This window comes from Sander vitreus, chromosome 10, assembly GCF_031162955.1.
Source record: "Sander vitreus isolate 19-12246 chromosome 10, sanVit1, whole genome shotgun sequence".
Lineage (NCBI taxonomy): Eukaryota > Metazoa > Chordata > Actinopteri > Perciformes > Percidae > Sander > Sander vitreus.
The window spans coordinates 16,532,438-16,604,526 of record NC_135864.1 but is presented as its reverse complement, the minus strand read 5'-3'; the positions used below and the strand labels follow the sequence as shown (position 1 = coordinate 16,604,526).

The window sequence follows — 72,089 nt, the reverse complement described above, 5'->3', positions numbered from 1 at the left end:
TGTATTTAAGGGTTAAACTGTTTTCTCTTCTTCTATTATCAGGCTGTTTTTCATCGAAGGGGGAGGACAGATTATTTCGGAGGTTGTTCAGGAGGTACAACCAGTTCATCCGGCCAGTGGAGAATGTATCGGATCCAGTCACAGTGGAGTTTGAGGTGTCCATGTCTCAACTGGTCAAAGTGGTATGAAGTGGATAATGAACAACTCATTCTCTAAACAAAGAAATCATATGTTTTATAAAAGCATCCTTTTCCCTTGGTACTAATTCACCCTTTTGTCTTTACAGGATGAGGTGAATCAGATTATGGAAACCAATCTGTGGCTGAGACATGTGAGTGACGTTTATCCTTTATGTGATGTCATTAATGATGACACATGATTTTTCTGTCAGGCATTTTACTCATGCTAAGTTTTGTCTTTTAGGTGTGGAACGACTACAAACTGAAATGGGCCCCTGTTGACTATGATGGGATTGAGTTCATACGAGTTCCATCCAATAAAATTTGGAGGCCAGACATTGTTTTGTACAACAAGTAAGTTTTAGTGCCCAAATGCAAAAGAACTCCATGCTCAGCTTGCCGAACACTCAGAGTTAGCCCTCTAACTTTTTAATATTTTCTTTACTCTTCTTCGTGCACATACTAATTTTATTTACTCATGCTCTCCATCTTCTGATCTTTTGTGTTAAATGTTGTAATGACCTTTAAGTAAAATGGTATTTACATCTCTTGCAGTGCTGTAGGTGACTTCCTCGTGGAAGACAAGACCAAGGCTCTGCTGAAGTTTGATGGCACCATCACCTGGATTCCTCCAGCTATTTTCAAATCCTCCTGCCCCATGGACATCACCTACTTCCCCTTTGACTACCAGAACTGCTCTATGAAGTTTGGCTCCTGGACCTACGACAAGGCCAAGATTGACCTTGTGCTCATTGGCTCAAAGGTCAGAGGGGGTCTCTGGGTCTTATGGGAGAGATCCTGGTCATCTAGCAATTATGCAAATATGTTCTACATGGCATGTTTACAACACAATATTTTATTTGTATTTGTTAGAATAAAAATCAGGTTTATTGCCAAAGTAAGTTACACTTACAAGGAATTTGCTTGGTGGTTGGTGCATACATAAAACATAAACATATTAAACCAGGAGTCTTCAACATTTTGGAGCAGGGACACTCTCCTAGTGTATAACAGGAAGTTGCATATGAAACTGGGTCTGCAATAACATGTAGGGCGGCCTAAAGCTTTTATACATACTTTTTTAGTGCATAGAATACTAAGTTATTAAAACAATAATTGTTAGCATGATTTTATAAATCATGTTTTAACGTCAACCAGTCCTTTGGATTCACTGTACCTGTGGATGGCTGCATTAGTGACTACCTTACTCATTAATGTTTTTTTTCTCACAAATAGGCTGATTTATATTGCTAATATGTTGGATTCATGGTACATTTAAATTTTTGAAAAAACTTTCACACTTTAACAGTAATTTGGTGGCCCCACTGCAGTAACTATATATATAAATCCTGTTAAATATCGCTGTATAAACATTAATATGATCTAAACTATAAATACAACAAAACAAATATGAAAATATAAAACAAATATATAGAGTAAAAAATATATAGTATTCGCAATGGGCAGGTGTATAGTCCAGAATGGAGGTTAATGCAAAGTGCAAGTGTAGTGACTAGAGATGGGGAGGGGGTTAAGTCAGTGTCAGTGGGGGTCTGGGGCATTGTTGGTGAGGTTTTTATGTCATGAGGTTTTGGTCCTGATGGACCGCAGCCTCCTGCCAGAGGGGAGAGGTTCAAACAGTTTGTGTCCGGGGTGAGAGGGATCGGCTACAATCTTTCCTGGCCGTCTCAGCGTCCTGGAGGCGTACAGTTTCCTGGAGAGACGGCAGATTGCAGCCAATCACCTTCACAGCAGAGCGGATGATGCACTGCAGTCTGCCCTTGTCCTTAGCAGTGGCAGCAGCGTAGTGTAGAAGTTGTGCTTTTTTTATGAGGGAGCTGATGTTCAGCTCCCACTTGAGGTCCTGGGAGATGATGGCGCCCAGGAAGCAGATGGATTACACAGTGTTGACTGTGGAGTCACCCAGGGTGATGGGGGCGGCTGGGGATGCGTCCTAAAGTCCAAAACCATCCCCACTGTCTTCAGAGCGTTTAGCTCCAGGTTGTTTTGACTGCACAAGGTCACCAGGTGGTCAATCTCCCACCTGTAGGCGGACTCTTCCCAACCAGAGATGAGTCAAATGAGAGTGGTGCATCTGCAATCTTCAGGAGCTTGACGGACTGTTGACTGGAGGTGCAGCTGTTGGTGTACAGGGAGAAGAGCAGATGGGAAAGGACGCAGCCATGAGGGGAGCCCGTGCTATGGTCAGAGAGTCAGAGACGTGTTTCCCCAGCTTCACGTGCTGCTTCCAATCAGACAGGAAGTCAGTGATCCACCTGCAGGTGGAGTCAGGCACGTGCAGCTGGGTCAGCTTGTCCTGCAGCAGAGGATGGTGTTGAAGGCAGAGCTGAAGTCCACAAACAAGATCATAGCGTAGGATCCTGAGGAGTCGTGTTGACTGCATCATCTACAGACCTGTTTGCTCTATAGGGAAACTGCAGGGGGTCCAGGAGTAGGTCGCAGAGGGATTTGAGGTGAGACAAAACAAGACGCTCAAAAGACTTCATAACCACAGAGGTCAGGTCTGTAGTCATTCAGTCCTGTGATCCTTGTTTTCATGGGGACCAGGATGATGGTGGAGGACTTGAAGCAGGCTGGTACATGGCATGTCTCCAGTGAGGTTTTAAAGGGGTCATTTTTTTTTCTTGATATTACAAGGAAGGTTTAAGTACTGAGCCACAAATCTTTTAAGACAAAATCTGAGCAAGTTCTATTAAATCATTTTATCCTTTCATGCCATAAAACATTTAGTGATGTGTCACAATTTACAAGTGGCAACTTTTGAACATTTGAACTACCTACTTCTTTTGTCTCTTTAAACTGACTTGTATTCATTTTCACACAAAAGCTGTTGGTTTTAAAACATTTTCCCTCAGAATTACTTCTACTGACTTCATATTTGCATTTCATCAGGTGAACCTGAAAGACTTCTGGGAAAGTGGAGAGTGGGAGATCATCGACGCACCAGGATACAAGCATGATATCAAGTACAACTGCTGTGAGGAGATCTACCCGGACATCACCTACTCCTTCTACATCCGCCGCTTGCCTCTCTTTTACACCATCAACCTTATCATCCCCTGCCTCCTCATCTCCTTCCTCACAGTGCTGGTCTTCTACCTCCCATCTGACTGCGGCGAGAAGGTCACCCTGTGTATCTCCGTCCTCCTCTCCCTCACTGTGTTCCTGCTGGTCATCACTGAGACCATCCCTTCGACATCACTTGTCATCCCTCTGATCGGGGAGTACCTCCTCTTCACCATGATTTTTGTCACGCTCAGCATCGTCATCACTGTCTTTGTGCTGAATGTCCACTACCGAACCCCTATGACTCACACTATGCCGGAGTGGGTAAGGTCTGTATTCCTTGGGGTGCTGCCCAGGGTGATGCTGATGAGGCGGCCTATCGACCAGGGCTGCTCCCCCCCTGCCAGTATTACAGGAGGGAGCAGCGGGGGAAACACAAAGAGAAAGAACAGCATAGGAGGAGGAAGTGGCTCAGGAAGTGTGAGTGTCGGGGGTATAACTGGGGGTGTAGCGTGTGCACCGCTGGATGGTTGCACAGGAGTAGGAGGGGGCGCCTCAGCTGGCAGCTCCATGAACTGTGTGGAGTACGGTGAGATGAACCGTGACGTGAACCGGGATATGAACAGGAGGTGCCCCTACAGAGGCAAGGAGGTTCCGACTCCTGTCCCTCCCCCAATGGTTCCTCCTCCTCCTCCTCCCCCCCCACAGGCACCTCCGACCCAGGTGCCCCAGGAGTCAGAGTTGCCCAAGGTGCCGAGGCCACTAAATGCCCCTTCGGCTGTCAACGCTGTTGTTGCCTTCTCCGTGGTGTCTCCAGAGATCAAGCAGGCCATAGAGAGCGTGAAGTACATTGCAGAGAACATGAGGACTCGCAACAAAGCTAAAGAGGTACAAAAGCTTGAGTTGTCTGTGTTGAAACGATAACTGCATAATAAAACAATACTTAATAGTATTTTTATACCTATATGTGTGGCACTATATTCTTAGCAGTCAAACTTTATCATATCAGTAAATAATATATTTCTGTTTATACTTTTTACTGCCACTAAGTTATAGATACAGTCCTAAATTGCAACTACAAACAAACATATAGCAGAAAGACACAAACATAATCTTTAACTTCTATATTTATGGGGACTTGTACTGAATTGCGTTCATTCGGTGTGGGTGCTATAACCCTGGCTGAAAGGCAAAAAAAGGAAATAAATACACACGATTGTGGTGGTGAAATTGAAACAAATGTATTTACAAAAGTAGTCAAATATATTGATTAACTGTGTGAAATGATTATTCAGTAGATCAGTTGTGTTTGTGAGTGAATGTGTGGTGTTGTGTGGGGTAAATTAAGGATAAATAAAACTAAACAAAAGGAAGATGTGGTGCAGAGCCAGAAAAGAAGTAAGAGAAAGAATGCATTTCTGTATTCACCCAGTTGCACTAATACATCTGTCTACCAAGAGCTGCAGTAAGAGGAGACATGCATGAGCTAAGGAAAAGACGTGACCTGGCAGAGCTAGAAGGCCATCACAGAGGCTGTGTGACTTCTTAAACTTAACCTAGTCCTAATGCCCTAAAATAAATGGTTAACCTTGTGGGGACCAGAGTTTTGTCCCAATATTGGTGTGCACAGACTCAGTCCCCACAATGTACACAACACAGCAAAGCTATGCTGTATGTGTGTGTTATCTCTGCAGTGTGTGAATTTCTACCTAGCTTAGTAAAATATGTATAAACCATTTACACCTTACATAAAGGGAGTGTAAAGCTGCTTGTGCGTTGCAGATGGAGAGCTTTGCATTCGCCTCCTGCATACTCTGGATGGCCCTGATATGTTTGCTCCATCTTTTCTTAGCAAAGCTGGGATCTTTCTTTGATGCATGCAGAATAGCTTCTTCTATAGGACACAATGGCATTATGGTCAGTGCAGCCATGATCCTATTATCCACACCTGGCTGATCAAGGGATACTCTGTCAGCCTCTTTTACACATAAACACAGAACCTCAGATAAACACACACACACACACACACACACACACACACACACACACACACACACACACACACACACACACACACACACTCGCTGGGACTATTTTCAGAAGGAAAGTGCTACTGCCTATGTATTTGTGTGCCATAGATATTTTTTATTTTTTCCTACTTATACACACATACATTTCCTTCCTTTCCTCAGGTGGAGGACGACTGGAAGTACGTTGCCATGGTCATCGACAGGATCTTCTTGTGGGTTTTTGTGACAGTGTGTGTGCTGGGAACAGTGGGACTCTTCCTCCAGCCACTCATTAGCTTCTTTCAATGAGAAACTCTTCTTTGTCCTGTCCATTTGTCCCTCTTTTTTTGTCTATTTCTGTCTGTCACTTTATCCCACTTGAATTACTTTGCGAATTATCCCTCCTGCAGCTCTTTCACATCAAACACTGAACTGTCTTCTTTTTCCTTTTCTGGCATTCTGTCTCTCCTCTCTCTGTCTCATGCTCTTCTCTGGGACTCCGTCATCAGACATCACTTCTAGCTCTCAGCTGTTTCTTCACATGACTTACCCTGATTTCCCCATTTCATCTTTGCCTTGCCCTCTCAATGTGCATGCAATGCTGTTACCCAGTCTCTTCCTCTCCATCATTGTTATTTTCTGACGTGATAATCACATCTGCTCTCCTTCCTCTTTCCATTTTCAGTTTTTCTCCTCTCCTCAGCCATATTCTGACCTGCCCCTGTCTACAGCTTATCTCTTCAATTTTGTTCGTTCTTTTCTGCATTTCCATTCTGTGTTTTACTGAAAAATCCATTGTTATTGTACAGTCTTATACAATATGTTGAAGTAGGACTTTGTCATTGTAGGCCAGAGTAATAAGGACAACACACTTTTGAGAAATGTAGTATATCATTTCTGTGTTAAAGACAAATACTGATAGCTGGTAATAATAAGTATGATGTTGTGATGTGGAGGTCATCTGATGGCTGGCACCTGTACATACGTTTGTAAAATACAAAAGAGTTTTGCATGGCTTCTGAGATGGACGCTATGGCTGTACACACAAAATGTGTTTTCCACGTGCTCACACTAAACCGGCCTTTGCACACCAAGTTCATTTTTTTCGTGTGGGGTCATCCGAAAAAAATTATTATGCACAGAAACCTTGCACACTGAGTCTGATGCGTGTTATTACATGCATGTGGGTGCAATGAATGGCGCTCGTCCCAAGAAGAAGCTGTCGTTTAGCTGCCTAGAGCCTAATTGCTAATTCTAATCTTTCATACATCCTTAGGTTTGCAATCAGTACCTACCATCCCTGATTACAAGCTGTTCTGCAATCACCTGCCACAACGTATCTTTAAATTCTGCTTCTCTGTATTCTTTGCTTTGTTTATCATAAAGTGCTTTGCGTTGGAAGATGTTAATCAGTTTATCAGATGCCATTTTGGATAATGACGTTTTGCGACTCTGAGGGGTCAAACATCTCTCTAAAGGCTTTTGATGAATGCAAAAAACACCAAATCTGTTCCAAAAACGAATGATCGCTGAAGATTTCGGATTCGGTGTGTGAACATGATTGACACAATGTGAGCTTGCATTTATTATTAAACGTGTAACAATTTCGGAGTTGGTGTGTAAAGGCCTTAAGTTTAATAATTACGCATCGCACATGAATTCACAACTTCACTGCAAACTTACAATCAGTAGAATATCTTTGAAATGTAGATTCAACTTGTAAAAAGATAAAAAAAGCCAAACAGTCTCATGTTATATAATAATAAAGAAGGTCCTGGACTCAAACTCTGTGTGGAGGTTGCTATCTTCTCCCTGTATTTGTGAGTGCTTCCTCTGATGCTCCAATTTCCTACTATACTGTAGTCAACAGGCAGGTCTGGTCAAATGCATAATTATTGAGTTTATGTACTATAATATTGAGGCAATATTAGCCAATGTATTTATAAGGAATTGTATTTTTTTATTGTGTTCACCTACAGCAGTAGACACACTTTTTGTTGAGCTGTTGTTGGTAAGCATCTATAGCATTAAATTATATTTGAAAATATAACCAAAATAAGCATTATTTGCTGTACAGACGTCTGTTGTGGACACTTCTGGATGTGTTAGTTTTAGCAAACAGAGCCAAATATCTGTCAGTGACAGATGATTCTGGTGTGTGTTTTCTCGTTATATAACAGTCTTGGTGATTGTTTCTAAATTTCTGTAAAGACCTGTCTTATTAAGTGAAGGTTTTGTTAACAACAGCAAGCACCAGTGTCCATCTAACAGTCAAAACACTTTGTGACTAGAAACTCCTCTGAATAAATATGTGAGGAACTGAATGAATATTGTTTCGTCACTCACACACAATACATCTTTAAGCAAGACATTTCACCACCAGCTTCTGCAGCTGGGACTCACAATTACAAGAGTACACTTGTAGCAGGCAGTTGGTCATTATTTTGTGTTATGTATACTACAAGTCTGTTTGGGGTCACTGAATAAAGAGAGACAGCAGGACCAAAGAGTTAGATGTTGGGGAGGAGTGCACAGAATCAGAGGATGGGAGAGATAAATGACTCTTTATTAAATTATTTTAGACAAAGGCTAAACTTTCAGCACCCATATGTAAGAAAAGAATAGGTTCTATTTATTCTAATTAAATATATTGATTTTTAAATAGTATTATTATTATTATTATTTACTTACTTTACTGAACGTTTTCTTTTGCTTTTATCCCTCTAAATTGTGAAGCTCTAAAAAAACTTTTTGAAAAGTGATATATAAATGTTGTTTTGAGACAAATAAATAAAAAGTGAAAATATATGTTTTTAGGGACGGCCAGTCAATTTTGAGGTATGTCTCTGATCAGGAACATTTGCTGCATCTCTCTCTCTCTCTCTCTCTCTCTCTCTCTCTCTCTCTCTCTCTCTCCCTCAGCTAATTTTCTATCATATCTCTACTCTCACCTATCTATTGAAAGCATAAACATTTTTGTTTTATTATAGTTTTGGATATTGCAACGACGTACTGGTGGATTTGTTCAACAACTATTATTTTAGAAAAAATATTTGAGGAAATGAATTTTTCATAATCACAGCAGCTGTTTCAGGGTGAACTGTACAGTTTTGCTGTGCTACTTGAAAAAACAGCTCGGACACACAGTCAAACATACTGATGCATGTTGGGTGAAGTGGCAAAAACTGCGTCTCCAAAGCAAAAGCACAGCAAAGCATTTTTCCTTTGAAGCTTTCTCTGAAGCTTTCTCTGACCTCTTTCCCCAAAGGTCACGGGTGAATCTGAATGTGCCTGTCAGCACTGACACACACACACACACACACACACACACACACACACACACACACACACACACACACACACACACACACACACTGAAAGTTGAGAGTGGTGAAGATACAGTCCTTTCCCCCTCCAGCCAAATTGTAGTCTAGCTCTGGCTTTGAATTGGTCCACCTTGTGGCTCCCAACAACCACTCACACTTAATCCTTAGCGAATACTGAATGAGCGTGTGCACATTTCTGTGTGTAAATATGTTCATTTGTGTGTGTGTGTGTGTGTGTGTGTGTGTGTGAGTATGTGTGTGTGTATGTGTGTGTGTGTGTGTGTGTGTGTGTGTGTGTGTGTGTGTGTGTGTGTGTGTGTGTGTGTTCAAGAGGGGAAAAGAAAGATTACACTTGTCACCTGAGGAGGTGAGAGTGAGAAACAGACATTGTGGGATAGTGACAGTGTGCGCATATATGTGCACTCAGCAGCATGGATATTGCTACATGCGGATTATGGGATGGATCATGGAGTCTAGTTATAAATATGTAGATGCAGCAGCAGCAGCTGTACAACAGCCACACATAGTATCCCATCAGTCTCAGTCTGCTGCCTGACAGGGTCACATCAGCGCCTGGCTGCCACAGAATGAAGAGATCAGCCAGAGAACCAGCTACTTCAGCTATATTTGGAATATTATTGTGTGATGCATGCAATTTTCCTCCCTCCACCAATTTATAGGGTTGCCCTTCAAACTTTTAACAGGGAATGGAATAGTAATAGTTTTTTGAACACTTTTCTGTTCAAATCTGATCCACGCTAACGCTCCCAATCCTCCTAAACGAAGACATTTCTGGATGCCACTTATGAAATATTTTGAGTAAGACACAGCAATCAGCTGCCTGTAGAAAGCTTCAGCCACTTTAATTTTAATTTGTAATGGTGTGAATTTGCTATTTTGATCTATCTTGAATGACTGGACTTCAAGTACTTTGTGGCAGCCGGAGCAAAGCAGAGCACAGCAAAGCTCTGGGTGCAAAATTGAGGGATAATACATTATTAAGCCAGCTACATGGATGAATATTTTACACGATTCTTCAGAGGACAAACTTGTCGCAGTGCATGCGTCTGTAGGATCTTATTTCATTTGCTTTTTGTAATCAAACTTTAAAAAAAATAGTAGTAGACCCTGTCTACGCAAGGCTGCAATGAAGGCACTTCTGCAGTGGAGCATGCTGGGAAAAGTTTGGGTGGGGTTGAAGGATGACATGGGGGCATACGGCGGATTGTGAAGGGGTGGATGGTGAATTACGGTAGTCTCTTGTGTCGTCAGGAGCAGAACGGTACGTGCCGGCGGCCAGTCGACCGTGGATAAGTAAAAGAGACTCTCCTCTAAATAATTTATTTCAATGGGAGTCTTCTGAACAATCATGCACACACACACACGCGCGCACACACACACACACACACACACACACACACACACACACACACACACACACACACACACACACACACAGGGTCTTCTCATACACATCAATGGTTGCTTCTTGAAGTAGAAGACTGCAACACACACATACATGCTCACAAAGAGCAGACTTCTAATTTTACTCTGATGAATATTTATAGATGAAGAAACATTGTCTTAGAATTAAGAAAAAGCATTTTGGTGGAAAGACAGAAAATGCTTCTGACACTTTTTTGGTGTGAGAGCATAAATAAATAAAGAAGTGATATGCATTTCTCTGCTGCACATTATTTTGTTTTTAAATATTTATTGCCATCTTTGCATGACCTGTACTGGTTGAACAGGTAAGATGGGCAGCAGGGCACGTGACAATTTCTTTTCCTTAAATCTTTTGAAAAAAATACAATAATACAGTAAGGTAAAAAACATTGCCACTCTATATCACCCTACAATAGCTGCATTGCATTTCTTCAATGGTGTTTTGAAATTGGTCTGCACCCAGTGACATAGTTGTTTGGGAAATGTGAAATATAACTGGGAACAAATGCAACTTAGACCTGTGCTGTGTAACCTGCATTTTATGACAATTGCTACAGCATCAAGGAAGCATAATAACTCATGCAGAGTTTGAGTCCTGGTGTTTGTATGTAGAGAGACTACCTGCTGAGATCTAAGGCAATTCAAGAAAACAAAGCAGACAAGCAATATCTAACACAAACCTATAAGTATTTGACACAAAGAAGGTTAAATAGAAGCAGAGAAGGAAGAAAGAAGAAAGGCACTATGGAAGGACATAACACTGTTTGTAAATAGACAGTTTGAAGCGGGGACACTGGTTCATTCATGGTGCTCTTCATACATCTGATTCCTTATGTGGCTGCCTCGTGCAGTCACACATTGTCACACTGCATCACCAGGTTGTGCCACGTCTTTGTTACTCAAAAATGAAAGTAAAAGAAACTACAAAAATTAGAATAAAGTTGCACAAAAAAACACTTACAGAAAACCATCCTTTAACATAATTTAAACAGTAAATAACCTTCTCATCGATGTGAATAAGCATATTCCCCAACATGTTGAACTATTCCTTTAACTCCTTCAACTTTCATATTAAAAAACACTTTTCCTTTTTTAAGTACCCTGTTTTTTCATAATCTAATTTAAATGTGTGACACAGGACAAACACGTGTGTCACACAGCAAACGTGGAGATCAACCCTGCCTGTGCCGTTTCAGCAAATCAAACAGCAGCTGGAACAAAACAGAGCAGAACCCTGAAAACACACACACACATCACCTGTGAGCGCTGTGACACAACTGCTGCCCGTCAAATACTGTAGCTTCCTTCAGATTAAAAAAGAAGCAGGCAGGCAGTCTATGAACTCTTGCTGCACAGCAAGAAAGTCTCCAATTCAGACCTTCTGAATTACAAGAGAGACATTTGTTAATACAAACAACCCTGTGGTGTTTTAGCACAGCATAGTCTGTGTGTGTGTGTGTGTGTGTGTGTGTGTGTGTGTGTGCGTGTGTGTGTGTGTGTGTGTGTGTGTGTGTGTGTGTGTGTGTGTGTGTGTGTGTGTGTGTGTGTGTGTGTGTGTGTGTGTGTGTGTGTGTGTGTGTGTGTGTGTGTGTGTTCCTTCTGGTTTTACACCACACCATAAAATAATATCTTTCTAATATTAGAGTTTCTCACTTTTGCTTAAACACATATTTCCTGAAATAAATTAAGCTTATATTTAAGGTGATGGTCCATCCCAAAAAATTAAAATGGCTGATGGGTGGAGAAGGTAGCTGTGGGCAGCATGAAGTCAAGTCTGCTAAAATGGATACCAGGAGCGCCTTCGTTGCCGAGTGGTTACAGCACATACCATTTAACCGCAACATCCCAGATTCAATTCTGGCCTTTGTTTCTTGTCACTGTTAGAAAGAACACACATGGCATTTGAGATGAGGAAACAAAGCAGGGTTGGTGTAAATCCAGTGATGTCATTGTCCGTCATGATGAACAACAGTTGGATGGATTTTTAGGGCCAGAACAACTGTTCTGTTGCATTTGCTGTTACAATTTGATGACGTTCAACTATCCAATTGCTCATAACATTGTGTGTTAGAAACCAGGGTGAGGATATAAATACAATGTGAAATCTTCTGCTCAGTGGAGTCAAGACTTTTTTGATGGCATCGCTGAGGCTTTATGTAAATGTGACTCACTGCATATGTGGGTGTGTGACAGAAGGTGCCTCATTATCTGTCTGCCTTGTCCAGAGGCAATTGAAGGTTACACAACTTTTATGTTACTCTAGATGACAAATTGAGACAAGCAAGCACTATGAACTCCTCATGGGCACACAGAAACAGACAATGAGAGACGAAACGCACACCCAGCCGTCCTCTTTGTTGACACTGAGCCCTGAGCAGTAACAACATCACTGGAGAACATATACATTCATGTCTACATAGAGATATACACAACCGTGCGCGCGCACACACACACACACACACACACACACACACACACACACACACACACACCGTTATTATTTTACCTGGCTGTTTACATGGTCCTTAGTCATTCCTTCAGTACGTTATCTGAAGGAGACAGTATTGTAACACTGTCTGGCAGGCATTAGTTTCAATCAGCGACCTTTTCTTCTCATCGTATCAGTCAGACAAAGACCAAAGGAAAATCCGAGTGAGACGTCTAGATCAAAGTGTCATGTTAGAGGTCAATAAATATTTTGTGTGGGTGTGTCTGCTGAGTGAGAAAGCTCAGTTTGCTGCTAACCAGCAGTGTCTGATATTGATATTAAACTTGGTCTCAGCCACTTTCTTTCCCCCACTTTTCATTTATTTCTTTCACTCCATGTTCTTCTCTCTTTTGTGAGTTTTGACAACATTTCCAGTGACTTTTTCCCTCTCATCTGGCCAGAATCTTGCCATCTATTTTGTTCTTCAGTTTTATGATGATTATAATATCAAATAACCGAACTCTTGCATTTTTAATGAGTGGGGAGTTTGCATCCTCTTAAAGCTACTTTGGCTTCAATTGATACACCAAAGCTTTGTGGTTATCAGGGTTTCTGCTGGTGCTGGTGCCAGTATTAGGGGGCTAATAGTATTAGCATGTGTGAGACTACTGGCTTTATGTTTTGCTTTGAAGCTTGTGTGAGATTTGATTCCCCTTGTTATATCCCCCTTCTGCCTTTATCGCCAGTTTTTAAAAACCCTTAAAATAACAAACAGATTAAGATTAAAACTGTGGGCCTTAGGAGACAGGGCTGTTTCCTCTCACTTTTAAAATATTTCTGCACCAAGTAAAATTATGCAGACATTAATTATGAGCTCAGTAACTGGCTGAGAAAACAAAAACAACACTCACTCACACACTATAAAGCTCTGACGTGGCAAACACACACATGCAGAAAATATATCCTCCTCTTCTTTCTCACACACACATTACTGTATCTAACACAGACGCATACACTGTGCAGCTGCTCACAGTCATCTGGGAAGGGACAGGTTTCCAGCCCGCGAGAATTTATGTTTCCGAGTGATTAGAGGCGAGGTGGACGGGACGATCTCGGAGGCAGCAGCTGCCCGGCCCATAGCTCCAAGTGGAGCAGAAAATCAGGATAATTTCGTTGTGATAATCAGCCTCCCGTTATCCCCTTCACTTCACCCAATGGTGGAGAGAGAGAGAGAGAGAGAGGGAGAGAGAGAGAGAGAGAGAGAGAGAGAGAGAGAGAAGAGAGAGAGATGCAGCAAATGTTCCTGATCAGAGAGAGAATGATCAAATCTGTGCTTCATGCCTGGTTAGCTTTAGATGTGTGTGTGTGTGTGTGTGTGTGTGTGTGTGTGTGTGTGTGTGTGTGTTTGTTGGAGTCTGTGTGTTTATATTTTGTGTGTTCCATGTTTATGGTTCCAAAACTCTCCAGCTGATCCAGAATGCTGCAGCGCGTGTTCTGACAAGAACTAAGAGCGAGATCATATTTCTCCTGTATTAGCTTCTCTGCATTGGCTTCCTGTAAAATCCAGGATTGAATTTAAAATCCTTCTCCTGACCTACAAAACTCTAAATGGTCAAGCACCATCATATCTTGAAGAGCTCATAGTACCTTATTGTCCCACTAGAGCACTGCGTTCCCAGAATGCAGAGTTACTTGTGGTTCCTAGAGTCTCTAAAAGTAGAATGGGAGCCAGAGCATTTAGCTATCAGGCTCCTCTCCTGTGGAATCAGCTCCCAGTCTGAGTTCCGGAGGCAGACACCGTCACCACCTTTAAGAGTAAACTTAAAACTCTCCTCTTCTATAAAGCTTATAGCTAGGGAGTGGGGAGTTGCAGCGTTCGCCTAGACCGGCGGGGGAAGGTGTGTAGCCACAGTCATGATGCACTGCCTCCCTATCTCGGCTTCTCTTCATAGAAAGCTTACTATATTTAGGGTATGAGGAGTTGCAGCATTCACCTAGACCGGCGGGGGTGGGTGTGTAGCCACAGTCATGGCGCACCCCCACCCTATCTCTGCTTCTCCTCATAGAAAGCTTACATATACTTAGAGAGTAATGAGTCGCAGCGTTAGCCTAGACCGGCGGGGGAAGGTGTGTAGCCACAATCACGGAACACAGCCTCGCAATCTCCCCTTCTCTGCAGCTCTTAGTTATGCGGTTATAGTTCTAGACTACCGGGGTACCTCCTTTGACACACTAAGCTTCTCTGTCCTCTCTCTTTCCATCTGTGTGTATTCGTGTCACAGAAATGCTTGTTACTAACATAGCTCCGGGGAGCTTATTCCCCGGAGTCCTTATGTTCTTTTTCCGCCCAGCATCATCATCTTGGATCATGATGGCACCTACATCATGGTGGCAGCTGTCGCCGTGGTCATGCCCTACGCCCTGCTGTGCCCTATTACACCCTGCTACGCACTGCAATGCCCGGCTTTGACTTGCTATGTCTGGCCAACGCCCTGCCACACCCTGTTACGCCCTGCTGTGCTCTACGACACCATGAACTATTATAACTATTACAATATCTTTATTGTGACTATTATTGCCATTGTTCATTATACCCCCAACCGGCACCGTCAAACACCGCCTACCAAGAGCCTGGGTCTGTCCGAGGTTTCTTCCTTAAAGGGAGTTTTTCCTCGCCACTGTCGCACTTACACATTCATGCATGCTCTTGGGGGAATCACTGGAATTGTTGGGTCATTGTAAATTATAGAGTGTGGTCTAGACCTACTCTATCTGTAAAGTGTCCTGAGATAATTCCTGTTATGATTTGACACTATAAATAAAATTGAATTTAATTTAATTGAAAACTTGAGGAAATAAAGCTATAGCATAAGTACAGTCAGTAAGACTATACTTCTTCATGCTTAGGCCTTCTTTATTTCTCACGCTTCTGCATTCAATCCTCACACACGTGCTCACTCATTATTGCTTGCTGTCCTGTCTGGGGCTGTCGATTATTGTATCAGCTGCTCTCATCTAGCCAATAGCTCAGCGACACAACTACATTGTTAGCCTATCATCCTGCTGCTGCCTCTGTTTAAATATGCTTCTCTCGCCTTTAGTACTTTCATGCTGTTGTTATGCGTGCGGTAGGTTCATATTTAAATATGTTCTCTCTGTTGTTGTCAGCTGTTATTTCAGTGCAAATAGTTGCAAATGGAAATGTGCCCCTCCACCTCCCCATCACCACCAGTCTTCGCAGATTCTTCAGTTCCATCAGCCTCATCACAATCATCAGCCACCACCACCAGTTTCTGGACTCTATGGGTGGGTTTAGCCTGCTGCTGCAGAGGGCAGACACCCCTCAGTTACAAATCCACCAAAGATTTTCTGACTTAAATATCACATATCGTGTATAAACAAACATTCATCTCACTTGTCTCTCCTAATTGAACTACATTCATTGCCATATCCCTCTCTTTACTGTCATTTCACCCAAATCACAAAATATAGCAATGCAGACACTTCAGGTTTTTTAAGAGATCAGTAACAGAAGTTTCTGTTTGAATATAAAAACTCTACATCTTTTCAGAAACTGTGTCCCAGTTCCATTGGATAATCCACAGACCTTACAGTCAACAGTTTTTACTGGAACTGGAAATAGAAAGTCCCAATGAAAAGTATTTACAATGAACACTGTAGACATCCAGAGTAACCCAGAAATGGCTTCTTGGTTTAAAATTCATTTTTTCACTGCTTGTAGCAGCACAAACTAAATTCGGCACACCTTCACTGTATTGGCGTGAGGCACAACTTTCAGAGGTGGATTCTTAAAATATCTGCACATGATACTGAAACTATTGAGACTGATATATATTTGTTTTTAAATCTTACCTGGAACAATGCACATTAATCATATATAACACTGCATATATGCAATTATTAGCCAAAGGGCTAATTTTCAACATTGGCCAGATGTTAACCATTAAGGCAAAAATATGAAGCAGCCAAACAGAGGATAAAAGATGAAAGGAGTGACGCCAACGACATTCAAAGTAGTACATGCAAAGCATGTAAATGCAAGCAATCAATCTTGTATCTCCACTTGTGTTTTTGATGAGTGAATGCTGGATTCATGCCAACTATGAATTGTCATCATTTGACCCCAATGCACTGAGTAAAGATAAATCAACTGGCAAGTATGTGGAGACCTCTTTTCACTCACGTTGTGGCAACAGTATGGTGAAGAGAGACCCTTTCCTGTTTCCTGGCTGAATGGGAGCAACTCTTGTAGAAAGCCTTCCTAGATGAGTTGAGGCAGTTAAATCAATATTTTAATTCTTTAAGATGTGTGGATGTTTTGTTTAGGTGTCCACATACTTGTGACCATATAGTGTACCTACACATAATCAAACATCAGGTAATAATTTTAGGCATGTTCATGTGGCACACAAGTAGAAGGAGGCAGTTTATTAGACACCATCCTGAACCTGGAAAAACATCCACAATATCAATAATTTTCCTTATCAGTGTGTGAGAATTTGCTCCATGTTGTGTCTCTTTGTGCAGGTGTGTGTTGGGTTATTTGATTGCTAAAACCAATGGTTTGAATGGTTATTTATTAGTTTGAAAACAGTAAGCCGCCAAGCTTGTAGACACTTCACTGTAAAACCCAGCTATTTTTTTCAATAGCTTGTTTCTCACCTTAACTAAACATGTTCCGCACACAGAAGTCTTCTTTGCCATACACTTTGCCTATACACTTTGCCAAATTGTTTTGTGTGGGGGTGATGTTAATGAGTTTCTGTTGCTCTTAGTGCTCTTTCTCTGTTTTTTTTTTCTTTCTATCTCTATCTCTTTCTGTGTGTGAATCAGACCTTCTGTTTGCTTTTTCTTGTCCTTTATACAGATTGCTAGTGCCATTCATGTTTAGTCTCTAGTGTGTTTAAAGGGGGGGAAAGACTAGAAAGAAAGGTAAGTGTTACATAACTGTGATGCAGCATTTGGTCTCTCAACCTGCTGCACTAACAACAACACCTCACAAACAGACACACTCTGGTCTTTGGTGATGTTCCCATGAGTCTATGGAACCTGCTGGTCACTACTCTCACATATGCTCTATACTGTAGGTGCGACACATGAATGCATAGACAAAGAAATGCATCTCCGGATAGACAATGATCCTTTGGCTGACTGAGTATCTGGAACTGGAAACATCTGGCTGTGACAGAGTGTGCTGTTTGTGTGTCCATGAGACTCTCTTACTGCAGCTGATTCACTGATAGGACACGACAGGGCGTACAACAGGGAAACGCCTACACAGAAGGGAGTGTGTGCGTGTGTGTGTGTGTGTGTGTGTGTGTGTGTGTGTGTGTGTGTGTGTGTGTGTGCGCATACGCATGGGTTCCATCTTTGTGTGGGAATGTACAAGATGAAAAGTGTTTTATATTTAATTTAAATGTTTGAGTTCTGTACTTGTGAAGTGCAAACTTTGAAAGAAGAGCAGCATTTATGGTTTAACTGATTACATTTTTCCATGGCCAGTTCTGATGTTAATGTTTTGTACTGAATACTGAATACTTACATTTTGTGACAAGTGCTCAATATCCGTTAAGCCGGCAGAATGAAATATTTAGATTTTTCTATGATTTGTGTCAGGGAGAAAAGGCCTCTGGAAAAGTATAATGACTCTGTAAAATGGGAAATAATGCACAACTGCATGTGCAAGCAAAATGTTAGAAGATAGACTGTTGTATGTAGGTAGAGGACAATACAGTATCACACACCACGATCAGTAACAGCAAATGTGATTCTAGCCAAAACTCACACTATTGCCTATTGAATAAATGTCATGATTAATGTTGATGGTAAATAAATACACATTAATACAATATCACCTTAAACCTAATACAGTAAGAACAAAAACGATTTGAATATTATAAGTCTTTTTTTTTCTCTCCATTACATACCTGTTCTATAATCTCTAAATCACAGATTAAAGTGTAGCTGGAGGGGATATTTACGGTAAATAACAGAAAAGGCCTCTCCTGTCATAATATGATGTCCTGGGTCAGTGTTCCAAGTAGCGCCCTCCAGTGGTTGAGCAGTGCATCTGTACATCTGCCAATTAAACTGCTGGCTATTACTCAATACATGGGTGGCATGGATTAAGGTAGCCTACTGTAGTCTATAAATCGCATGACTTCCAGCCTTTTTCCACAACACGTCCTACTTCTATATTCCTAAAAAAGAAACAATACAAATGTTACAAAAGTCTTTATATGTGAGCAAGTTCCTCTAATACCTTAGTGAAATGTGCAACTACTGTACACATTTTTACAGTACAATGTCACAACTTAAAGTATCCTTTTCAACAATGTTTTTTTATACACATTAGACTCTAAAACCCGTTCCTGAGCAGACCAGCAACACTACAGCTAAAAAAAGAGCGGCTTTTAAACTCCACGCCTCAGCATCACCCGGGCATCCCTCCCCCTCTCCCTCCTCCTCCTACAGAGAGCCGCTCTGCTGACCGCCGCTCCCCGTGACGCCTCGACCGGAGTCACATACGGACACCGGCCACATGCGCCCTCACACCGGGTCCCTGCTCTCTGGGAAACTGCAGCAGAGGACTTGTTTTCCGCATGGTGTTGAGCACAGCTAATGGGAACCTCGGCGCCTTTGCCATCTCGGTGTGTGTACTGTAGGCTATAGTCCTCTCCTGCTGAATAGCCGATAGAAACAGGAGGGTGCAGGAGCGCTCGCTCGGACCGGGAGGAGAACACCATGAAGTTGGCGGTCCTTCTCCTTCTCGTCTTTCCGCTGTCCCTCGCCGACATCCCCGGTAAGAAAACTCTGTTTTTACTAAATATTTTTGAGTATCCACTACAGTGTTGTTTCTGTGTGGAAATACGGACAGACAGACCATGTGGTGATTCATGTCTGATAAAGATTCAAATCAGCTCCGCATAACCTCCGATGACCTCGTCACCTGAAAAGAACAACCTACTCATTCATTGCTTATCCAAAAGTAGTCTGTTGTTGTTACTTTACAGCAATATGCTACTTACTTAGCCTACCTACCTATATCTCATTTTCTGTCTGTTATTCTAATTGAGCCCCCTGAGGCAAATCTATGATATTGGGCTGTATAAATACAATTGACTTGACTTAACTTATTTTGTAGGCTATTTCTGCTCAAATAAAACATTTACAAATAAAAACATTTCTTGTTTTTCTGGGGGATTTTTAATTGTAAAGACAATAATGAAATATAAATATACTCTTTGGAACCAACAAAAGTAATCAGATAGTATTTCCACTGCACTCATGCATCAACCAGATGAGATTTTGAGCAGTATATCAGTTCAAGAATAATTTGTTAGTGCCCAGCTTTGTTTGTCCTGAAGCTATTTGTCATCAGACAAACCGGGACACAGGTGTCAGATGTCACTGTTCAGCTCTCAGTACCTCTTACAGAGTCCTTGAAAGCACAGATAGAGGTGATCCAATATGACTAAAATCCCCTCTAACTTTGTGGTTTGATGTTTGCTTTGTGGGATACTTTACAGATGTGAAGCCAGAGAAGAAACCAGCAGCAGGTTAAAGGTCCACACTCCTCACCACACACATCAGCTCTTGCACTTGATGTCCGCTGTGTCTTACATGTTACAGCTGTTTCTTGTCAATAATACTGTCTTTGTCCCTCTAGAGATAATGTTGCCTCAGGCTGAATGATGTGCTGACTGCCCAGCTTATGTATCTGTCTCCTCCCCCTCCATTTGTAACACAGTGCAGAGCTGCATCATTCACTTTTCATCCTATCTTGTAGTCCAATGTATCTAGAATATCTGCCTATATAACAGCTGGAGGACTAATGTTATGATTGCTGTGCACGGAATGGAACTAATGAGTTGAATTAGCTAAATCTATTAATTTACAATTTCAGTTTGAGGAGGAGTGCTGTCTATGGTGCTGGAACACATTTTCAAAGTTTTAACCATATTTTCTTTGCGCAAAAGCTCTCTCAAAGGTCACCTTATGAGGAAGAAAAAATTCAAAGTGCTGCTGCCAACCCAACTGTAGCTGTAGCTGTAAATTTTCCAAAGGCCTACTTAAAAGACAGTATCACTTATGTTTTTAAGAAAATACATGAAAAAGGTGTTCAACAATTAGTTAGTTGTAATTGTCTATTGTTCAATGCTGTCCACTGAAATGGCTGTAAAAGTAGATGTTTGCTTTTTATTTTTGTCGGTGAGAAAGGTTTATTCTATTCTACTTTATTCATCAGTTTACACAAAGCATGTGTTAATGTAATTAACAGATGCTAATCATCCTCTTTGTTCCAGCTCCAAGTGAGTTTGTGTCCTTGGCGGAGATGGAGGACACCCTACTGAAGAACCTTTTCCAAGGCTACCAGCGCTGGGTCAGGCCCATCCAGCACGTCAACGACACTATTAGGGTACGCTTCGGACTCAAGATCTCCCAGCTGGTTGATGTGGTGAGAACACACCTGCAATCACAAGCACATATCCATGCACTTCTGTATTCATGAGGAGATTTGAAGTTTGGATCCCACTAGTGGATGTAAAATCTAGTCACTGTCCTAAAGGTATATATATAAATAGCTAGCTATAAATAGGTTTTTAGACTAAAATGTTAATTACATAGACATGCATTCAATTATTATTTAATTACTTTTAAAGCTACTTATGGATGAAAATAGAAGTTAGGGGTTAAACACAACTATTTCTCTAAACAAACACCTTATTTTTAACCTTATATTTAACCTCATCATGACTCAGATCTTAAAGTCTGGGATCATTCCATATTTTTGTTATTGGCAACAAATCACATAAAAAGAAAAATGATGAAAATGAATAAATCCTACTTATTGTCTGTGTAGTTTATTAGGAGTTGTTGCCACATATAATGCCCTGCTTTCAGAAATAACTTGCTGGTGGACAAAGTCTGTAAACTCCCCAGAAAGTTAACAATTTACTAATTTGTGGCCTAAGTTTGCTAAAACAAAACTATAGGACTTAGCTGTTTTTGGAAATCATTTAGCCTTTTTGTTAAATACTGAAGAAAAGAAAGAAAATTAATATATTGTGTATATATTGTGACCAGTTTTTGAAGATCTGTGTCTTCATTAGGAATCAATAGGATTGGGACTGCGATCTACAGACATGTGGTTTTGAAGCAGGAAAGTATTTAGAGATGGACTCACACATTGTTGGTTTTGGTCCTTTTATGGGATTAGTTGACAACAACAAAAATATCCATTTAACCGCAAATAACATTTCCAGCTTTATCCTTCAAAAGAAGATAATACATTAAAACACATGGAAATATAACAAAAAGAACAATATAGATTCTTTTTTAACTGAGAACCACAGTTAGATGTGGTTGGTTCTCGCTTTTTTTCTTTTGTTTTCAGCCGAGCAGTGTCGCTGTCCGTGGTGCTGAAACCAAACAGGCCACTGGCAGCTTCACAATGGGGAGCTTTCCAGGTCCTGAAATAGATCTGGAACACTCACTTCATATCTACAACCACACAGTCTCTGTCTCTGGAGTGTTCCTTTAATATTTCAGAGGCTGGCTTTGATAGGTTGAAATGGTTTAGGTGTCCAAACGGAGGATGCTAATGGTGGAGACGCTCTTCTCGGCTTGAAATATTCATCTCAACCAGTTTAGATTTAACTCTTCATCCTTCCACCTAACACACAAAGACTAGGCAAGGACAATCAGTGATGAATTAAACAACGCCACCTCATGGCTCTGCAGAGAAGAAAGATTTAGGTTGGTGATGTGTTGGATTTTGGAAAAGAGAGCTAACCAGAGACACAGCAGCTTGGCTATACTATGTACCTCCCCTGAGTGTATCTGGGCTGCTACTGCACATAGCTCTGTATTAGATTATGGTTCACCTCTGCTCTATGTGATCACCAAAACATCCAACTTAGTCTGACAGCTGATGCCTGGTCTGGATACACTGAACAGCCACATCTTTCTGTATTTCTCTACTGTGTATTTCTCTTAAGTCTTTTGCTATCAGTCTTTCCCTTATTTTTCAAATTCACCTCCACTGATGTGGAAATAAACCTGTGTTAACCACTCTCCCTCTTTCTATTCCTGTCTTCATCTATTTACCTCTTGCTGCATTTATATTGCTTCAGCTTCATGGTTCCCTGCACCCACCTCTGGTTTTATGTTTCTTTTTCTTGTTTGCTAAGAAAGTGGCAGAGGCAGATAGATGGTATTCTGTCTGATTTCATGGCAAAGGAAAGGATGATTTAGTTTACTTCCAATCAAGCTTCTTATATAGTCCACTAATCAAATCTAACATTGTGATGGAAGCACCCAGATCAGAAATGGTTTGTGCTGTAAACAAGTAACATCACATACAAAAAAGCAGTAGATTTTCTTGCTTTTTGTTTGTTTGTATCCATGTAAACATAACTGATGTTGTTGATTAAGATGATCTTAAACTACGAATATGTGTAATTATGTGTATTGTATCTCAACTGTTTTAACTCAAGTGGGTGAGATCAGTGCCTCTTTCACAGCCAGGTTTACTTTTCATATCTGGGTCCATTTATTTAAGACTTGACAATAATGTTGGAAGTGATACTAGGTTTCAATCGTGTGTTTTGAATGTTGGTGATGTTCAGACCGTTTTGTTTGAATTTTGATCATGCAATGTGCCTATTTCCAACACACTATATTGTCTTGCTTCCGGGGGTCTTTCTCTTACTCTTTTGTCTGTTTTAGGATGAGAAGAACCAGCTAATGACAACTAACGTTTGGCTTTGTCAGGTGAGCAAGACACAAAAACTTACCTAATCATTCTTACCATTCGTATCCACAGGTCAATAAGCAGACACAAGCTAATAGTTATACATACTGCAATAGTCTCACCTGTTTCTGTTCTGTCTGAGAAATGTAAATACACAGTAAAGGGTTTTCCAATAGACAGTACAGAATTTGACTTGCTTTTTCTTTGTAAAAATCTAGACTATTTAAAAATGAGTTGCATTATGCAATAGGGCAATTTACATCAGTTATTTCCTTCTGAACAAGTCCCATTAAAGGTTTGTTTAATTTTAGTATTTTTGGGGGGTTTTGTTTGTTTATCAGGACACTCTAGTGTATGTGATCCAATTCCAGGGGCGGAGAACTTAATAAAATATGTTTAATCAATTTTGATGGCTATAAATGCAAACAAAAACTCAGAACTATATATAGGTCTAACAATACTGCATCCTGGGTCCTGTGTTTGTGTTGACCAGGAGTGGATCGATTACAAGCTGCGATGGAACCCAGACAAATACGGAGGAATCACTTCCATCAGAGTCCCCTCTGAAAATATTTGGCTCCCAGACATCGTCCTCTATGAGAAGTAAGAATGATCGAATGTGCTAGGATCCAACTGACTGACAATTACCTTCATGTGAAACTTAAACAACAAGACAATCTGCCAGTATGAAAAGTACAGGAACAAAATGGTTCATATACTTCTATATATAATATATAGTATAGAATCCAATTTTCAAGATATAACCAAGTTTTAATACTCTAATGTTAGCTCTAATCTAATGCACTTAAATACAGATTATGTAATACTGAGTTATGATCAAAAGTGCTATGTTCATTTAGTCCATTTTCAGTAATAAATACTAATGAAAATAGGATAATATATAAAAAGTCAATATCAATTCAATCACCAGGTACACATACACATATTCTGTAAATGTGATTCTGAGATTTATTTTCTGAGTTTTGTTCCATGTTTATTCAGTGCTGATGGGAGGTTTGAGGGCTCCCTGATGACAAAAGCCATTGTCAAGTTCAATGGTGCCATCACCTGGACACCACCTGCAAGTTACAAATCCGCATGCACTATGGACGTCACCTTCTTCCCATTCGACCGCCAGAACTGCACCATGAAGTTCGGCTCCTGGACATATGATGGTAACATGGTGGACCTGGTCCTGATAGACAACCAGGTAGACCGGAAGGACTTCTTCGATAATGGGGAGTGGGAGATCCTTAGTGCCACTGGTGTCAGAGGGAACAGGAAGGACGACATGTATTCGTACCCCTTTCTCACGTATTCTTTCATTCTGAAGAGGTTGCCGTTGTTCTACACCCTATTCCTCATCATCCCTTGTTTGGGTTTGTCCTTTCTGACTGTCCTGGTGTTTTACCTTCCCTCGGATGAAGGAGAGAAGCTGTCACTCTCCACCTCTGTCCTTGTGTCGCTCACTGTGTTCCTCCTGGTCATAGAAGAAATCATCCCCTCCTCCTCCAAGGTGATCCCGCTCATTGGAGAGTACCTGCTGTTCATCATGATCTTTGTAACACTGTCAATCATCGTTACTGTCTTTGTCATCAACGTGCACCACCGCTCCTCAGCCAGCTACCACCCCATGTCGCCGTGGGTCCGTAATCTCTTCCTTCAGAAACTCCCGAAGTTGCTCTGCATGCGTGGACACACCGACCGCTACCACTACCCAGAGCTGGCTCCTGAAAGCCCCGAGCTCAAGCCTTGCTCTGGAGGTCGGAAAGGAGGCCAGAGGGTGAACAGCGGAACTCAAGGACAGACAACTTCTGATGGGAAGGAGGACGAGGCCTGGGCGACCATGTTGGACAAGGCTATCTACTCAGTGCGTTACATCAGCAGACACATCCGCAAGGAACACTTCATCCATGAGGTGGGTTAAGCTGGATCAAGAAAGATTGAAGTAATAATTTGAATATTTCTATGGGCTTAATGTTTATATATGGTTTTATTTTCCCAGGTGGTACAAGACTGGAAGTTTGTGGCCCAGGTGTTAGACAGGATCTTCCTGTGGGCTTTCCTCACCGTCTCAGTACTGGGCACTGTCCTCATCTTCACTCCAGCTCTGTACATGTTTTTTAAAATCCCTCCTCCAACTGCAAGCGAGGATCCACCTTCAAACTAGTACTGTAGCAATAGCACACCTCTTTCACTGATGATCCACCTTCAAGAATCTATGAGCAAGAGGAAGCCACTGCTGGTGTGTTGTAAAGGAGAACTTTGACTCTTTGATTGTTTCTTCTCTAGATCCACTGTGTAAAATGTTCTCATTAAGTCATAATGTATACCTTTTATGCACATAGTATATTTCAAATTATTATGGTGACATAATGTTTTGTCTATAGATAAATAAGACAATCTTAGTGAAAATATTGCTTTTCATCCAAAATCATAACATTTCCAATTCTACAAATGGTAAGTTTAAGTATAGCATGCAGTTATCACAACACTAAATTACACATAAAATAAGATAGATAATCCTTATTAGTCCCACAGTGGGGAAATAGTGTTCATCTTTGAAAAGGTATTTAAGCTAAAAATTAAATGAAACATGAATAAAGGAGTAAAAGGAGAACTTCATTCAGGATAATAAACTATTTTTATGATTACTTAGCTGTACATAGCCAACTTCCTCATTATTGTTTCTAAACGATATTTCATTTGATTTAGTTTATGGCTGGAACATCTAATAACATCATTTGAACTACCTTACACATTCTTAAGAAATGCAACAACATGTTACACTTCTTTGAAGATGTTAGCATACGTTAGGGGGAATAAAGACAATAGGAGCTCTAATTTGTGATGTTGTATCTGAACAGCTTGTACTGTTTTCTGTTAAATAATGTGTCCTTGTCTTTGTCACTCTCCTCAAATTGTTATCACTGCAGTTAGTTAAACCATCTCAAACAACATAATACATAGTGTAATAAATAAATGAAGACATGGAATGGGCATTTCTTCTCCAATTACACAATCCTTAAAAGTATTTGTATTGTTGATATGTAGCCTACTTTATCGTACTAATACAGTTTTAAATACATGATGCTTTATTTTTCATAATTAATGCCATATTTACCTCAATACAACTTAAAGTTGTCCAAATTAGCATACAGAATGTTATATTAAAAGAAAAATGTAACTACAGATGTCACAGATAACAAAGGAAGAAAAAAAGGACAGTACTAAAAAAAAATATACGCAATGGATGAAGTGATGGCATCACCTAGTGGTGAACCAGAGAGATGTAGAAACCATCTCAGAATGCAAAACACAAACATAATTATTTTCCCCAGAAGAACTGAAAAAAGTTATTTAAATCAAATCTCATTTCCAAAAGCAGAACATGCAAGATTTGCTAAGGATGGATATATCAGGGGATTTTTTAATACTAATTGAGTGTTCAACATCATTAATTGCATGCAATGCAATGCTTTTATTATAGAACAATGACAATCCTAAGGGAATACAGAAGAATTTTTACAACTATAAAAAAATAAACATTTCCATTTGCTTTGATTTATAACTTTTATTGATTGAAGTTTGATTGTAGGCATCATTGTTCTAAAATAATCAACCTACTCTAATTCGCAAATGTTTAAAATTAATATAAAAAAAAACATTAAGTTGTAGATTTTACACAACAGCAGCATTTTATATTAAGGGTAATTAGTTCAACTCATCATTGGATATTACATGTCTCTTTATCGTATCTATTAAAATGGGCAACAGAAGTGTTACCTTAACATGTTATTGTTATTTGTTGCCAACAAAAATCATCTTATGCACCCTTTTAACATTAACCATTTTAAACTCTGATGTCCACTTTATACAGATACAATGTAATGTATGTCACATGTTCAAATGTATTCCTAAATCACATTAGGGTAAATGTTTTAGCTTTAACCACCATGAAGCACTGTAATATGTTTGTCTACAACAGGATTTCTGCTCTCCTTAATTTTCCTCTTTTTATTATTTATCTGTGTTGATCCGTCTGACTGTCCAGGTGAGCTCGTGCTTGGCGCAGCATCTCCATATACAGCCTGTTGTTTTCCCTGCAACATAACCAGATAGAAGAAAAATATCTGCTAAATTATATTATTTTAATAGCATATCAAAATCAAGTTATAGCACTCAGGGAAAGAGGCACTGCTCAATGATAAATGAATAATAAATTGAATAATAAATATTTAACTGACGGCAAATCTATTTAATTAAAACAATTCAGAGTTATTAAGTAATGAACTTGGTGGATACTACCTCACGTTAGGGTGGCACGCTGGTAAAATGGGAATAAAAAGGCACTACGACTGCCTTCACTTGCAAAATAAAACATTATGACGTCATGGTACTGGAAGGCACATTAAAAATGCCAAAAACTGGTTTGCTGCTGATTATCTCACTCACGTAGCCACAGAGCGGTCAAACATCATGTTACTTATGTCCATGTAGTACTGAGCATCTGTTCGTAGTGCTGTCCAGTACTCGTTTGCCTGAGGAAGAAATACGCTTTGTTATAGATGAAATCTAATCGATGAAAATGTCTTGGTATCTATGTCTACTTATTGTAGTCTATGTATTCACACCACACAGCGACCTGTTCCTTAACGGTGTGACCCCAATGGTTCTGAGAGTGGTGCGGATCCCAGTATCCTGACTGTCTCTTCAGATGATGATGAATCGCTTTGCCTGCTCTTCCTTCATGAACGGGGCGGCAAAAGTCCCTGAACACAATGTTAAAAACAGATAACTGTATTTTAAAAAGAGATGACAAACATGTTCAGGGTGCAAGACTAATGAATTACAGGTAACAGAGTTTTTATTTTGAATAATGAAGTAGTTCTTTAACATTTGCAATAACAACATAAAACTTAAAAATCAGATCAAAGTTAACACAGTTGGATAGGTCACTAAGGTCATGTTGAATAGTTGCTAATGTTTATAGATAATGTAAATGCAGGGCGATTCCAAACGTATTTAAAGTAATCAGATGACATTGCTCATTAAAGTGGATTATCAAGGCACTTAATCTAAAACATCAACACATTAATTAAACACACTTAAGATTCATAAACGTGTAGTAGTCAATCATGAAATCGTTTGACTCACCACTCAAAAGAGCAAACAGGATCACAAACTTCATGTCTATAAAAGTTAAACAAATAATGTTTCTAATAAGAAAAAGTCGTGAATTATAAACGTACAACTCACAGAAATAATACACACACTTGTGCATAAAATAGATTTAAAAAGAGCAACTGCTTGCTTTCATTACTTGTGTAAATTTTAGCTCAATAAATAAGCCGCAGATAAAGAAAGAAAAACGATAAAGTTCTCAAAAAGTAGCAGAAATGTGGGATTTACCTGCAGTGTGAGCAGCGAGCAGTTGATCTGATGAATTACTGGCTAAATGTCTTCAGAGCTAAAAAATCTCTCGTCTGAATGTGAAAGTGAACAAGGGTTTCTTTTACAGGAACCAGAGAAGAGTGAATGGCTTCAAGCATCATGCCCGGACACTCAAAGTAACCACTTATCTGGGTGCCAGAGCTCTGACTGACTGTCCCAAAACACACACACTGATGCTTGCCCACAGGAACAAGGCGAGCTCTCAGACTCAACATAAATACATACTGTCTGGACTAACAGTCTCTCAGTAAACTATTACATTGCAGGACTCTTGATTTGAACCCAATACTCAGTATTTTCCAGTCAACATCTTTTGAAGTTTAATTCATGACAGCAATCTGGTGTGTCAATAATAAACTTAATTCACACTTATTTGAAGTAAATTAGCTTTGTTTGCTGTAAAATGTTTTAAAATGTGCTTTTCAAAGCATATAAAATATCTTCACAACAGGTCACAAAAGAATTATAATATGTGTATTTATTAATATACATAGTTTTGTGTACATCAACATTTCTTCCACTGGGTGGGGTTCTTACCATTTTAATGGTTGGTAGACAGTTCACCTTTCTGCTCGAGGCATTCAACCCATGTGTGACACACGTTTTTTGTTTTGTTAGTCAGAATCGAACCTGTGTCAATGGATTGAAAAAATCTGTAAGCAGACCTGTTTAAAAATAGTCCTTGGCGAAGTAAAAATATGTAAGCACAGTAAATTGATGATGTGAAATCAGGAATAGAAGTGACAAAAGATTATGTGATAGATTTAATGAAAAACTTAATAAAATATATGCAAGTGTATGTAGAATTACCTAAGGGAAGGGGATTTAAAGACTGGTTTTTGAGTCAAGAAAGGCTTGCTAAGACCTTGAAAATTTCAAAGCAGTTCCCAAGAGTATTAATTTAAGTTCCTACTTTGGAAGGTGCTGCATTAAAAGCTCACAGCAGGAGCCTTCCTGAGAATTTCTTTGTGTGATGTAATATTTACACTCTCGCTCAAACAGAGATGCAGCCACACGAAAATGACCACCTTAAAGCTGAAGTGGGGATAAGAGTTGATGCAGAGAGGCAATAACAGAGGTCCAACAGAACAAAACTCATAAATTATTTAAATTCCTTCTATTTATGAACCTAAGCATCTCTAAGTTTGTGTATAGTGACAGTATTTTAGTGTATGTAATTGTATGAGCACTTCTTTAAAGACCTCTTTGATCACCCACACAATGCACAACTCTTGTTTGCTACTGTATGTGTTTTGTTTGTGTTTTCCAGACTGTATGACTCTGTGTCTGTCCCTCACCCTTGTGTGCATTGCTGACTTTTCTCAGAGTAAACTTATAAGTGTGTGTGAGAGGTCTGACCTTTCTTTGACATCCCATAATAAGTCACCACCTCGGCAGTGTTACAGAGATGAATGGCTGGCTGGCAGCAGGACAGCAGAGGAACTGTTTCAGGGGGACCAAGATTCACTTCATCGTGTGGGCGTATAGTCACAGATAACCTACAACATGTATTAGAGGGCAGAAAAAGCCTCACATTAATTGTTTCTTAGTGCACATATTTCTGAAAAGATCCCAAATGACAAGTTTGAATGTAAAACTACAGAAACAGACATAAAACACACAGATTCCCAAAAGCATGCACAAATACACACACACCTCGGGTAGCTCTGGGACCCTTGTGCTCTCTGCCACAGCAAAAGGTAGCAACTCAGACAAAGCTAAAACTCATCTGACCCAATTCTATCACACACACACACGCACACACACACACACACACACACACACACACACACACACACACACACGCACACACACACACACACACACACACACACACACACACACACACACACTTGCTCTCTCTCTCTCTCTCTCTCTCTCTCTCTCTACATCACACGGTCCCCCCTGCTGCAACCACACATCTTAAATGTAGGTGAGCACGGTTTGGAGACAGGTGAGGGCATGAGACACAAAACAACTGACTTTATAAAGTTACGTAGCGCTAACATTAACTTTTTAACGCAAATTAGCACCAAAGAAAGCGAATGTAACAGCAAATTAAACACACACACACACACACACACACACACACACACACACACACACACACACACACACACACACACACACACACACACACACACGAACCCTGCTGGGACTGGTGAATATTTCAAATATTTGATATGGGAAAACAGAGAAAGGTGTTTAACAAAATATATAATTTAAAATTGCATGCACACTTTACATTTTGTCAATTTGTTTTACAGTAACTTGTGTTCGTGTGGTGTTCACATATGTCATACACATGTTCTGACCTGGTTTTAACATCTGTCCTGAGTGATCGGATCACATATGGACAGCTCTAGGTGATCTTAATACGTCCTCAACGCGTCCTGAGAGAGCTTTCACCTGTACTTAGATCTGTCCACTTGTGATGATCACATCACTCAGATCGGCTTCTTAAACCAGGTGAAAACGGGGTTATTTAGCACTGTCTGTGTTTCAGCAATTATGTTTTTTCTAGGTTTGTTTTAAGCAGTAGAAGACAAGAGAAATGTGGAGGGTAAAAATGGACAGAAAGAAGAAGGAAAGGAGAAGAAGGAAAGAAGCAACGGTGGCTTGGCTGGCTTCAAAACTTTGAAGTCCATTAGCAAAACACTTCTCATTCATAAAAGATAAATAATTAACAGCTCCCCATGGTCTTTTCCACTAATTGCTACAGTTCCCTCTCTGCTATTGTTTACCTCCTATCAGTAGCTCAGTGCATTAAAAAAAATAAAATACGATGCATCTTTCCTCTCTGTCCTTATTTGAAGGGTGGACAGATTGTAGGCCTACTATTGAGGGGTTAATATGTAAATTGTGGATTCAGATTCACTACAGTGACAGAACTAAATCTACAAGTATTCTCTGATCTTTGATGTTTAAACAAATATAGCTTGGCCTGACACCTGAGAGCCAAACCTCTGAGGTGTATTGCATTGTTTCTCTGGTGTGTGAGAGCATGTGTTAGTAAGTGCTTGCAAGAAGTGGTCTAATACCACTGGCACATGACTGCTTCTTAGATGATACGCTCGTGTTTCACTGAGAGGGAGAGAAAAGGAGCCAGGCGGTGAGAACATTTGCACAAATGTGCAGCGTTCCCCCTCATCGGATACTATTTCCAAATGAAATTATTTATGGACTGGAATAAATAGGTAATTTGATTATTAGCTAGGCTGGCATGAAAAGGTGACAAATACGACACAAATGCAGTTGATGAACCTCTTTGTAAAATTGTGAAGTGGAAAATTGCAGTGTGACACACATCGCATTCATAGTCTACAGCTGTGGGAGAAAGAGGGTTGGGTAATCTGTGCTTACTTCAAGGGCCAAAGTTTCAGGCCTGGTGGTGACCAGCGAGGAAAAACTGAAATGAGTTGTTTCTTTTTTGTGTGTAGCTATGACTCCATGGACTTGTCTTTGATCAAAACCAGCATTAATTGATTTTTGGATACTCCGGTGAGGCTCATCAAGCTGTAAACACAACATTGACAAATTATGAATTTATAAAGTTGATATGGCGAATGTGTTTGCAAACCATTGCTTATTTACACATCCAGCAGTCACAGAGCAACACTAGCATTCATTTGAAGTTTTGTCTTTGTCCACATTATGAATGTAAGTCTAATATAGACGCTCCTTTTGGTCTGTTTTCCTTAAAATGCTCCGCTATATTCACCAGCTAGTCACTAACTTTGTCTGTCTGCCGTTTGGTACTGGGAAGGTAGCGAACTATGGGTTTAACAGAGCTTTAGAGCTGAAGAAGAAACAATGCTGAGGAGCAGCGGACTGAAACAAATGAGTAAAGTTCTGTCTGTAACCAAAACTCTGAAAGACAATAAAAAGCTCCCTAGGGTTCGTCACAAGAAACCCCTTTAACTTTATATACTAATTTAAACCATTGTTATAAGAATATTGATTAGCGCACAAACAACTTCACTGTGATTTTAAAATACTAGACGTATTGTTAAAGTTTAAATCAACTTAAATGAATCACATAAAACAGATAACTTCTTCCTTTGAAACTCGCAAGCATGCACCCTTCTGGCCACAACCTGATTTGTGATGTCACATAAGCTGCTTCATGCCAAATAAATAGGCCTAAAGCATCTAATAATGCTAATACTAAATCTTCATTTCAAGTGATAAATTGACTAAATATAAAAGTCAGGACCTACAGTTTACAGCAGCCTATAGACTCCTTGAGTAGGGCAGCATTCCCACACAAACACAAACACACACACACACACACACACACACACACACACACACACACACACACACACACACACACACACACACACACACGCACACACACACTCTCTGTCTCTCTGTCTCTCTCTCTCTCTCTCTCTCTCTCTCTCTCTCCGTCTACGTCACACGGTCCCCCCTGCTGCACGCTCACATCTTAAATGTAGGTGAGCACGGTTTGGAGACAGGTGAGGGCATGAGACACAAAACAACTGACTTTATAAAGTTGCGTAGAGCTAACATTGACTTTTTAACGCAAATTAGCACCAAAGAAAGCGAATGTAACAGTGAATTAAACAAAACCATTAACTATTTAAGGATTTAAATATCATTGACCCCAAAAGTAAGCTTAGGCTATACAGCTTCACTGTAAAACACGCCGTGAGGGGCGTGAGGTCTTAATAAATTCGCAATGAAATACCATGCAACATCACTCTGGCTTATAACCGAAGTGACCGTCTCTATCAGCTATTAGGATACAGAAACTTTACTGTCATCGCTTGTTTGACGTGTGAAGTTATAGCAGCCATATTTCTGCTAAACTCCAGCTCGGACGCGCGTCCCCGTACAGCGCTGTGTGAGGAAATGTGTTTGTGAAGCAGCGTGAACGCGCCAATCTCAACTCCAGACTCATTCTGGGCTTTCAGTCTCTTTTATCTCACACACTCCGTTTCCCTCCTCTTCGTCTCTCTTCATCCTCATGTTCACACCACCGCCAAGCCGGAGCTGATTCCCTTTTCATCCGACACTGAGAGCCCGCTGCCGGCGGTGTCCACAGAGCGGTGCCAGGATGAAGTTTTGGGGACCATGTTTGGTTGGATTTTATATTTGTGCAGCGATGCTTTTTAAAGGTAGGTTTGTGGAAAAGTAAATACGTTTTTTTATCCTTTCTTTTAAGGCACTAACTTCAGTGAGTGCATGATCCCGTTTAGGTAAATGAAGAATATAATAAATGGATGATTTGGACGGAAAATCCCTATTAGTCGTGCAGGCGTTTAGTATGTGTTTTGAATCCTCTAAACGTTAGTTTATATAGGCCTTTATCTGTTATTCCTAAAGGGAATAAAGAGCTTTTGTTTGGTCTTTGCTGGAAGGGCAAGTTGTTCTTTTGTATTATAAACTAGGCTATTTAAATGAAAGGCAAAATGTAAACCTGAATTTGATTGGAGGCAATTAATGCTGCTTTGTTTTGATCACAGCATGGTAAACAAAACAGAGTTTGCATGTTGGAATGACAGATATGGAACTTTTTAATAGTTCATTTTAAGTTATGAAGCCCAAATAATCACTATAACTTGTTTTATAGAGTCATCAAATGTTCTATTGAATAACAGTGGCTTCTGAATCTTTGAATGACAAATGTTAATTAGTTAAAAAACTCCACCTCTTTCTGCTACCTGGATGTACTTCAGTTTGTTCTTTTACAAAGACACACTTATGCACCTTTGTAAAAATGTGATTTATTACTCTAAGAGGTATTTTTAAACACTGCATGTGTCCGTGTATTCATGTTTGATCATTTGTGTGCAATTACATGTGCATGCATGACTCTATTCTCTCCTAAGCCCCATCCCATCATCATCATCATCATCATCAGCAGCAGCAGCATCAGCATCAGCATCTGTAGCATCTGGGTTGTTTACTTACCGGTTTGCGACACAGCAGCTTTGCTGAAGATATACCTTCAAATTTGTGTGTGTGTGTGTGTGTGTGTGTGTGTGCGTATACAGTATGTGCATTTGTCCACCATGTGCAGACATCAAACCTGCCATCTTCCACTTTTCTCACATCTCCATACCAATCTAGTCAGTGGTCATCTTGTTGGGAAGGAGGCGAGGAGGAATAGCTTTAATGACAGGGACTGAATGGAGAGATGAAGAGAATAGATTACACGCAAAGCCTTGACAGGAGGCCTCTATGTCTTTTATATGTCCCTTATATGTTTTCTTTTAACAGAATGTCATGGTGAGTCATGTTTGACTGTTGGCAGGAGAATAGGCTTGCTCATGTGTCTTTGTGCATGGGGATTAAAGTACCAGCTAGCTGCTTGTAGCCCTAGTATGTCACATTCACTGCACTATTGATAAGCAGCTTTAGTGTGTCAAGAGAAACACAATATCCAAAAGAGGCGAGATAGGAAAATTTAGTGTCCTTGAAATAGAAACATGATTTTTGTGACAACCAAGACTTCACGCAGCTGTATAGACAGATACGTAAATTAGACGTAAGTTGAAGTGGACATTTTTCTTAGTTATACTAAATATAACAGACTCAACAGCCCCATATTCAGGTGCAGCAAAAATACAGTACATACACCCTCCAATTAATTTATTTGACTGACTCTCACTGGTAAGAGTGAAGTTGCCTGGCACAGATGCTGTAATAATTTCTGCTTGATTTGCAATGCAACGCCTCATCTCTCTCGATGTCTTCCTTTGTCTCTTTCATTTATTCTCTTTCCCTCTTGCAGAATCTTTCACAGTCTGTTTGCTACTTATTTTTTTCCATAATCAGCAATACTTACCAGTTCCCCAGACTCTATGCTCTTTAATCACAAAGTTTATGTTAATTGCACTTTTTATGCCAGCATTCATGTGTTAAGGTATTATACATTAAGTGCTGCTGTTCACTGACAATGCTAAAATGGTAGACAGGTTGCGCTGCCTTCAAGTTACCTCAAAAGTTTAAAACTGGAGCTGTATATGGCCACCCTAAACTTACATATATAAAAGTTCCTGATAACATGTGGAGCTTTCTTCAATTTTAGTTCTAGAAAGATATGCAAGGCATGGTAGATTGTGCTCAACATGGTGTAGAAGTATCGATGTGGTAGCCACGCACTCAGTGTTGCAACACGACGAAGGTTTTAGCTTCTGGATTAGGATTAAACATCCAGTGGTTTTAGAGCTCTGAGCCCTCGACCATAGATTATTAATCTCCCATATGAATCCATCCATCCAAAACTCCATTAACACACAACACCATACGCCTGATCCCTGCTCACCACTGTGGATTGTCAAATGTTGCTGGAAATGATGTGCTAATGGATGGCTCTGTGGCTTTAAGCATCACACACACACAGGGGTAATGAGCTTGTGTTTATGAAAACCCATTTCCTTACAGAGAAGTACACAAAGAGACAGTCGCACTAAGAAATGACGGACAGTCAGCTGCAGAACGTATTGAAATCCCTTTATGTAAAATTGATCTTTTTAGGATGACTTTCATCCTAGTGGTCTCCTTTACTGTTACTCATCTGTCTCTGTTCACTCTCCCTTGTCTCTCCTTGACATCCCCTTTACCCTTTATTATTACTGATTTTCTACATTAGTTATTGATAATGGCATGCAACCCTTCTCTTGGCTTTTTGTCTATTGTAGTGGTTACATTTTTTAGTTTTTTAGTTGTTTTTTTTTAGATGTAAGCCTTTTTACAATATCTATATTGCCATCTGGAATTGTTTTGAACACAAAGCAGCACAACATAAACATAGCAAATGAAAACCCAAAGTGCACTCTAATTATAGGCTATATTAAAGTGCAGATAATTAAATACCATATTTGATACATTGAAACTGTCCTGTATTAATATAATAGCCAACATGCATGTGTACCAATGCACCAATAATTTAAATAAACCAACTGACACTACAGCCCATCTTGTTTTAATGAATGAAACTATACACATACCATATAGATGAACTGGATTTCCCCCTACCTTCACTTCATTTTCACCTCCCTCTAACCCAAATTGTATTTCTCACACCTGCCCTTTCTTTACATTCTGTCTCCCTCATTTTTGTGCCTCCTGTTATCAACTCTCATCATCTCTCATTTCTCTGACTCCCTCTCCATCTCTCCCCATCTCTCTGTCTGTGTTGTTAGGCAATTAGCTTGCCACCTGGTTTAGATGCCAGTTTAAAACTGCTGAACATCTGGATACTTCACTGCTGACCGCCCCCGACTCTTTCCCCTACCAAATAATTGATAGTGAAATAATGAGGTGCTAGATTATTACCAATGTAGTAGTGTCTTCAATAGAATTGAATGCACACTTAGGCAAAACTGTGTGTCACACACCTGTGTGAATGCAAACGCATACAAATCCATACACAATAACAATGGAGTCAATACAAGTATCCTGTTAGGATTTGAAGGACACATATTTCTCAAAAGCATGAATAGAAGATAAGGTGCTTTTTACACACACACACACACACACACACACACACACACACACACACACACACACTTTGTTTTGTTACTTTATAGTCTCTGAGTCCCATTATTTATTCACCTTGCTTTTCTTACAGACAGTTAAATGACTGTTTTCAAGGTCTTTGCCATTATCTAAAGGTGAGATGGATGGTATCCCTTATGGTGGACACCTATTTACAGGTTTGAGAAAGGAAGTGTCAGAATATACACATGCTATATTCTAGAGTGACTGCTGCATGACTACCATTTGTATCAAACATTCCTGATTTATGCAAGACGCATTACAGATCATGTCATTCTGGCCAGTGACATTTCAGCAATGGCAGTATGTGATAGTGTATCCACGTTTTATTTGCTGCTATATAATTAAGTAAAAAATCCCAATGGAATGAAGACCAAATTAAATTAAGTTTTATTTTTATCATTCGCCCACTCTGTCTTTTCAAAAAGACTTGATTTCAAACGAACAGCATGTTGCTACCCTAAGCTAATAACTCTTGTTGCAAAATGTTTTTGTGGGAGTGTGGTTTTAATCATATCACACAATATATTTGCATCAGAATGGCTGTAGATGTGTGGCATTTGTCGTAGTGTTGACCGTCCAGGCCCTCGGGGAGTGGCGGTCTGTCAGCGGTTTCTTTGTGCAGCCCTATTCTTCCTCCAGGTTCCTCTGTCCCAGAGCATTCTGGGATCAGAGCCCTGTTATGTTCCAGACCGGATAATAGACTTGGCTCTTTACAAACATTTTTGAAATTTAGCAAGCATGTTTACTACAACATGAAACAAGATTTCTCTAAATAATGAGGGGTTTGTTTCACAGTAGTGTGGTTTCTATGTTAGTCCTGGGAAACCTCAAAAGAAGGAACTTGCTGTAAGTATGTACATTAATGTTGAGTTAAACAGAAGTGAAGTCTTTTTTTTTAAAGCCTTTACTTCTAATCTTATCATCCCGACCATTTTGTTACCACAGCTCTGTTATCGCTGTTTATACATCATTGGGAACCTCAGGGGCCACTCGCGGCCCCATGTTTACCCTGTCTACAGAGTCTGTCTAGCAGGCAAGATTGTTGGTGTGAAAAGCAGTGGCTAAAGCCAGTTACATTTGAGCTGTAGAAAAAACATGGACATCTGTGTCACCTTTTGAAACCTGGAGTAAGCAGCCAAAAAACAGTACTGTAGCAGTGATAGTCTGAGACACCTGCCAATAAAGCAAACATACCAACAATAAATATGCTTTCCTGTACACTGTTTTCTTTCTAAGTGGCAGTTGAGGGATAGTAACACAAAGAAGGAATTTCTTCCTAAAAAGCCTTTGGTACCCACTTGATTTTTTTCCAATTGAAACTGCTGAAGCCCCATATTAGCTTTGTTTGAACTTAAAAATGCATTTTGCATGGAATGAGGATTGTGGAGTTGCACTATAAGTGATCTCTTCATGGCTAGACTGTAATAATTAAAGTGACAAATAAGTATTTCAACCTACAATGATGTTTTCAATATCTGCACGACATCATTATTGACTTTGAATACTTTTCAATCAACTGTTTGTTTAGTGCAGGGGTCTTCAACGATTTATAAGCCAAGGACCCCTTAACTAAAAGAAAGATGGATCAGGGACCCCCTACAATAACGTGTAAAGCCTTTATGCATACCTTTTTAAGTGCATAGAATTCTAAGCTATTAAAATATTAATTGTTGGCATGTTTTTATAAATCATTTTTAATGTTTAACATACATATGGCACAGTGAATACTTAGGATGAACCGTATCTGTGGATGGCTACCTTAGTGACTATCTTACCTATAGGCCAGTAAGCCTATCATTAATGTCTGTTTTTTCACAAATAGGCTGATTTATATTTACTAATAATATGTGGGATTCATGTTAAAACGTTTTTCATTTTTGAAAAAACTTTCAGAACATTTATAATTAATTTGGTGGCCCCCCTGAAGTAACTCTGAGGACCCCTAGGGGTCCTGGACCCCCTGTTGAAGATCTCTGGTTTAGTGGTTCCTAATCATTTACTTTAAGACATGCATCTCTATAAGAAGTTTAGTGATGTGTGTGTGTGTGTGTGTGTGTGTGTGTGTGTGTGTGTGTGTGTGTTTTTGGTGTCTGAGTGTGTTTGGAAGCCTCATCTGAACGCATTGACCCAGTAAAAAATATTCCGATGGGACAGAATCGTCTAGCTGAATTTCTCAGTATGTTAATGTGTGTGAGTGTGTGTGTGTGTGTGTGTGTGTGTGTGTATATGAGTATGTGACGGAGAGACCGTGAGCGAGAAAATAATTATGTGCTGGAGTGTATTTGCGCGGTTCTTGTATTTTCAGATGCCACCTCGAACAAAAACCTATATTTTTGGCTTTACAGTTACACACATCAGTCACCTGTTTATTTGGCATCTTTTGCCCTGTACCTTAAGGGACCATGGCTGTTAAATCCCCACCATTTGTTTGCAGATGATGCTAACTAACTGGTGACAGCACTGATTATGACCATGAATTCATTTCCAGCTTTTTGTTTATTTCCTCACAACCTAATCGGCTCTAGAATGCGCTCATTCATTGCAAATAAGAACAAACATGCTGAAAGCAGAAACAAGTCAATTCAGGATGAGACAGAAAGACTGAGAATGAGGAATAGAGAAAATATAGAGAGGCATATAGAGAGGGGGATCAAAAAAGAGGATATCACAAGATTTGAAAGGCTTGTAAAGGGATAAAGCCACTGACAGAGGAAGTCAAAATATAGAAGAATGAAAACGTACAGTGGAATAGCAAAGGAGTGTTATATTGCAAAGTTGGAGTTTTACAGGAGAAGGAAAGAAGGTGTATATAATTGGGATTAGAGGTGGACAGCTTGAGAGGAATGTATGGAAAGAATGTGCTTCAGATTTTCCCCTTTTATAGTTATTGACATCTCAATGTATTGTGTAGCCTATGCATGAATATACACAACTCTCTCTCCAGCTAACAATCCGCAGTCTATAGCTAACAAAAGCATTACATTATTTGTGGCTGTAAAATCTACTTTGACATAGATTAGACCAGGGGTGTCCCAGACTAAGAATTTACATCTAATAAGATTTGTCAAGTTTTGCCTATCGTCGACTGATCGTCGAATCTCGGGGGGGCTGACTACAGTGATGAAATATTCAATTAAATATTCAGCTGTGATAAGGTTGTGTGTAAAGCTCCTTTTGTATGGAAACATGCAACCGATTAGGACACAGACATAAAAAGAGTAGCTTCTTATTGTATAAGTGTTGCAGGGTTGTAGAAGATTAATTGAAAGTGGTTTGCAGCGCACCGAGCAAAAGTCTGCTTTCCTGAAGCGCGCTTTGTACTTCTTTTACAATCCTCTTGTCATAACGTTTTTCTGCCGCAAACGTTGCCTCGTTGCATATTACGCCGCGGCTCACTGGTCTGGTGTGCACTGGATCCCGGCTGTGCTCCTGTATCGGGCGGTGGCACACAACTAGCATCTTATTTTGGATAATTTTACTATTTCAAAGTGCACCCACACTTTAGATTTTCTTTTCCCAGACATTTTCAGTTAAAGATTTAAATCACCGCCAAGATGCTCCTCCATCGGTCACGGATCATGGAAAGTGAAACTTATATCTTTCATTGGGGCGGTTGGAGTTATTCACGCAATTTGAAAAGATTTATTAAAAGCTTCTTTCTTTTCCCATTTTTATTTACAGCATTATATGTTGATATTTATATCATAATATATTGTAAACAGATCTGTTGACAGATCTGAATGTACATTTTAGAAAACAGACTAAATAAATAAACTTGTAAATTAAATTCCAAGCACAGACCAGAGTTCAAAAATTCCAAATTTGATTTACAAGCCTAAACTTTAAAAATGGCTTTTAACTCAAGGGTTCACCTAAAAGCTTTTTTGGGAGCTTTTAAATGCACCTCACTGTCTTCCTCTGTTTGTTGAGTTTACTCTGTTGTCTTCTTAATTGAAGGTCCACTTACTACAGGTAGCTTCTGGAGCTTTCATCTTTTGTTGAAGACTGAGATGCAATTGACAAGTGTGGAAAAAGCTAGGAAGTTGACCTTGAGAATAAGTGGAATGGGATTAACATTCACGCTTAGTGAATTTAACATTTTAAGTGTGCAATACGAAGCTTGAAAGCATCTGGATAACCTCTGACATAGGTTCTTTTCAACAGTCTTGAATACAATAGAATCTTCAGCAGTCTTCTCATCTTTCACATTTGTACAGAGCTGCCATGTGTCTGAAATTGGATTTTCCTCTTACCTAGAACACACTATGGAAATGTTTCCTTTTAGCTAATGCTAAGCAAGAGTATCTTTTATTTCTATTCATGGCTGCAGCTGGCTCATCCTGACTCAGTACATTGTTGTCAATATGTTCAACTTTTTCAAACTATCCCGTCGTCCTGAAGGTTGTCAATTCTGAATGTGTTCCTTCTAATCCTACAAAATAGTGGTTGTCATTCCAAAACACCCACATCATTATCTCTGTCCTTAGTATTCTTAATGTATCTAAAACTTTACATAAGGGGCTGGAGCCTCTCCCAGTTTGGACTGATTGAAAGGCAGGGAGACACATTTTGGACACGTTGTCTCACCCCCACAGTGCGCAAAGCAAAATCCATAAAGATACACAAATTTACATCTCTACGTGTCTTACCTTTTCATTTCCTCTCGATTCTTTTTCAGAATAATTTGCGAGAGCTCTCACGTCCAATATTCTTCTAATAAATGTTGATGTCGAGGAAATGCACTCAAAAAGAAAATTGGCTTGGTCTCACAGGAGACCTCGTGAATGTGTGAAATGTATTAATATTTTGTGGGGTTATGCCGAGCTGACATAAAATGTCCCCTTGGGTGACGATGCCCTCGGTGTCCCTGAAGTGCCCAGAAGCAGTGTGGCTCTGCTTATTAAACTACGTAGAACTAATTTTATATGCAGACAGCCTGGAGCTCAGGAACAGCATCAGCGTGCTAGATCGGTAAGGTTAGGTTAACATGAATGAACATACAGAACAATGTCAAAAAGAAGTGTTATTTCTTGTATGGGCTGTTTGTCTGAAGTTAAAATGAGCACAGAGATGAACAAAAGTAGCCGTAAATTCTAAGTGTGTGTGTGTGTGTGTGTGTGTGTGTGTGTGTGTGTGTGTGTGTGTGTGTGCGTGCGTGCGTGTGTGTGTGTTCCTCATGTAAGACAAGGAACACAAGGAAATTACATTACAAAACACATAAAAACACTTACTTTGACATATATTTTTTAAACCTAACCATTTGAACATGTACTATCTGCAATAATGTGATTTAATGTCATTTGTACTGACCTCTGGCATGATTCTGTTGGGAAGTATCAATTCCAAACCCCATAAATTGGAGAAATGTGATCACTCATTGTTGATACACTTATGGCAACGCTGCCGCTGTCCTCCATCTTATGTGCTATATGTTTTGAATTTTTGATTGAACTATTAATTAAATGTTCATTAATATGTTCATCAATGGGGAATTAATTCTTTCCATTTTCAGTAAATTTAACTATATAACAATTTGCTAAAAATATTTTTAATTCCTTGATATCTTTGACTTAAGTAAGACTTCAATAAGTATTGACTATTTTTTTTTAAACTGTACTTTCACTCAATGCAGTGATAATGAATTGGCTCTTAAGTGGGACAGAATGACTGAGCACTGTGGTTTTTTGCAGCAACTCCTTCCTCCACAGTGATGAAAAAAAGTGAAAACACTTTTACAGTAGTGGTTGTAATCAAAGAGCACATTTTTGACCTTTTCTTTAGGGAACAGGAAAAACAATAAGCTTAATAGTATTACGTATTATAGTTTGTGTGTGTGCATGATGGACTAAAACGGTAGGGCTGGGTATCAAACATTTTCGACCGATACAATACCATGACTTTGATACAGGTTTTTAAACAATACTTTTTTTGATACCAATTTTATAAACCAAAAAGAAATAACAAAATTACGGCATAAACATTTTATTAATTTTTCAGCTCCTACTATGTGAGCCCTGTCTCTGTGTGTAACATAGAGTTTTTCCTGCGTGTTTCTACAACGTGTAACGTTAGACAGTCAATCACAGACATTATTAAATATTGGTAGAAGCATGCTGCATGCTTATTGGCTCACTGACACTGATGAGATTTACTCCTTAAGTGTTGAAACTGGGTATTGAATGACAAGGGATTTTTCGATACTCATTACTGTAGAAGCAATTTGGTCTGTGCCTAAAAAGTATTGAATTCAGTACCCAGCCCTACTAAAAGGTCAAACCAACTACAGTGACTTGACATCTAATAAAGACTAAAGATAGTGGAAGGAACACCTCTTCAACCTCAACCTTATCATGCTCTAAAAACAGGGGAGGTCAACAGGGAGATCAACAAAAAGGATGCTGAACAAACGACAAATCTTCCAGCTCCCTTTACCTTCTATCCCCCACTCTGATTCCCTCCCTCTGCTGGAGTTTGTTTGATGAGGCCTCTCGCTGGGTTTGGAAAATGATGTCTTCCTGCCATCTTCTCATATCAGCTTCATTAGTGAGATAATTAAAAAAAAAAGAAAAAGGAAAGGAAAACAAGAAGAATAAAAAAAGAAAACATCTAATGGGTGTATCCCTTCATCCCTGGCGTATACTGCACATGTGTTTGCAAAATAAAGTTGCCACGGTGGTTTATTGTATTTGATTATTTAATTCCTTCCAAACACGGTTTTATGAGACACGCAGCAATGGAGACTGAGCTTTATATTCTTCTTCATTGACTTTATTAGTTTTGTTATGTTTGTTTGGACCTCAGTTCACAATTCACAGTAATAAAACACAGGAGAGACACAGAAGGGAGGTTTGTAGGATAGCAGCTGTAGATGAGGCGGTAGTTAAATTTGAGTGCACGTGCGTATGCAAATTACATTGTGCATAGATGGACAGATTTATGACAGTGGTGCTGTGTATGGATTTATTGAGATTGTGTTCTTTGCAGAAGCCATCAGCCATTAGAACACTTGCCTGGGTGTCCAAAACAACATGTGTCTCTATCCATGTCTGTGAGTGTGCAAGTGTTTTGAATGTGTGTCTGCAGGAAGGCCATGGCTCCGTCTATCCAACCTTTACATAAGGTACTGGGAGATGGATAGATGGATGCATAGATAGAGAGGATACATTAAAACAGATCTGTGTCACAGATCTGTGTCACATATAAAGGACAGAAAAACTGATTTTACTTGCGGTGTGAACACATTACTGGGAGCAGAAACCCCTGATGTAAGGGCTGAATATGAGACGCAAATAGTGAGATTAGGTCCAAGGTAATTTAACAATGTGGTCTGATCGTGTTTGTGTGTGTGCGCATGGGTGTTTGTGTGTCTCTGTCTCCCTTTATTTCGGGACAAATTGGCAGTGCAAAATGTGTGTGAAAGGTGAGGTAAAGAGGATCAATAATGGTGATGAGAGTCGGCCAACAAACACATCATTTTAATCACACTGGACCTTAAGACCACACCAATCTACCACCCTGCCACTGTGTGTGTGTGTGTGTGTGTGTGTGTGTGTGTGTGTGTGTGTGTGTGTGTGTGTGTATGTGTGTTACAGTTTGTGGATGTATTTGCCAGTGTCAGCACGTGTATATTTACAGTATTCATTATTCATCAAAACTTTCATCTCAACAGACCTTCCTCTTATACATTTTTCACATCAATGGCAAGTTTACAAAAGTTACTGTAGGAATCTGGGACATCTTGGGGCAATCTGAATAGACTGAATAGGTAAAGTATATGGCAGCACATTTGAAACTCCATCAGGTAAATTATAATCTGGCTGCAGGTTGGTGCCAGCAAAAGAAGGGTAAAAGGTTATGAATGTCATTAAAGCTACTTTCTGGATTAGAATTCAGGCTCAGTACACAAGAATGTGTTCCAAAGTACAATTTGCAGGAAATGGATAGCCCAAGCCAAAACACTAACAGCACTTTTTTTTTTAAAAACCTGCCCTGGAACGTCATTAATCCAGCAAGAGATTTACTGTTTAAAATGCAAATAAAAACACTGCACCCCCTATGTCTGTAAGTTGAGGTGTGACCTTCAGAAACTGTAGTGAATGGAGGGGTGTATCTTCAACTCTGGGAGCTGAGTTTGTCACACAAACTGTTACCTAAGGTCAATAATGAACTTCCATGTTCAAATGTTGGTGATTAGTTTTGAACAACCTTTAGTGCAGGAGATGCTTTGTATTCAAAGCAATCATCAGACAAATCATGTTTCCTCTTGTTTCTTTTGTTTTACCCAGGATCCCTGCAGGGAGAACACCAGAGGAGGCTGTACAAAGAGCTGCTGGCTAACTACAACCGACTGGAGAGACCTGTGGTCAATGACTCAGCAGCCATCCTGGTGGAGCTGGGCCTCACACTGCTTCAGATTATAGACGTGGTGAGGGAGACAGCATTCACTTATATTCTTTATGTGTGTGTGTGTGTGTGTGTGTGTGTGTGTGTGAGAGTGTAGAATGTAGGAAGTGTGGTAAAATATGAAGTTTTGTTGTTTAAAGGCAGAGTTGGTAATGTTGTAAAGGTAGCCTGATTTGAAAGTAGCATCTCCTCAGGGCTCCATCTAACCCCTGCCCTCGGGGCTCTGACCCACATGCGCTACATCGCTGCTTCAGAGCAGAGAAGGGTCCGCAATTTCACTTCATGTCTCATTCACCGGTAAGCAAACACCTAATGTTATCATACCAAATGTTTAAAACAACCATGACTACTGACTACTATGACACACATTGAGCTCAGGCTCGTACACGGGATGGGTATAGTAAGCGCAGCAAGGCAAAGAGTCATTACATTGGTTCTTTCCAAGCGGACCGCAAAGGCAGTGATTGGTGGCCGTTTAATGACAGATATTTTTCACTCCTTTTTCAGAGCCCATTAGTTATTTATTGCTGTCAGGGTGTAAAGATCATTTCAAACAATATGTAAAAAAGTGTATATTGGAAATAGTTGCCAACCCTGCCTTTAATGGAGGTTGAAGTAGAATTGTACCACCGTGCTGGTGACTTGCATCGTTGACATTTGAAAACATAATAATTCCGGCCACAAACTGTATGTGTTGATTTCTCTTTTAACACCAATGTTTTATTGTTTTTAAATCTTTATTCATCGAGGGAAAGGTGGCTGAGCATAGTTGTTTTTTTGTCGCACAAACTAAAGCAGAGTGGGGTTAGGGCCATGCATGACATAATGCATGGCTAATGCTAGCGCCCATCGATGCAGTAGGGGTGGCCACACATGGGGCTCCTGCAAAAGCACAAGCACACATTCCTGGTAGATAACTTTGTAGCCTTTGAATGCCCCATTTGTGCTGTTTACCTGGCAATCGTCGTGATCAAAGATAAAATAGCTGCAGCTGCATAACTTTCCAGATTTGTAAAATCCTGTCTGTGAGTATGCAGTGTTGTAGCGTCTAATAAGCCTTTAAACACATTAATATGTTATTTAAACTGAACTTCCTGGATGTCTCACCAGTACCTTAAACGACACTCCCTCACCAACGTAATCCCTTACGCCAGGGATCTTCAACAGGGGGTCCGGGACCCCTAGAGGGTCCTCAGAGTCAATTCAAGAGGGCCTCCAAATTATTGTTAAGACTTTTGAAAAAACTTTCAAAAATTAACATGAATCCAACATATTTGACCAAATAGAACCCACTTCTTACTGGCCTATAGGTAAGGTAAGGCCATCCACAGCTGCAGTAAATCCTAAGGATTCACTGTGCCACATGTATGTTTAACATTAAAACATGATTTATAAAATCATGCATACAATTATTAGTATCTTAATGTTCTATACAAAAAAAGTCTTTAGGTCCCCCTACACATTATTGTAGGCCCAGTTTATTATGCAAATTCAATTTATACAATATGCGTATGTAGTAGAGGGTCCCTGCCCTGTCTCTATTTTAGTTAGGGGTCCTTGGCTTGAAAAACGTTGAAGACCCTTGGCTTACGCAGTTTTAACGCAGTGCTGAATGCCTGCTTTTCTGTCTGAAGTGTTTTGTTTCTCATGACTAGTTGCTGAAAGAGCCGTTAACACTGCTTATTTAACTTCCCCTCCACATTTTTTATCGTTGTCTGACACATTCTCAATTTAAGAAAATTATCATTCCTTCCTCCCTCCAGCTTGTGACCAAGAAATCAATCCAGGTCTACTATCTTAAATAACTTTTCAAATGGTTAAAATGGAAGTTGTTGTTCTCGCATCTGTTTCAGAGGAGGAGAATGAACGTGATGCACTTTTTAATCCGATTCTCTAGCGCGTCTAACAGAGACAAGTCAAGTGGACAAGTAACCTAATATACAAACTGGGGTTATGTGTCCATTATACTGTAAAAGGAGGATGTAGGGAGGGAGTCAAATGAAAGAATTTGAATGTTGTCACTAACACTTTGAGCAAAGCACTAAAGCTTAGCCAGCAGTTTAGATGTTTATACTGTATGTTGGGTAAACTAGATTTCTGGAACACAGCAAGGATAGAGACTGAAGAGAGACTGAATTTTAATTTAAAAAAAGACACCTTTCAATCTTGGTCAATTTTCGACCCCGCACGTGTTGTCAAATTAATGAAGTTAATGAAGTTTCTTAATTTGCTTGTGTTTTGTCTATTTGCGTGTGTTTTCTTAAGTTTCAGGGCGTTTGTCCCTGTCGGCCACCGTACTTTTCAACCAAGATATTTAATGTTCAAACTGACAAACTTTATAGTTTTTTTGCAAATATTCACTCTTTTTGAATTTGATGCCTGCAACACGTTGGGGGCATGTTTACCACTGTGTTTCATCACCTTTTATTTTAACAACACTCAAAAAGCATTTGGGAACTGAGGACACTTATCGTTGAAGCTTTGTAGCTGGAATTCTTTCCCATTCTTGCTTGATGTACAACTTCAGTTGCTCAGCAGTCCAGGGTCTCCGTTGTCGTATTTTGTGCTTCATAATGCGTCCCACATTTTCAATGGGAGACAGGTCTGGACTGCAGGCAGGCCAGTCTAGTACCCGCACTCTTTTACTACGAAGCCACACTGTTGTAACACGTGGAGAATGTGGCTTGGCTTTGTCTTGCTGAAATAAGCAGGGACGTCCCTGAAAAAGAATTTGCTTGGATGGCAGCATATGTTGCTCCAAAACCTGTATATACCTTTCAGCATTAATGGTGCCTTCACAGATGTGCAAGTTACCCATGCCATGGGCACTAACACACCCCTATACCATCACGGCTGCTGGCTTTTGAACTGATAACAATCTGGATGGTCCTTTTCCTCTTTGGCCCAGAGGACATGATGTCCATGATTTTCAAAAACAATTAGAAATGTGGACTCGTCAGACCACAGCACACTTTTCCACTTTGCGTCAGTCCATCTCAGATGAGCTCAGGCCCAGAGAAGCCGGCGGCGTTTCTGGATGTTGTTGATATATGGCTTTCGCTTTGCATGGTAGAGTTTTAACTTGCGCTTGTAGATGTAGCGACAAACTGTGTTAACTGACAATGGTTTTCCGAAGTGTTCCTGAGCCCACATGGTAATACCCTTTACATAATGATGTCGGTTTTTAATGCACTGCTGCCTGAGGGATAGAAGGTCACAGGCATTCAATGTTGTTTTTCAGCCTTGCTGCTTACGTGCATAGATTTCTCCAGATTCTCTGAATCTTTTCAGGATTATGGACTGTAGATGATGAATCCCTAAATTCCTTGCAATTGTACGTTGGGAAATGTTGTTCTTAAACTTTTGGACTATTTGTTCATGCAGTTGTTCACAAAGTGGTGAACCTCACCCCATCCTTGCTTGTATATAATTATATATAACCAATCATGACCAATCAACCTGTTCACCTGTGAAATGTTCCGAACAGGTGGTTTTTGAGCATTCCTCAACTTTCCCAGTCTTTTGTTGCCCCTGTCCCAGCTTTTTTTAGAACGTGTTGTAGGCATCAAATTCAAAATGAGCGAATATATATCAGTTAGAACATTAGTAGTGTATTCAATTGAATATAGGTTGGAAAGGATTTGCAAAATCATTGTTTTCTGTTTTTATTTACGTGTTACACAATGTCCCAACTTCATTGGAATTGGGGTTTGTACTTAAAACCTCTTTTAGCCCATTTTTTAGCAAATGTCTTGTATTCTTTGCTGTAGCCTCTAGATGTTTATAAACATCAATATAAGAAATAGAAAATAATGTATTTAAAAAAATACCTTGTCAGTTTATGGGATTGCTTCAATTATGTAGCAGTAACTGATGTGCTGAGACCCAGATTTGTACTAGTACACTGTAACTTTGCTATTCAGTTGTTGTTAGGGAACACAGATGTTCATTCAACTTATTTATTCATCAGCTTTAAAGTAAACATTGTTGACTGACTGGTGCTCACATGTTTCTAGGTCAGGTTCTAGGTGTTTCTAGGTAAATCTGTCCATATAGAGACTCATAAACACACACAAATATTCATGTTGAAACAGAAGATAAATGTTAAGAAAAGTGTATTGAAGAAAAGACATCAGTAATAATGTTAAGCATTTTTAGAAACAAAAATCTATAGATAACAAGACAAATGAATATGCCGATGACGAATACTTATTAATATACAAGATTGACCTTTTGATGGTACAATGACTGACAATAAATATTTTACTTCAAGTAGTTAAGAAAAGTGAAGTCTGTGTGTGTATTGAATGTATGCTCACTATCCACATAATGCAGCAGGCATCTGATGCTCTGACCTTAAATCAATCAATCAATCAGACTTTATTTGTATAGCACTTGTAACACAAAGTGCTTCACAGAATCCACACAAAGCGATCAGTTTTTTTATGTCAGTCAGAGTGAGCGCTCCTTCTAATATCTAGTGTCGGCAAACAATGTTGTTAGCGTAATTTAAGCTATTATATTGGGTTGCCTCTCAGCGAAATGCTCTGAGTGAATTTATGTTGGGCTTTTATTTAAAGGGTAAAACGGAGGAAGTAAAGCTGTAGCATTATGCGCTACCATTGTCAATATCGGAGTTGTCTTGCCGAACCCAGTTCAATAAAGTGTAACCTTACTTTATTGATACTCAATACCTGGGGGGAGGGGGATTTGACTGACAAAATTCTGAGTAGGGTACAGTCTTAATACATTTTATACGACCCATTTCAACAAATTGCAAACACACACCAACAAATCACTGGGCCATTCAAAATCTCTGAAGAGACACACGTTTCCAAGTATTGCTTTCAGCTGTGACTTTTACTATATCATCTGGGTCATCTGCCTAAAGAAAAGACATTATAGAAGGATTTGCCATATGTGCCCACTGCCCACGTTTTTAACCCCAAGCTTAGAAAAAGGATAAAAAAGAGAGAGAGAGATGAATAGATACATGGATAAACAAATGCAGTGTGCTTTAAAAGGAAACTTCTTTGATCTCTTACAGCCTTCCTCTCCTCAATGTAGGCATTCTGACTTTTTCACTCTGCACTTTGAGCTGAAATTCTGAATCTTGCAGAAATGCTAATTTCACCTTGCAGCTAGAATATTAGCAACATAATTTCCCAAATGCAATAAGTACATTTTGTAAACATTTCTGAAGTTCATTATTTAATATAATAAAGACATATATATATATACATATATATAGGCAAAGACATAGGCTTCAAACTGCATTGTTTCAACGTTATTTTACTTAATTACTTATTGTTAATAACTTTTAATAATAATTATGTTTTTAACCAGGATATTGTCTCACTGACATTACAAATTAATTTTACAGGAATGTCCTTGCCAAACCATCAGCAGCATATAGAACATACAACATATAAGTTGCAAACCATATATTCAGACTTAAAATATAGAAATATATTAAAAATATATTACATTTTTTAATTGCTGAGGATTATTTGCTATTGCCTCCTTTGTAGAAAATACAGTTAAGATCAATCTCTGTTATCATTGTGTTTGCAGTAGTACTTTTAAGATAATACATAATTACACAATAACATGCGACACCTTTACAGAGCATGTTTAACTGTTGGCATGCATTGCACACTTGAAATAAATAAATCAGTGAGTTGAGAAAAGAAACACTTAGAGCATTCCTTTTGTGATGTTATTATGTCTGTGAATATGATTAGATTTTTTTTTTCATTCGAGCAAGCATGGCATTTTACAGTTCATTACCATTGTTTAAATCCACTAGGACCTACAGTATTTTAGTTTTGAAAGGGTTGTGTAATTTGTCAGATGGCTGCACTGTGAAACCATTCAACAGAACTACACTTGGTTACATAAAACCATCTTTTATACATATTTACAAAGCCTGGTTTGTTCTTTGGATATGCAAAGCAACTGCCCTGACTTGCTAATAGCAAAGCCCTTTTCCACTATATTAAATATGGATTGCCCTGGTTGTCTTTTCTTACACAAAAAAAAACGTATTCTCTCTTTTCCTCTTCTTCTTTTTTTTCTGTTGTCCTCAGGATGAGAAAAACCAAGTGCTGATGACCAATGCTTGGCTGCAGCTGGTGAGTCAAAGTTTGAGAAGGGCACGTTATCAATTTCATGTGTTTTATTTTTGGTTTATTACACAATTATCTCTTCTATTGACACTGACTGTTTCTGAAATTACTAGCACCACTACATTAAGTGCTTGTTAATGATATCAAATTTTAACCATGCACATCCAGATTTGCAATTTTTTTCCTGGATAATTTCTTTGTACTTACTCACAGTCTAAAATAAATATTAATAATCTAATATTGCCTGTATATCCAGTTAGTATTAGTGTTAGCTCCTCCATCTAGTATTTTTAAGCTATTTGCAATTATTTTCAGAGCTCACAGTTTAACAGAACACTCATCCTCAATACTGGATCTCAGCCAACAGCTGCTGACCGTGTGTGAAATAGAGACAGTGGTTTTGTGTGTCCGTGTTCAATGCTGGCATCAGCATACTCAAGAAAACATCACTTCAGGCAGATTGTCAAGCAGAAAGTGAAAAAAGAAGAGGAGGAGGATTAAGTGCCAGTCAACTTGATAGTTAATGGATTTAATGCCAACAGGCAAAAATTTCCACAAACATTTTCAAAGCCTCGGGCCAAACTATTCTGTGCAACAGTTTCAAGTAGGACACAGTTTGCTTGGTGCCTACTGTTTAATAAAGTAAAAATCCTGACTAGATCCTAGACGGGGTGGCCCAAAATAAATAACACATTCTCATGAAGTAGAGAGAAGAACCGTCTCTAGCTCATTATCCCATAGTGTTGCCATTTTATAACTTAATAATGTAGATAGTAGGCTGTAAATGGTGATAGACTGTTACATTGTTTAAGCCATCAGGTGTGCCTGCATGGTTAGAAACATGCTTACAGGAATAACATTTGTGTTCCATTCCTTGATAACTTCAGAATTGCTATTTAATTTTGAAAACCGTAGTACTGCAAGAATCGTTTTACCCCTCCATTTTCATTCCCCCCAAGATACAGCCCTTCTTATTTCTCTTAAATGTGCCATTAACTTGTAAAAGTTCAATTAGATTACTTCAACTAGCCATTGCACATTACTACATGCAATGAGGGTTATTGCAACTATTTAAAATTTATTTTAAGATCATCTTAAAGTTTAGTGAAATTTATTGAAATTCTCTCTCTCTCTCTCTCTCTCTCTCTCTCTCTCTCTCTCTCTCTCTTTTTCTGTTTACAGTACTGGACAGACATCTACCTTAGCTGGAATCCAGAAAACTACCCCGGTGTCCAGAACTTACGATTCCCTTCAGACCAGATCTGGACCCCTGACATCCTCCTTTACAACAGGTCATAGCTGCTTTGTCCTGCTCATAACCACCTTTCTTAAAGCAGCAATTTTTGTTATAATTAGTTTTATTGTGAGTTTAACAACTGTACTGTTAGTTCACTGAGTGAATAGTGAACTTACAGTAAATACATTACTTAACTAAAAAATGACTCCAAATGAATGATATAGTTGCTCAGTCATGCCTGAATGTAGATATATGCTGCTTGTTAACATGTTTGTCATATCAACTTGAAATGTGATATGTCAAGGCTGTGTTTACAACTTGTTTCCGCTGCACACAGGTGGCCAAAAAGAGTTGTGACCTTTTCATTTACTTGTTAAACGTTTATATATATTTTTTTGTTTAATTTCATTTTTGCTGTTGTTGTTGTTGTCAAACTTGATAAAATAGGTGTTGTAATCCACCATTATCAGTCCAGCAGATAAACACACCTGGCATATTTTCTTACTATTTTTATTATTGGTTGTCAGTGATTAAAATATCACTCTAATCCTTAATGCACCTCTATTTTACTGATTGTGTTTTTAATCCCCAAAAACCAAAGCAGTGTCAGGGTAACTTTAAGCCAATGTGATAAGATCACACCAAACCAAACACAAAACCCAGTGACACAGTTAGCAGGAGGAGATGGGTCGCTTTAAAAACTTTGAAAACTGCATTTAATTGACTATGACTTTCCCACTGATGGGAATTTGTTCCAAAAGCTTTTTTTTAGAAAAGAAAAGGTGTATTAAATAGGGATGTCAGCATTAACGCGTTAATCGCGATGCGATTAAGGGCCGAGCATAACACGTTCATTAATCGCCTGCCGCCATTTATTAATTTATTTTACACTTCACTCAGCTTCGCGTCGTGCCTAACAACGCCCCTTAGCTGTTCTAAAATCACTAGAATCTAGCTAGGCTACTATTTTGACCCTTTGCTGCACCTTTACTTATCATCAACCTGCCATACTTCCTCGTAACACATCCTGCTGCTGTAGGCTGCAGGCATGATGGAGAAAGACAGCAGCAACACAATTCTAAATGGCGCTTTTTATTTTCCAAAACTCCCGGACAGCTCAGTAGACAAGTCGAAAGCCATATGCACATTGCGTAAGCCGAATTAAAATATCACGAAGCACGTCAAGCTTGAGCTACCACCTACGAGCTAAGCATAGTAGTACAGTTAACGTGACTCAGGTTGATGCTAGCAGGCTCAGGCAAAGCAGTATTTTGGAGAGTGCTACTTGCCGACCTGTGGATGAAACCAAATCCCAAAAAATGACTACCGCTCTTGCAAAATGGGTGGCAACTAACTGCAGACCTGTCAGCATCGTAGAAGACTCGGGTCTTAAAGACATACTACGGTTGGCATGTTCTGAATTGTGCAGTAATGACAGATTCACAAATTTTTCTTTTGTTTACAGTAAATAAATAATGAACAAATACAAATCTTTAAGTCAAGTTTATAAAGCAACTTTCTTTGCATTCATTTGATTCCTAATCAAGATACACTGGTAATAATTGCTTTCCATTGTTAATATGTACTTAAAAACTCTTCTGAAATGCAAAATAATAGAATGTTAATCATGTGATATAACATGCGATTAATCGCGATTAACTATAGAAATTCAGCGATTAATCACGATTAAGAAAAACAGCCCTAGTATTAAAAGAACAGCCATTTTGACAATTAATTTGCTTTATTGAAATTAATTGAAATAGAATTAAAAAGTGATGTTACACTCCTCCAATCATCAATCATTGACAGAATATCAACAGTCTCAATTCAAACTGCCGTTCAGTCTTCTTGCAGTGGCTGACAAAGGCTGTCAATCTCCTTGATGATTTAATTTGGACTTGCTTGTTAATAATAAAGAAACTAGTGTCATGAAGGCATAAAGAGCTATTGATGTCAACATGCTGCAAGTCATTTCTCATTACATTAAAACAGAAATGTCTGTTTTTTGAAAGAATTAACAAGACATACTGGTTCAGGCCCTTATTTAAATAACTGAGCTTGGCTCATTGCATTTTTTGATTCAGGTCAGGCTGTATCCACTGTTGTTCATGCTTCTTTGCAAGGCTTCTCAAGACAATTTGAAATGTAGGCCAGTTGTTTTTCTCCAGAACAACTAATTGCATTGCGTTTGCATGCTTGAGTGAGAAACGGATGATCGGGTCTGAGACCCGTGAGGGGGAAGAAATACGAAGAGGATTCAGTCACAAACAGAGAGACAATGACACAGATACAATGAGTTGAGAAGCTTGTAAAACAGAAGATTTGATTTATTTGAACAGATAAAGTGAGGTCAAGAGAGACAGACAGCTTTGCAGTTGATGTTGATCACCCATGTTACTGAGTTAATGGAGAAAATGACCATATTTCCCCCCAATACACACACTCAAACACACACACACACACACACACACACACACACACACACACACACACACACACACACACACACATCACATCACAGGGAATACGAGGACAAAACAAAGGTTTGCGGGTATTAACCCAAATTTTAAAAGCTCAGTTTTCAGACCTGCCAGGATTACCCATCCTAATCTCCCTTTCTCTCTGCCTTTTACCCTCTGCCTCCACTCCTCCCTCTCTACCTCCATCACACATCCCGTCTTACCATCTTTTCTCTCATCTCATTCAAATTGTGTCTTCTTCTGTCTCTCTTTCATAACTCACTGTCTCACTATAATTCATTCTATTCAATCAACTCTTTCTCTCCATTTTTCCGTTCCCTGCCTTCACTGACTCCTCTTTATAAATCATCCCAGCTACCTGTCTCTGTCTGTCAAGGTGTCAGCATTTTACTCTCCCCCTTTTCTCAGTCTACCTGTTTGTGGCTTGCTAGTTTGTCGGCTGCTTTCTCTTGTGCTGTGTTTGCACAGTAAATATCTGTGCACACTAGTTGCAAACAGACGCACACTCTTGTCATAACACACATCATTACACCGTGGGCCATAAGTGCGCAACCATAAACACACTAGTCTTACTGTGTTGAATAGCAGATGCATGCAGGCTTATTAGCATGCAGCTCAGCAAGAGCTCACCATCAATCCATTTGTTCATTTTTATTGTTTTACAGTTTTTCTCAATTGCTAAAACAAAATTTTTGAAAATTGCTCCATTTTCTGAAAACATTTGTAGTATCTGAAGAGCCTATAAGGTTAAAGTTTGTATAAAGCTCAAATGTGCTGAGACATACGAGTAAGTTTAATGATTTTCCTCTCAGTGGAGTGATGTGTTGAAGAGGATGTTTTATGTGATTCTGTGATTGGGGGCTGAGTGGGATCAATGATTTTATGTGTAGTGTTGGAGCCCCCCAAAAAGACTCTGACCTCAAAGGGACTCAGACCTTTACTTGCCAACTCACATCTATTTACTTTAACTAACATGTTACCTAAACGTACCCCTTATAAGCCATGTTCTTGCTGCAGCAAGACAGAGTGCATATTGGCTTTGTACTCTCCAGGTTCTGCAGGATCCGTCATGATGCTGAAATCCTTGATGTAATAAACCTTTTTATAATCAAGAACAGTGTCAACGAAGTTCCTTTTCCACACATCGGCAACGCAGTGCTACAACTTAATTTACCACACATTAAACACAAAACCTCGTCTTCAAGCACTATTTACAAAACCTCTGACTCCTCTTGCAAAATGAAACTTTCGCCTCAAAACAGTTTTACCTGTGTTCAAAATCAAACACTGCTCTCAAATCATAAACAAAGTGATCAAAATTATATACACTATCAAGCAGTCAGTAAACAATACACCAAAAAATAGAAAACACATTATTCAAAACATATAGTTCTCAGGGAGAAGTACATTTTTAATCTCAAAACAAATTTCATATTTTTCCGTCATTGTCTTTAGATGAACGAAAACATGTTTTATCATAGTAGCTCTAAAATTGATCAGAAATTACTACTCTGCTTTGCTCTTTGCAATTTTTGTTGTTCTTCCTCCTCCTTGCACCCCTATTTTTACAGTACTGTACCCTGCATCGCACAAACTTGTCCTTTGTCTCTGTGATACTGTAATTCTTGTAATTCTTTGTTGATATAAACCTGCAACCAGTCAAAATCTATTGAGCAGTCAGTACTGTTACAGTAACAAATGTAAAGCACAATGCTCAGGGCCATACGATTTGTTCATTGTACAGTATACAGCCTACAATGCACTGTACTACAGTATACAATACTAAAAGAGACAAAAATCAAAGGAGTAAACATGTGATCAGTGTGCGTCTTTTTGTCTTTGGGCTGGGTCAGGCCAGAGCACTTTGTCGACATCCCAAGCAATATTGTCCCTCCTGAGGCAACGGGGGAAGAAGCCTCTTGTGTGCCGTATCCAGCCCTGACACCTCGCATACGCACTCATCCTTGTCCTCTCACATTGTTTCTTCTATCCATTCTCAGACGTTCTCCTTCCCAACTTCAACAACCTGTTTGCTCTCTGAACTGGCTTATATTGGTTGTGTCACATCATTTGAAACAAGTGAAATCAATTTTGAGTGGTTGTGTTCAATCAATGACATGTGTTCTCTATTTGTATTTGATTGTTGCCACTTGTGTTTACCAGTATGGATGACATGTGCATTAGAGTGCAGAATGTGTTTTGAGAATGAGAACGTGTTTAGAGTTTTGCTGAAAAGTCTAAGTGAGATCTGCAAATTGTGTTTTACAATGTGAAATGGTTTAAGGTATTGACAACAGACTGCACAATTAGCTAAATGAGTTCAGGCAACTGAGAACTTTGTTCAGCCAATGGGTTTTAGTGTTTTAGCAATTGAGAAAAACTGTAATATGAAGTTAATGATGTTTGGGAGTGTCGAGGTCAGATGCCATCTCAATATGTAATGTGTTCAAGAAAGAAAAAAATCCGGTATTGTCTGTAATGAGTCACTTAGCTCATATTATCCCAGTGTGGAATCTCTCATATTTCTCTCAAATTGCTTGAGAGATATGCATATTTTAAGATCAATTGTGCTTACACTGTTTCACGCATGGATAATCTGTGAGACATGGATTTACCACCCTGCCCATATCCATGCATACTGCCTGGGCAAAATATTTTGTTGTTTACCATATTTGTAAAGATTTTGTTCTGTGATTGACAGCTGGCATCTTCCATGGCTCAGACTGATATTAGTACTGCTTAAACATATATTTTTTTAAGCTCATGAAAATGGAACCTTCCGATAAACAATTCAAGATATTGGTCTATTTGATATAGAGAAGTTAAATATTTTATTATTCATAAGAATGACAAGAGGACAAATGCACGTGGCCTCCACTGAGACAGAGATACATGTTTACGATGAAGCTCCTCCACTGTAAACTGTATGATGGCTCCGGCTCGTCTGCTGTGTGTGTGTGTGTGTGTGTGTGTGTGTGTGTGTGTGTGTGTGTGTGCGTGCGTGCGTGCGTGCGTGCGTACGTGCGTGCGTGCGTGCGTGCGTGCGTGCGTGCGTGTGTGGTGTGTGTCTGAGTGATGATAGTGTTTGGAAAAAGAATATCCAGATATAAAACAGCTATGTAAGCCATTGACCTCCTCTCTCATTAGAGGGATAAGTCAATGGTCTCACTTGACTGGAAATCGATGAGGCACATGAAGGACGTCCAACTCAGGTCAAACACAGACAGAATCCTAATTGTACCTGCAGGGACGGTAGATGTACAACCAGGCATTGCGACAGGCCATGAAGATGAAAGGGAAATTAATTGAATAAAGGGATAGTCGAAGGGTTTTTTGGTTTTCTTTTAGATGGGTGGATGGTTGAATAAATGGATAGATAGATGGATTTGTTGACATTTCTGTGATTAATTAAATAGAAAAATACTCTGGAAATAAAATACAATATGCAATGTTTTTAGGTGCGTGTTTTTAAAGTGCATTTTCGTCTGGAACAAGGTTTGTAAAGACCCTACAAATAAGATCTGAAAGTAAAAATACTTTTCTGTGAATTTTTGAATGAGGTCAAACCTTAAATTTTAAATAAAATCAGTTATAACACCCTGAATTGGAAACATACTAGTGAGCTGATATCAGCATGATTAGCAAGAGCCTGCACTATTTGTATGTTTGTGTGCACAAATATGTACTAAAGTACATATTGGGGTTATCGTGTATAAGTATGTACTTATATGTATAAGTGTCAGTACCGTCCTATGGAATTTATTCTTTCTTGACAAAGTGAGCATCCAGAAGCCAAAGAGACAATGGAATGCCTGATGACACACTGAAATTCTGCTAATCAACAATAATGAAGCTCCCATGATACACACGTGATACATAAGTGAATATGTAAGTATAATCAATAATAATCATGTTCACTTGTAATTAGTAACATAACATTATTTTACATGCTGGAGTTTTCAAAGCTAATAGTGTTCTGTAGTATTCCTTGTTGCTCTTTCATGCTGTGCAACCTGATGGCAGGCATCAACAAAACACATGCAAGTTAAATATTGACTTTAAGGGTACATAATATTGGTATATTACATATTATTTGGGTCTGGCATTGAGACCTCTCCTTAAAGATCAGTGCATTATTTATTCCATCCGGCACTGATCTCTTTCTGCCTCAGAATAATGCTTTGCTTTATGGCTTCCTCTTTTTTGTTTTGTGTGTATGTGTGTGTGTGTGTGTGTGTGTGTGTGTGTGTGTGTGTGTGTGTGTGTGTGTGTGTGTGTGTGTGTGTGTGTGTGCGTGTGTGTGTGTGTGTGCGTGTGTGTGTGTGTGCGTGTGTGGGTGTGTGTGTGTGTGTGTGTGTGTGTGTGCGCGAGTTAGTGAGAAGAAAGCTTTGGTGACTCATGTCCCATGGTGCAGGAACCTGTCACTGCCACCATTATCATTGTCAGTCAGTCTCTGTTTCCACCTTGCCCAACTCTCACATGTCCACAGTACTCTTTCTCTGGTGTGGTCCCGTTCTCCCAGGGCTATCACTTGTCCAGTTGTATGCATAGTTCAGGTTTAAAATGAGTCATGAGGTCAATGACTGATTTAGATGAAACAATTGTTTTCAGGACATTTTCTGAAGCAAGCTACAATAAAGTAGATATATATTTTGAAACAGTACATGAAACAAGCTCAATTTTTTTTTTAGATAACTTTAAATATCTTAATTTGTCTCTCTTTTCCTGCACATATACAACTTGTACTGTATGTACTCTCCAATACACACATACAGTCCAGGTCATGCTCTGCTGTAATGTATTTAAGAGCTGATTGCAAGAAAGTGCACACCTCCAGATGAAGTAAGGCCAAATTTTTAATAATTCATCACATAGCTCCACCTTGGCCAACCCACACATCCCTCCCCCAGCACCCGGAGCCACAGCTGATAGCAACCTGCACACAGAAGAGAAATAAATTACCACACATAAGCCCTTGAAAAAAGATAAATCACTCAATCTTGAGCAAAGGCGGTGACAAATAAAACGGGTCCATCTACAAATTCTTTTAAGATGCTTGCCACGTTCTTTTGTCGGGGTTGAATGAGACTCCAGGATGTTTCAGACACACTGGCGTTATCTCTCTCGCAGGGGATTGTATTGTGTTAGTGTGTGTGTATGTGTGTGTTGATTTGTGTGTGCATGTATAGGTGTATTGTGTGTGCCTTTATGCCATATATGTATATAGAGTTCAGTGTTTGGGTTTTAGTTCTAAGTTGGTGTGGATTGTAAAGTGAAAAGGACTGTCAGCTGTTCAATGGGCTTTTGTTTTTTGAATGGCCTACGATGACAAATGCAGGACTTTACTGATAGGTGTGTGTATGTGTGTGTGTGTGTGTGTGTGTGTGTGTGTGTGTGTGTGTGTGTGTGTGCGTGTGCGTGCGTGAGTGCGTGCATGCGTGTGCGCCCCTGCGCGTTTGCGTGCATGTGTGTGTTATGGACATTTCATGGAATGATATACTCTAATATTTTTCATTCTTTCCAACTACCTTCAAATGACAGCTAGCCTAACAGAAAGGGGTAGTGCCCTTTTTGTCCCAATTTGTTCGCTACAATATCCGTTGTTTCCTTTTTTCTTCATGCAGTGTTTGTGTAGGGTTGGCATTTTTATTCTACTGCCATTTGCTACTGCCTAAGGCTGTCCGTTCAAATGTTAAGACACTTATAGCAATAATATGAACGAGTAAATGGATTAAATGCTACTGACTGGTTGCCTCCTTGTTTTCAATTTCATGTGATATTCACTATGTTCAAAGGGATTCTTTCTTGTAGTACTCTTTGGAACTAAAATGTGTTTACACATTTTTCAAAATCCAAAACCGTTTAGTTCAGAGTAATGAAATAGGTGGAGATTTTATAAATGCTCTTGTTCCCTAAATGATTTTGTATATGACTATCCTGTGGAGGTTTTCAATTACCTCCATGCAGACTGACAACAAGTGAGAAAAAACTGTCTTCTGTGTGAACAACTGAGAGTAAATATAAAACCCACTGTCTGATGATGAAAATAGATAAAGAGAAATTGGTTATGCAACTGTAAATGGGGGCATGTAAATCCAGATGACTAAGGCATTCAATTAAATAGCATTAGTTTATCTGTTAGAGATAAAAGGATAATCCAAAACAAATATAGCACAATGAAAAATTGTATTCTCTATACTTTGCTTTCATAGTTTTTCTGGTCTAAACTGATCTTTTATTCTCTTCAGCTGCATGCATAATAAAAAGTAGCAATGAAGAGGAGAGGAGATAACTCCTTCCAGCTAGTTTCTACAGTGGAGAATCAATTTGTAGGAACAGGATTTTGGCCATATACTGTATAAGGAAACAAAACAAGACACTGTCTGAGTTCAGACTTTGCCTCTGGCACTTTATTCAAGAGTTCACACTCTCGCCGACACCAGATGAGCTACTCTTTAATTCTTAATTAGAGTTCAACTGGAGTGCCAGAGCTAAAAGTGGGTCTAAACTAAGGTGTCTAGGCATTTTCTTGGTAGTTGGTAGAGAACCGAAACAGAGCCAAAAGAGAGTGAATGTTAGACTTACATTCATTAGGTGGCCAGAAACACGACTCAAAATGAATGAAAACGTTGCTCCGTAACTGCTAGATGTGTAAATAAGCAACCGTTGACTAACTAGTTAGCCATATTAACTTGAAAGGTGATGTTTGTAGGTGATATAATGTTATGTTCAATAAAAATAAAAAAATGCAATAAAAAGATTTCAGCAAAATAGAGCTTTAGCTCACAGCAAGATGATGAAATGTTTCGAAGGTGCACATACACGTTACTCTCTTTTATTCTCTCCCCAGTGCGGACGAGCGGTTTGATGCCACCTTCCACACCAACGTACTGGTGAATGCGTCAGGTTACTGCCAGTACATCCCCCCTGGGATCTTGAAGAGCACCTGCTACATTGACGTGCGTTGGTTCCCCTTTGACGTCCAAAAGTGCGACTTGAAGTTTGGCTCCTGGACGCACAACGGCTGGCTGCTGGACCTCCAGATGCTGGATGTTGACACATCCACCTATATACCCAACGGGGAGTGGGACCTTGTGGGTAAGAGAGATGCACTGTTTTCGCTGTATTTGAGAATCCAGTGTAATTGTATAATACAATAAGTATATTTTAACATAAAACTTTTCTCTAGTTGTCGCCTAAGATTTCTCCATCTAAATCCTGAGTTGAGATGAAAACAAACTTTAAACGTTAGTTCAGGTGGTATAAAAAATATGGCTGCTGTATTCAGCCTATGCAATAAAAAGTGGGATACTCCCTCACTAGATTACTTGAGTCAATATTTTCCATGATGTTAATAATTGAAAAAATATTCAAACATAACTGACGAGGACAATGCTTTACAGGCTATAGAGTAAAATACCTATGGATCCATAAATGACCTCTCTTCATTTGTGCTCCCTCCTTATTACACCGGGATCAGGCCACGCAAACTTCCTTTCGTTTGTCTTTTTATATAAAATATTTCTTGATGGGACATCATTTGGATGGTTGTAGCTGGATGAACTGGAAAGGGAAGAATTTTTGGAAGACTTCCCAAGTGGGGTGTTTCCAGCTGGGACGGAGCTGCAGCAGATCCCTGTGCCCCCTGGGTGATGGTTAGCTGGAAATGGGTGTCAGACAGCAGCAGATGGCATGCAAGAGGAATGTTTGACACATTGGCAGGTGTGTAGCCAGGCCATGTGTGAGAGCAGCACACCACATCCCCAGAGTTGTAGTTCAAGGGGAGATACTTCAGCTGTCAAAAATTAAAACCGTTTTAGCTTTTTTTCTTCTTCTTTTTTTGGATGCTGAACATTTTTACTAACAATACAATGATAAAATAAAGGCAGAGCAAAGTTCAAAGCTTGGTCTGAGTAATACATCCCATGAAATATTTAGACTCTTTATTTCTTCTATCTGGTTTTCTCGTTTACACACATTATAGAAGCTATTTAAATCTTGAATGACTTTATTAGTCCACACAATTCTACCTGACCTGTATGCCCTGTGCCCCGCTCTTAGGTGTGCCAGCCAAGCGCAATGAGCTGTACTATGAGTGCTGTAAGGAGCCCTACCCTGATGTGACATTCACGGTCACCATGCGCCGCAGGACGCTTTACTATGGCCTCAATTTGCTCATCCCATGTGTGCTGATCTCTGGCTTGGCCCTGCTGGTCTTCCTGCTACCAGCAGACTCTGGAGAAAAGATTTCTCTGGGTGAACACACATATTCACATGAAATGACTTTGCTTTGCAAAACATTTATAAAACGTGTTATTGATCTGAAGAAGAAAGATGGAAAGAAGGTGAAGATGTTTGTACAGTTTTTAAGTACAGGGCATTTTGTAAATAGAAAACTCCACCAAGAGCAATATACAAATTTTAGTTTGAAGGTGTTCAAGCTAATACAAATATAGTCAGAACTGTACACCAATACATAAACATATTAAAGCACACTCACAAATTAGTTCATGCATATTTGTCTTCATGAATCATATAGCAAGCCATGAATACATGCATGACAAATCTCCATGGAATAATTCAATTTGAAAATAAGAGGCTTGCCACTAAATGCATTTTGGAATTCTGTCAGTGCCAGTGAGTTTTGATAAATAGTCATCTGTGAATGAGCAGTCAACAGTTACAAAGTCAAAGTGTTTAAGGGAACACGCCGACTTATTGGGACTTTAGCTTATTCACCGTATCCCCCAGAGTTAGATAAGTCCATACCCTTCTCATCTCCGTGCGTGTTGTAACTCTGTCTGGCGCACCCACCACTAGCCTAGCTTAGCACAGATCCTGGAGGTAACTGGCTCCAACTAGCCTACTGCTCCCAATAAGTGACAAAATAACGCCAACATTTTCCTATTTACATGTTGTGATTTGTATAGTAACAGTGTGTACAAATAACAAGGTCACATGAGACACAGCCATCTTCTAACCGTATACAAACTGGGAACTATATTCTCAGAAGGCGAAGCACTGCTACTTGGGCGGAGTGATGAGCGCAACACCTGAAAAGCACCGTTGTTACTCTCTGCTCCTCACCACGGGTCTTACCCTCCAGGATCTGTGCTAAGCTAGGTAGATGAGAAGGGTATGTATGGGCTTATCTAACTCTGGGGGATACAGTGAATATGCTAAAATACCAATAAGTCGGCGTGTTCCTTTAAGGGATTTCTGGAGCTGTAACCTACCTTGGACACGTCAGAGAAGCCAGCATCTGATAAATAGTTATAGTCATTGGAACATAACTGATTACATACATAAGTAATTACAGGAATGATTTCATACACTAGTGACTCTGATCACATCATTATGTATATACTCATGTTCTCCCTCTCTCTCTCTCTCTCTCTCTCTCTCTCCCTGTGTGTGTCTCTCTCGATCTCTGTCTCAAGGCATCACTGTGCTCCTTTCGTTAACTGTCTTCATGCTTCTGGTAGCAGAAATCATGCCTGCCACGTCGGACTCTGTTCCTCTCATTGGTGGGTTGTGTGTGTGTTTGTGTGTGTGTTTGTGTGTGTGTGTGTGTGTGTGTGTGTGTGTGTGTGTGTGTGTGTGTGTGTCTGCTGTGTGTGTGTGTGTGTGTGTCTGTTTGTGTGTGTAACATGTTTAAGTGTGCATGAATCACCGGATAGAATGTTTTTCCAGACAGACATTCATTTTTTTAACAGATGCAATATATCTCACCAGAGCTATCCTTGATATGTGTTTACCCTGTGAAAAAACTTCACTAAACAGAGTGGAAAAGGCTCTATAAAAAACATTCAAACTAAAGAGACTGTAATATCGATTTAGTACATCAACCTACAAACATTACTGTCCAGTCTACAGTAACAACTTGACTGTGCCTCTGACAATTTCCTGCACTTTCAGTAAACACCAGTAATATAAAACATGCATCGCTTATTGAGTGTTTTAAATGGAGGAATATATATATATATATATATATATATATATACCCACTACCAGTCAAAAGTTTGGGGTCACTTAGAAATTTCCATTCCACTCCATTACAGACAGACTACCAGCTGAGATCAGTTGCATTGTTTTTTTAATCAGGGCAGCAGTTTTCAGATTACATTATGTGTTTACATAATTGCAAAAGGGTTCTCCAATGTTGTAGACAGAAGTGGCTGAAGAAACGCTTGAAATCCATGCTTTTTGTCGTCATACCCAAATTAAAAGTGGTACAGCTCCCATATACTTAGACACTCTGGGGTGTGCCTGATATCATTGGAAAGGTAACACTCTCAAATGTTTGTTAGAAGTGTCAGGGTGATTCTAGGCCTTACTGACACAGAGTTACAGAGGCTAGAATGGAGTTTTTTATTTCCATCCAAGTCATACATATGTAAAATGATTAGAATACACTGCTGTAAACACATCTGGTAAGATGTAGACAACACAATGCCATAGCCACATGTCTCAGCTTACTACAGAAAGAATCCAGAAGACAAAAGACTCAAAAATGGATTTTATATGAATTTTTTTCTACAGATATGTCTGTGTGTTTTTTTTATTTCCATTTGAAAAGTGCAAAGAAAAAAGCCAAAAAACTACAAAATACAACACTTCTCAAATACACAAACACACCCACATCAATCACCTTTTCAATGATATCAGGCACACCCCAGAGTGTCTAAGTATATGGGAGCTGTACCACTTTTAATTTGGGTATGACGACAAAAAGCATGGATTTCAAGCGTTTCTTCAGCCACTTCTGTCTACAACAGTCGAGAACCCTTTTGCAATTATGTAAGCACATAATGTAATCTGAAAACTGCTGCCCTGTTTAAAAAAACAATACAACTGATCTCAGCTGGTATTCATTCTGGAATGGAGTGGAATGGACATTTCTAAGTGACCCCAAACTTTTGACCGGTAGTGTATATTGAAAATGCTGTCCTGAAAAAAAATCATAAATAAAAACCCATCTTGGTGTCTGGCTGGGCTTTGGTTTGAGCAGCCTGAGGGCATCTATACATCATTCACAGCGCTCCTGGATGGTGTGTGTGGAGAAAATTGTAAATAGTCTGGGTTGTATTCTCTACAGTTGGAACAATGCGTCCATAGCAATGATAATGCTGTAGCCTACTTAGCGTTATAATTCACATTAAAGGTGCTGTAGGTAGGATTGCGAAAATCCAGGACTTAGCCAAAACATTTGAACATCGACAACTTCTCAGTCCCTCCCCCCTTTCTGCTGAAGCCCAAAATGGTCTCCTAAGCCCCTCCCCCTACAAGGGAGAATGAATGCGTGTGCATTAGCAGTGGTTGACATGCAGTTAGACACCCCCCCTGGCCCTGATTGGTGCATCTGAACAGGGAGCTGTGGATTTCTGCAAATCACACTACAGGCTGTAGGTGGTGCCAGAGGAGCCAGATTATTTTTTAGATTACCTGCTTCATGTAGTTCTACTCAAACATAGGGTCAGTTTCAGCAAATATGACAGAAAGTTAGTTTTATAGTCTTACCTACTGCACCTTTAAACTGAACATTTCTGTTGATAGTGAAGTGAGACAAGGTGAATCTTTGGGAATATTTATGTTGACATTTCTGTCCTCATTCATCTTGTTTCCTTCTTGCCCAGGCACTGCAGTCAACACACCTGGAAACCCAATGTTAGCATGTAACTGTTGTCTCTACGGCTGAAGTTACTGCGTAGTGATCATAGACTGTATATAAAGATGTAGCGATCACCAGATCTACTGCAGTTGCCTGGATTGGAGAACAGGATCTTGCTCCACTTTTTGCTACAGCTTATAAATTAGCAGGACTTCTTTCTGCGGATTGATGGTTGTCCTCCAGACTGATCAGAACTGCATCCATGGTTAACCAATCAGAATCAAGTATTCAACCAAGCTGTGTAATAATAGACAATATCATATGCCCATTTACAATTTCTTGTTTCTTCCAGACATTGAAATGAAATTAATTACAAACTATTTTTTTTTAATAAAAAAGAATACATATAAAGTATGAGTTTCAAAATCAAGGCGCAGCTTAAACATGATGATATGTATCGATATTTTCACTTTGCATCGATGATATTGGATGGTTGATCATTGAATCAATGTATTGTTACAACTGTAGTGTCATACCAGTCTCACTTGGGCAAAATGAAATATATTGTACATATCAACTGTTCATTATATGAGTGTATTGATGTGAGTCGTGTTTGCTCATGCTGAACATGGTCACCACTACATCAATGTGATGATAACTACCCTTGCTGAGAAAAGCTTGATAAATGCGTAGTCAATAGAGTGATTTATCTGTGTTTTTTATTTCCCTCAACCTCAACACAAGGCCAACTGGGACACTTTTAGCAGCATTGTTAAAATGACTCATGTTCCTTTACAACACAATGTCTGAGTGTGGATATGAGTTATTGTAGCTGCTTGACCTTGACTACATGAAGCAACTGTTCAACACTGCTGCCAGTATTAGGCCATATATCTTTTATCATCAGCCCTTAATCACCAGATAAGCATAGCGTGTTCATTTAATTTTTGCTCATTTAGTTAGACCTGTCTTATCTTTTTCAAGACTATTTGGCTCAGTTGATTTTAATTTTGTTCAGCTTTCATTTTTAATTTAGCTAGTTCAGCCATGATCAACAATGAGGTTCCTGACTGAAGGTCTCACAGTTATGTTTTGAATTACTGTACAGCATATCTGTAGGCAGTCTTCTTCTGACTCTTCTTCCATAAAGAAAACCAAAGTGATTAGTGGTTGACCATAAAGCAGTCATGACACGTATGCCCTTAGATGGCTCTCTCTCTCTCTCTCTCTCTCTCTCTCTCTCTCTCTCTCTCTCTCTCTCTCTCTCTCTCCCTCTCTCTCTCTACTGTTTTTGGTTTGTTTACCCCCATTCTCTGTTTGGTCACATTTTTTGCACATATTTTATTTCCCCCGTTTTAGTGCATCTTTTTTCTTGGCAATATAACTGCTTGCACAAATTGATCAGACTTGCTTTCCTTTCACAGTGTGAAATCAACCTATTTTTCTTAATGTTTCACCTGTTCGTGTGCATTAAATGTGACCATGGGGTAGGCATGACCTTATCTCTGAGCAAAACAAAGTATGTTGATGTTTTTTGTGTACTCGGCAGCCCAGTACTTTGCCAGCACCATGATGATAGTGGGAATGTCTGTGGTGGTGACAGTTATAGTCCTGCAGTTTCACCATCATGACCCTCAGGGAGGCAAGATGCCCAAGTGGGTGAGTGACTACAAATGATTTAATCAGATAATCATTTCTGTTGTCATTGATAACATTTAGCACAAATGTCAATGTTTGTTTAAGTGTATGTGTGTGTGTGTGTGTGTGTGTGTGTGTGTGTGTGTGTGTGTGTGTGTGTGTGTGTGTGTGTGTTTGTGTGCGCACGCCACTGACGCTCCCTCTCTCCCCTCAGGTTCGTGTGGTTCTGCTGAACTGGTGTGCATGGTTTCTCCGTATGAAACAACCTGGCGATGAGCGCAAGCGGCCTGTTTACAGCTACCGTCACACCTCCCATCACCACACCAGCACCAGCTCTCTAGAGATGGGCACTGTACCAAGCCTCACTATGCCCCTCTCACAGACATCCTGCCCACCTTGCCCCACAGGCACCACCAACGGTTCCATGAGCCACTACTTCGGCAATTACCACCCCATAGAGAGCCCACACTGCCCACCTTCTAGCGACTCCGGGATAGCACTAGGAGGACGTGCCCATGGCTCCCTCAGTGATGAGGCTGAGCCCCCTGGAGGAGTTGGCAGTGGTGTCGGAGGCCTTGGGATGGGAGTTGGACCTGGTATGGGAGTCAGCATTCCCCCACCAGAGATCCAGTGCATCTTGGATGAGGTGTCGTACATAGCACAGCGGTTCCGTGACCAAGACAAGGCTGAGGCCATCTGCAGCGAGTGGAAGTTTGCAGCGGCGGTGGTGGACCGGCTGTGCCTGGTGGCCTTCTCTCTCTTCTCCATCATTTGTACCTTCACCATCCTTATGTCAGCACCCAACTTCATAGAGGCCGTCTCCAAGGACTTCACATAGCTGTTTGCAGCAGCAGCAGGAGAGAGAGAAGGAAAACAGCAGAATATTAGGGTTAAAGAAGAGATTAAGAGAGAAAGTGGATGGGGGAAGGAAACAATGAAGGGTGGAGTATGTGGTTCTCAACCTACAGTCTGGGCACCCCATTGGAAAGGAGCTGGGCCACACAGTGTTTCATGAGAAAATTTAACTCAAGAAACTCAAGAATCTAAATGGAGCCTTGCAGCTCTGCTAAGCTGCTGAATCGAGCCAATCAGGAAACAGAATATTCATGATTGATAAATAAGTAATAACAAAGACAAATCATTATGTGACATTAGCACATTCCAAATTAAGAATAGAAACATACATTCATTGTCATACTCTGTCCTAATGTCGGAGACAAACTGTTCATATCTAGAATAGCAAAATAGGTTGGGCATGCAGACTAAACGGCAAACCTGGGGAGACTAGAGGCAAAAGGTTTATCATGGGGCAGTAGAGGAGTACACTGTGTAGATTTTCTTTTTTACATTAAGTAAGATATCAGTAAGGTGAAGATAATGTGGCAGCTAATTGTCTTCACCCTGAAAACAGTGTAAATATCAGTGTTTTATCTGCACTATTCATTTAGAAAGCTGCTTAATTTACTGCACAATGACTCATACAGCACCACAGTCCACCTCACTGCTTTTTCTCTAGTTCATTTTACTCATCGCAAATATTTTTGTCCTGTATGTACAAATCCACACACACACACACACACACACACACACACACGCACATGCACACACACACACACACACACACACACACACACACACACACACACACACACACACACACACACACACACAATGTACAAATATCACCTCAGTTTGGGTTCATGCCAACTGTTCACCTTCTTAACTCTTAGTAAGGAAATTAGGGTTTTTCTGATGATGTACCATCCCCGTAATGATATTAGTTAGTTAGTTAATAAAATGAGATGTTCACTGTAAATTTAATTGTTTTGGCTTTCACTTCGATCATTTGCTTTTAGGAATGCTTATTTAGCATCACTTTTCACTTTGTCTTGCCTGTTTTAGCCAATATAATCTGTAACATATTAAGAACAGTTTCAGACAATGAATGAAACAGTGTATGAAACAATGAAACATACAGTATATTGTTTCAAAAAGCACTGTGTCGGCTAGTATGTACTGGTGTTGACCAGTTACACAAAATGCACAGGCGTCTTTCTAAAGTGCAGTCAAATACTGTATGCTGAACTGTAAGTGCATCTATTAACCAAGTGGTCTGTCACTACACGTAAAAGCCATTGCTTTAATTGTAGGAAACAGGTCATGTAAAAGTTGTCTAACTGCTGTAAATGAAATACCCATATTTATGTACCTTGTTGGACTTCACTGTACATATGTGGTCACTGAAGATGAAGAGCGAAGTGACTTTTGAACCTCTGACACCACAGACAATGGCTAGACAGCAAGAAGAAAACTTCACAACCCCATCCGCCACCATATCACTGGAGAATATACTGTAGATTTATAAAAGGCCCTACTGTCAGTAAGTTTTGTCTGTGTTTTGTAGAGGGATCCGATTGACTGATTCACACAGCGTTGTTAACGTGTTTAGTGCCACCTCCCAGCCACCTCTTTGTCGTAGCTACAGTCATTGATCTCTTTATCTCTTTTTCTGTCATTCCAAGTGTGGGTTTTTGGCTCTCTGTGTTAATAAAAGTCTATTTATTCTCTGTATACCAGGCTCTGGATAGATCTGTGTAGATATAAAGTGGAGGGAGGGGAAAGCTTGGTTCAGAAACCAATGGTTTGTTGATAGTCATCTGGAACATTTGCCATTAAAAGTAGACTAAGCCTTATACATTCACTGTGGTAAATAAATTGAAATGTGTTGTGGCCTTCATAGAGTTATCCCAAACACAAATAATAGCTGAGGCCTCTCATTAAATTGCTCTCTGTACAGTTTCTTGGTTAAACAAATCAATCTCAGACTTTTGCTTAACTTACTGGGCAAAACATCAGCTTATAGCTTCAAGTCTACAAACTCCATCCACAAGTTACAAGTACAATCAGAGTGCGTTCTGCTTTACTTCAAGCTGGCAAATTGCAAGAGAACAGATTGGCCAGATGTCTCAAAGTGTCAAATGACAATGCAAAAAAAGAAAAAATCCTTTAACTGATTGTAAAACAGTTGCAATTATGGTGCCATATTTAAAGATGAGCACATCCACAAACACAATGTCACCATTAGCGTCTTCAGTGATAATTAAGAAGACTAATGAGCCATTACAGTGAAGTGTCTTGTGTTTCTGTCACAGACGGCTCTAAATCTCCAGCTTTCATAACTGTGATACATTAATTTTGCCACCATGTTAATGGGACAGAATGTGCTTATTTTGATAGGAGGGGGAAAAAAACCCTATTGGACAAGTTAAACAGTCAAAGAACCTGGTCAGGACAAGACAAATATAATGTGAAAAATCCCTTTATTTCAGTAAAGCTCTGGTGGGGTATTTTTTCCTTCTGTGGTCAAGGAAATATTCTCTGATTTCTTTTCTGTGTGGCCAATAAAGGCTG

At 39.6% G+C, this 72,089-nt stretch overlaps 3 protein-coding genes across 3 annotated transcripts; all 3 read left to right on the top strand.

Moving 5' to 3' along the window:
• The first annotated feature begins 41 nt into the window (after positions 1-41).
• On the top strand, positions 42-6,062 carry LOC144524890 (neuronal acetylcholine receptor subunit alpha-3-like). Its single transcript, XM_078261404.1, has 6 exons — positions 42-182; positions 287-331; positions 424-533; positions 735-942; positions 3,093-4,094; positions 5,399-6,062. The coding sequence occupies exons 1-6, from the start codon at positions 162-164 to the stop codon at positions 5,522-5,524; spliced, it is 1,512 nt and encodes a 503-aa protein (XP_078117530.1). The 5' UTR covers positions 42-161; the 3' UTR covers positions 5,525-6,062.
• A 13,118-nt stretch (positions 6,063-19,180) lies between these two features.
• Positions 19,181-25,362, top strand: LOC144524351 (neuronal acetylcholine receptor subunit non-alpha-2-like). The gene is made up of 6 exons (XM_078260533.1): positions 19,181-19,238; positions 20,743-20,894; positions 23,168-23,212; positions 23,686-23,795; positions 24,195-25,110; positions 25,198-25,362. The coding sequence occupies exons 1-6, from the start codon at positions 19,181-19,183 to the stop codon at positions 25,360-25,362; spliced, it is 1,446 nt and encodes a 481-aa protein (XP_078116659.1).
• Positions 25,363-33,376: 8,014 nt separating this feature from the next.
• LOC144524350 (neuronal acetylcholine receptor subunit alpha-7-like) lies at positions 33,377-70,517 on the top strand. Its single transcript, XM_078260532.1, has 9 exons — positions 33,377-33,790; positions 45,467-45,606; positions 51,674-51,718; positions 52,895-53,004; positions 62,280-62,527; positions 63,491-63,685; positions 64,870-64,956; positions 68,590-68,699; positions 68,893-70,517. Exons 1-9 carry the CDS (start codon positions 33,730-33,732, stop codon positions 69,514-69,516), a joined length of 1,620 nt encoding a protein of 539 aa, XP_078116658.1. The 5' UTR covers positions 33,377-33,729; the 3' UTR covers positions 69,517-70,517.
• The last annotated feature ends 1,572 nt before the right edge of the window (positions 70,518-72,089 follow it).

Bases quoted from the DNA above. Each gene is read 5' to 3' on its own strand.
- LOC144524890 (XM_078261404.1), top strand. From the start codon at position 162: ATGTCTCAACTGGTCAAAGTG. The intron at 183-286 runs GTATGAAGTGGA...TTGTCTTTACAG, and splicing joins TGTCTCAACTGGTCAAAGTG to GATGAGGTGAATCAGATTAT. The intron at 534-734 runs GTAAGTTTTAGT...CATCTCTTGCAG, and splicing joins GACATTGTTTTGTACAACAA to TGCTGTAGGTGACTTCCTCG.
- LOC144524351 (XM_078260533.1), top strand. From the start codon at position 19,181: ATGAAGTTGGCGGTCCTTCTCCTTCTCGTCTTTCCGCTGTCCCTCGCC. The intron at 19,239-20,742 runs GTAAGAAAACTC...TCTTTGTTCCAG, and splicing joins GTCCCTCGCCGACATCCCCG to CTCCAAGTGAGTTTGTGTCC. The intron at 25,111-25,197 runs GTGGGTTAAGCT...TTATTTTCCCAG, and splicing joins AGGAACACTTCATCCATGAG to GTGGTACAAGACTGGAAGTT.
- LOC144524350 (XM_078260532.1), top strand. From the start codon at position 33,730: ATGAAGTTTTGGGGACCATGTTTGGTTGGATTTTATATTTGTGCAGCG. The intron at 62,528-63,490 runs GTAAGAGAGATG...CCCCGCTCTTAG, and splicing joins CGGGGAGTGGGACCTTGTGG to GTGTGCCAGCCAAGCGCAAT. The intron at 64,957-68,589 runs GTGGGTTGTGTG...TGTACTCGGCAG, and splicing joins GGACTCTGTTCCTCTCATTG to CCCAGTACTTTGCCAGCACC.